This window comes from Juglans microcarpa x Juglans regia, chromosome 6D, assembly GCF_004785595.1.
Source record: "Juglans microcarpa x Juglans regia isolate MS1-56 chromosome 6D, Jm3101_v1.0, whole genome shotgun sequence".
Taxonomy (NCBI): domain Eukaryota; kingdom Viridiplantae; phylum Streptophyta; class Magnoliopsida; order Fagales; family Juglandaceae; genus Juglans; species Juglans microcarpa x Juglans regia.
The window spans coordinates 18,917,373-18,989,461 of NC_054604.1; the positions used below are offsets into that span (position 1 = coordinate 18,917,373).

The 72,089-nt window shown below is 33.8% G+C and overlaps 2 protein-coding genes and 1 non-coding gene across 3 annotated transcripts; 1 reads left to right on the plus strand and 2 right to left on the minus strand.

Moving 5' to 3' along the window:
- Positions 1–9,337: 9,337 nt before the first annotated feature.
- On the minus strand, positions 9,338–20,728 carry LOC121235115 (O-fucosyltransferase 29-like). The gene is made up of 9 exons (XM_041131361.1): positions 20,056–20,728; positions 19,813–19,903; positions 18,536–18,612; positions 18,254–18,342; positions 17,940–18,129; positions 17,465–17,646; positions 15,837–15,939; positions 14,608–14,936; positions 9,338–10,256 (listed from the first exon to the last, which is right to left on the minus strand). The coding sequence occupies exons 1-9, from the start codon at positions 20,374–20,376 to the stop codon at positions 9,884–9,886; spliced, it is 1,755 nt and encodes a 584-aa protein (XP_040987295.1). The 5' UTR covers positions 20,377–20,728; the 3' UTR covers positions 9,338–9,883.
- Positions 20,729–29,703: 8,975 nt separating this feature from the next.
- On the minus strand, positions 29,704–29,796 carry TRNAY-GUA. Its single transcript has 2 exons — positions 29,760–29,796; positions 29,704–29,739 (listed from the first exon to the last, which is right to left on the minus strand). It is a non-coding gene; the product is annotated as a tRNA-Tyr (tRNA).
- Positions 29,797–68,243: 38,447 nt separating this feature from the next.
- On the plus strand, positions 68,244–69,471 carry LOC121234065 (metalloendoproteinase 1-MMP). Its single transcript, XM_041129869.1, has one exon. It carries the CDS (start codon positions 68,358–68,360, stop codon positions 69,441–69,443), a length of 1,086 nt encoding a protein of 361 aa, XP_040985803.1. The 5' UTR covers positions 68,244–68,357; the 3' UTR covers positions 69,444–69,471.
- The last annotated feature ends 2,618 nt before the right edge of the window (positions 69,472–72,089 follow it).

Below are 72,089 nucleotides of genomic sequence, written 5' to 3' on the forward strand. Positions count from 1 at the left end.
ACGTCCATGTATTCGTGGTGACAAAAATTCGCTGCCCTTGAAGAGCATTTCTCAAATTTCTTTCCCTAAAAAATAAACTAAAACAGTTCTTATTGACGTCCATGTATTCGTGGTGACAAAAATTCGCTGCCCTTGAAGAGCATTTCTCAAATTTTTTTCCCTAAAAAATAAACTAAAACAGTTCTTAGCAACCGTCATACGGGATGAAATCCCTACCCACTTAGGGCAAACCACAAGCATAAGCTTCCTGAAACCCTCACCTTCAGCATGTCTAAAGGGCAACTTATCAAGTATAATCATATCTGCTAAGACTTGTCAACAAGCCTCAACACTAAATGCAATAGGCACAAGTCCCCCACTACCACTTCCTCCCTCCACCTTCCAACCTAAAGTCGTCTGGGACTTATCCGTTTACTTAAATGGACATTTCTTACATTACTTCTCAATGTGATACTTCATGGACTTTGTATCATTGGTTTTCATATCACATGTATACGAAACACCACAATAATTACAAGCAACCCTAGGTTTAGTGGGATCACCTTTTGATATTTTTGTGAAGTGATCCTAAACCATTAACCTAACTCTACCACTTTGTGACCCACCAACCGATTTACTTATTTCTTTGCCTTATATCGAGACTATTTGTTGTGAACTTAAATTCATATCAAAAGGTTTTATATTTTTTGCGGGATTTTTAGATTCAACAAATACAAATTACAATACTTAAGATCAAAACAAATACATCAAGATAAAAAATAAATAAATAAATACATCAACATTCAAAACGGTAGGCTGCCAGTGCTCTCAACAAATACAAAATACATCAAGGATTCAAGATAAAAACAAATTGCAATATATAAGTTTATAACCTTCGGCTTTAGGGGTTGCAAGTCGCAAAGGAGGGATCGGAGAGGGCAGCCTAGCAACGGCTACGACTCGCGACAGAGGAGCTGGTTTGTGGGAGGGGATGCGAAGGAGGGGCTGGTTTATGGGGAGGGCATGCGACGGATGGGCTAGAGAGGTGAGGGACGGATGGAGAGGCTGGAGAGCAAAGCTTGGCAAGCAGGCAGCGACGAAGTCACAAAGATTGCAAGGGTTCTAGGTTCCTGAGGGTTGAGAGAGGTGAGAGGACTGAGAAGGAGATTAGGGATTATGGGAGAATAGAGACGGAATCCGGGGGGGGGGGGGGTCCTTCAGAATGAAGACCAAAACGGCGCCGTTTAGGGTTAAAATAACTCTAAACAACGTTGTTTCAATATAATGAAGTTTTAAAAAAAATAAACTACGACTTTGTTTCAAGCAACCCAATTTTAAATTTCCTTTCCACAGGACCTAAACGGCGCCGTTTAGGTCCAATTTTACACTAAACGGTGTCGTTTTCTATAATGCATAAAATGTGATTTTCGATTCTTGTATCTTTTTGGCACATAAATTAATAAAAATTTATTTAAATTAGTAAAATTAAAATTAAGTAAACCATTTAATTTGAATTATTTAATTAACTCATTAAAAAACTAATTAATTAAAATTATATTGATGATGTTAATTTCTAATTTGTTACTAACTTAGAGTATGTCACATTGTCAATGTATTAATAAGCTATATTAAACTTTTTACATTTTGTATATGAAGCATAAATAATTAAATTATCGATAGGGCCATAGAGTCATAGACTCGTCACTCCATACATGCTTTATATTAACTTCCAATTTAGGTATTTTACAAAAGAATTATCTAGTAACTTTAATTAGATTATAGACGTAGATGTTAATAATTAGTTAATGGTGAATTTGTGATAGGTTAGTTAATTGATATTCATATCATACATTAGTTCATGAAGATGTAATTGCTTTTACTTCATACATTGATGATATTAATACTATATGTTCTACATTATGGAATATATATTATATATATATATATATTATATAATAATACATTGATACTAAATTATTACTAATAATATATACTATACTAGTAGTGATATTAATATTTAATACTATATAATAATTTATGGTCATAGACTCATAGTGATATAGACTATATTCATTGACTCATTAGTCATAGTGATGTTAATACTATATATAGACTCATAGTTATGGACTATATGTTAATATATACTAGTACAGTAGAACTATATATTATAGTTATACATTAAATAATATAATAATACATTGATACTAAATATATATAGTTATAGACTTATACTGATTTAGTTATTATGATTAGTATAACTATATAATAGTATTAGTATTAGATTATTAGTAATATAGTATAGCTATATATTGGTAATATTAGTTATAGTGATTTAGTATAAGTTATAACTATATTAGTATAAGTATAACTGTAGTCTATATTAAAGTATTAGTAAACCATATTAGAGTCTAGACTATTAGTATTAGTATAAAATTATAAATATTAGTATTAGTTAATAATTACTTAATGGTGGGTTAGTGATAGGATTAGGTTAGATGAAAATTATATAATTAATTATATACAATTATCATATAATTAATATATATAAATTATAAATTTTTTTATTTTTTATTTTATTTTCATTCAGTTCAGTCCGGGGTGAAAAACCCCTAAATCGGGGACCGGCTCGAATGAATTCTGTCCTACGGAATTTGAACCGAGACCAACCGGGTCCAGTCCCGGGTTGGTCTAGTCCAGACTGAAATGGCCAGTCCGGTTGATTTTTCGGATCCGGACCAGCCAAATCTCACCCCTAATTGTTTATGTTTTGGTTATTGTCTTACTTTCCCAATAAGGGTTGCATTTATTTTTTCTCGACATAGTAAACATTTTCTGCATAAGGCTACCTATCTTATTCTAGACCAACACAACTTTGAAACAAGGGCATCAACATCTTCTCGGGATAAAGACAAATTTAGAAATGGGTCATACTTCTTCTCAATTTCTTCTGTCTCATTTATTCCTTCTTGTTTGACCATGGCTTTGATAACAGTTTTTATATCATTTAAAAGTTTTTTTTTTTTTGGTTCACTCTACGATTGTTTTATGCTATAGGAAAACAACATCAACGATCTGCTAACTTTAAGCAAATATTACAAACTGTACCACTTGAGGCAAATTTGTTATCATCGGTGCTATTGTGTAAATATTGTTAGGTAAAAAGATTTTATCATGAGACAAATGGTTTATGTTATGCTGACGGGACAATTTCGTTGATTGCTAATGATGTTTCTGATAAATTTTATCAACTATTTACTTCCAACTCAATTGAATCTATTGAGTTTTTTTTACCTATGTGTGCACATATAATAATAAATTTGCTTTTACATCATTCAGAGTTAAATCTAATCGAGATCTATGCAAAAGAAAAGAAATTTACACTTTTCGAGACAAATATATCCTTATATTAATAATTTGCTCTTTCTAGATGGACGTCTTTCTTCTTCACAATTTTTTTTTTTTTTTAATATTGAACATGAATTAGAAAATCATGTTTATGATTTGGAAGATTGAATCCTTCGATTATTGCGAGACTCATGGATATACTGGATGTTATTCTATACTCTACTTTCTTCCGAACTCTTGGTAATGTGCCTAATTTGGAAAACCACAATATTCATATTAAATCAGATATTGGTTTATATCAACATGTTTATAAGGCTCCATCGGTCTTGCAAGTAGCAGTTATTTAGATTGAAAATGAAGATTCTAAAAAGCTTAAAGGGCCGAGACATTGTGGTCTTCAATCATGTAGGTAGAAATTATATAGTTCAATATTATTTCAGTTGTTAAGATCCGCTATCATATCCATTGTTACTTCTTTTCGGTGATACTGGTTGGCATCAAGACATACATAGGGTAAAGAAAATGAAAAGAATCAATTGTTTCATGACGTGAATACTACTGCTACAAGTCAAATAATAAAAAAAAAGAAAAACAACTGGTGTATTTTGTTATTGTCTGGTTGTCTATTACAACAATTTGTTGCTGATATGTATGTTAAGATCGAAACATCAAAATTGGATTATTTTCGTAATAAGTAACAGCAGATTCAATTTGAGGTATATCAAGATATTGTTGATAGTATTTCAATCGGACAAACTAAGGTTTCCAAAATTGGCAAGCATATTATTTTGCCTTAATATTTTATTGGAGGCTTAAGATATATGCGTAAATGACATATGGAAAGAATGACTTTAATCCAACATTTTAGAAAACCTGATATTTTCTTGACCATGATAAGTAATCCAAGTTGAAAAAAAAAATTAGATGAGTTGAGACCATAAGAAAAGGCACAAAATTGTCCAGACTTGATTGCACGCATCTTCAGAGCAAAATTAGAAGAGCTCAAAGATTATTTGTTCAAACAACAAGTCTTTGGTAAAGTTTCAACATATGTTTACATAATTAAACACTAAAAAAGAGGTCTTCCACATGCTCATTTCCTAATCATATTACAGAGAGATTAGAAAATATACACTCATGAATCATTTGGTGAGATTATATAAGCAAAAATACATGATAAAAACGAGAACCTGAATTTATATAAAATAATTGTTAAGCATATGATGTATGACCCTTACGGAATAGTAAACCCAACCAATGTGTGCATTAAAAAAAATGACAATCGCAAAAATCACTACCCAAAAGGTTTTATAGCTACCACTACTGTTGGAATTGATTGTTTCCAACAGTACAAGCGACGTGATAATAGAATAACTGCTAAAGTTAGCTAGAGGCAAAATTTTGGATTATTGTTGGGTTGTTCCACACAATCCACATATGATTTCAAAATTTGATTGTCATATAAATGTTAAGATTTGCTCTACAATCAAAGCGGTGAAATATCTTTACAAATACATTTACAAAGGCCACAATCGTATTGCTTTCAATATAATTTCTGAACAAGGTACTGAAGATATTGATGAAATTCAACAGTTCCAATTAGCTCAATGGATTACTCCACCTAAAGCTATGTGGAGGATATATAGATTTACTCTTAGCAAAATGCATTCATTAGTCTACAGTTTACATCTATATTTTGAAGATAAACACATAATAGCTTCCCGCGCACATGAAGACTTGAACAATGTTCTAAGTATTGATTTCTCAGCAAAATCAATGTTAACTGAACTTTTCTCAATAAATCGAGTCAATGAAAATGCTATACAAAGGATTTCTTGAGGCTTTCGTTTGGAACCAACAACACAAAATATGGACTCGAAAAAAAAAAGTGTTATAGGACGGATTGATACAACAAACCCATTTGAATGAAAAGATATTATATGAATATTGTTAACTCACATCAGAAGCTCTTTATTATTTGATTACATCCAAGTAGTTGATGGTATCATTGCACCAACATTTTGCGAAGCAGCTACTTTGCATGGCTTGTTAAAGAGAGATAGCAGCTTAAAAGATTGTTTACAAGGAGTTTATTTGTATCAAATGTCATGCAGTTTAAGGCGATTATTTGTAACAATTTAGGTATATTGTAATCCTACAAACCCAAGAGAACTTTAGGAACTTTTTGAACAAGATATGTTAATTGATTTTCAAACAACTGATGCAACACCAACAGATGTGAGAACAAAGGTCTTGAGAAGTATTTCTTGTACACTTGAATCGATATGAAAAGACATCAATACGTTCCATCTTCTAGATAATGATGTTTCTTTTGATGAAGTCCAATTCTAATCTAAGGAGATCAATGATGAATTAACAGTTGCAATTCCAGAAGAAAATCTTTTAGCATCAATGATTCTTAATCACAAACAACATACATACAATAAAATCCTACAAAAGATTTTCTTAAATGAAACTACCGTATTTTTTATTGATGGCCCTGATACTGGTAAAACATTCCTATATAAAGCAATTTTTGTTAAAGTTAGATCTAAACAATTAATTTCATTCACAACTGCATCATCTGGTGTTGCAACATCTATTTTACTTGAAGGTCGAATAGTACATTCGCAGTTCAAGATTCCAATAGAATCGACAAATATAGCACCTGCAGTGTTAGCAAACGAGGAGCCCTTGCCAGATTGTTGCGTATTTCGAATAAGTTATTTTTTATTATGTACAATTTGATTCTCCTTTTGGTTATTCTTATTATTTTCTTATACTAAAATTTATTATAATTATTTCATGAAATATAAATATAATGCACGAATATATTTTTTTTGCTATGCATGGCTAGCCTTTAAGATGCGAACAATCTATACATCAATCAAATATATTACTCCCAACACAAGGAATTGGATGATCAAAATTATTGTAGTGGACAAATCACCAGCAAAGTATCAAAAGTTGACATTGATTGACTCCGTGGTATTACACTTGTTATGTTTACTATTTGTAAAAAAAAAGAATTCTTCTGCATGTTCTATTCTTTTATAAAATATGTTTAAAATAAACACATATGGACCTCACAAAATGTATTGCTCCCAACTATATTCTAAAGAGATTAGATTCTTACATCATCTAAACTTAATCCTACAGTAAACTGTGTGTGCATAACTTAAATGTATAATGATTTACAAGGAAATCAGTTACAAGCAATAATCTTTGATAGAGATATATATGCATGATGATACACTGCATATATTTCGATCCTATTACATCAGTAATGCATATGTCAAACTGCTGGACCCAAAACATAGAATCAGAACGCATCAATACCAATAGATTCTAAATTCAAGAACGATTATTGAGGATATACCAGACAATGACGAACCATTGTATCCACTCGAATATAATCTTATCACCTTCATTGAGTTAGATAGTTACAAGGACACAATGACTAAAATAGATATTTCTCACATCATCCTTCCAAGTTTCTTCATAGTTTTATTCATTTATAGCTAACAAAATTTAAACATAATTAATCAAATCTCTTAGCTATTGCTATACACATTAAGCCACCTAGAGAGATAAGTATAATACATGAGCCAACATTGATTCAAGAAATATATGCAATCAATCAAAGGTAAAAACTATTTCCCAACTACATGTATGTAGTTTTTAACCCTTTAATAGAATCTTTGACATGTTATTAGCCAATATTAAAGGTTTCAATATTCTTATTTAAATCTTACAGCCTTAGGCCTATTTGCCTTAAAATGTGGGGTTGGTTTGTCCATGTTGAATGTGAAACAGTTTCAAACATTATTGGAACTAAGCTAGTCATTTTTGCAACACGTCTAAAAGTTGGTTCTTATAATAATATTTTTAACAAACAACAATATTTTCATTTGTTGTATATTATATGCTTATAACATTACTAATATATCCTTACAATACAGAACTCTCTCTTTCATCACAACCAACAAGTGTGTTTATTATCAATCCTCTCATTCCTGTTGTAACCTCATTGTGCCAATGGTAATCTATTAACATATATCAAGATGCGTTTCTTATATTAACATTATTCAGTCATGATTTCCTACATAGATGTTCATACTTTTGTCCCCATGATTACTTTTGTTCTTACAGATTTCTATAAAAGTTTTAAGGGCAACACTTAGGTATCGTTTGGATTCGAAGATGAGTTGAGATGGGTTGAGATGGGTTGTGAATAGTAGTGAGATGAATTGTGAATAGTAGTGAGATTTGTGAGTTAAAGTTGATGAATAATAATGAATAGTAGTGAGATGAGTTGAAATGAATTGAGATGACTTGCGAATACAAACTGGGCCTTAATGATCCACTGCTCGAAAAAATAATCAAGAAAAGATTACATAATCCATCAGCATTAGCCTTAACTATTAGTGTCCGCTCTATAATAAAAACTAGTGATGTCGCTAGCTTCCTTAAGAGTTTACAACCCTTGACAGTAAAATTTTACTTTTACCAAAAAATTATTACTCTTTATGTACAAACATATAAATATAATACACTATTTACCTTGTAACGTCTTAATATGATTTCCTTTCAAAGTTTGTCAATATTTACATCCACTTTACACACATAATTGTTTCCAATTTGATATAAAAACCAGGATTTTGGATTTGAGCAAGAATCTTTGTGTCGGTGAGTAGCCTAGACCGTCTTAAGATGAATGTTTTTGTAGATTTCGCAGTAGAGGATTCACCTGGCTAGCTGTGGGATTGTGGATGGATAGGATTTTGTGATTCTCAGGTTGAGTCAGCAGTGCAATTTGTTGAACTTGTGTTTTACTCCGGCATCCATTAATTTTGCTATTAAAAATACATTTTAGCCAGTGCTCTAAATAAATAAGAATACTCTTTGAAAATTTATTTGAGATCAGCTCATCCAAACTTGAATAAACTCAATTTGCTTATGAACACAACTTTGTCCGACACTTTTAAGTTGTACAAACTATAATTGTGTATTTATTAAATTTTATAATATTAGTGTTTTAACTCTACAACGAGAATATTTGAAGTATTTAAAAAAATAAAAATTAAGAGAAAATCATATTCATGTGCATTACTTGAATCCTAGGCGTTGACATAAGTGATACGAACTTTGGTCTTGGTGGTACGCTCCATCGTGTAATGTTCAAATCTTTTAAGTACAAACAATTTTTAAGAGCCACATTCTATTGATAAAAAGTCAATGATTTTTCTGATCTATGTGATGGAAATGCATTACACGGGTTCGGAGTTTGACACGCTATAAAAATAGACCAATTTATGAAACTTCTTATCTAGATGGGAATCAAGAAAATTAGAAATTAGAAATATTTCAAGATAAAAAGGATAAAGAGATATTTTGGTTTAAAAAAGAAACCAAATTCTAGCATTTTGATTGAAAAAAAATAGAAGGATATAAATTGAGTGAACCTAAAAGAGAAAAAGATTCGATAATCCATAACCAAATTATACCTGAATCGTCTATTCAAATTCGATTTATGGATTGTGCAGCTTACTCATTGATAGAGAAAAAAAAATGAAAAATCTAACTAATAGAACAAACACAATTATAATTGAAATAGAAAAAATGAAAAAAGATAAGCAATTAGGATTTCTAACTCAATAGATAAATATTAGCCAGACCAAAACCCATTTTCTTTTCATTTTTTTTAAGTTTTTTTTAAATAATCTAAATAATCTTTTCATTCCTATTTTTCTATTTCTAGAATGTCCAATTCTATTTCTAGAATGTTGTGTGTGAGTTGTTTATTTCAAGAATAGGCTAGATCCAGCCAACTGCACTTTTTTTTTTTTTGGTTATAACTTCAAAGGTGCATGATCGGGCAAATTACTTTTGAATAAATTAATAAATCATATTTAACAACCATAGCATTTCGTGATTCATTGGAAGAGATGCCAAAGGGGGCTTCTTACTTCCCATAAGCCGTGCCATTGAATCATTTAGTTACAGAACACAATGAAGCAATCAATTAAATTAGTGCTATAATCTAAGTGCAACGTCCAAATTGTGCAGAACCGTGGGGTAGCCCATGGTAACCGATACATTTACTTATACACTGAATTTGTAGAAACTGAAAAATAAAGTCGCCACACGATAAACATTTTGTTAACCCAATACTGCAGTTGTTATGTTTCTCGAATACCCTCAGCTATGTACCTAAGAGAAACTGTCTATAAACAATTGCAGTTCATTCCTTTCACGCCTATACATGGACCATAACGGTCAATTTAGCAATCCAAACAGCGATAAAGAGCAGCAACTAGATGTCATGGTCATGGTCATGCTTGAATGCTGTTCTGGGTAAATTTAGCCCTGGCATGACAAACCAAAAACATTGCCATACTTGAAATGAAAGGACGGGAAGAGCCCCGCCATCTCTGGTATAATATTTAGAACCAATTCCAACTACCACATTACCTTGGGAAATTTCTTTTTTTTCCCATCTCTCCGCCATTCCTTTGGTCCTCATCTCCAATCATCTTAAAGAAATGCTTTGTCTTCATTATCTACCCAGGCTGTCGGCTCTTGAGCCATGTTTCTCTTTTTTAGTATTAGTAGACTCGCTCGCTTGATTCTTATCATCGTATGTTGATTTAATCTTTGCTACAGATCCCATGGCAACTTGATCTGAGAGATGATACCCATTGTAGATGGTGCCATTATCATTGAACGGTTTCTCGCAGACACAAGAGTATGGAAATTCCTGAAACTCTCCTCGTCCTAGTCTCATCTCATCTGGATCTCCCATGAAGCCTCTTTGGCATGACTTTACCTTTCTTGCAAATGTATCCCAATCCATCTTTTGCCTTGCCATGAACAACGCACTAAGCTTCTTTGCATTTGGTCTTATAGTTCTCTTATGACCCATATACCTCCTTTGATACATGAAATGTAATTAACAAAAAATAGTTCAGAATGTACCAATACAAGAATATACTAAACAAGCAGAACATTCAACAACAAATAGCAAAATAAAGATCAGGATTACAGCAACAACAATGACAATATAACAGGCAAAGCAAAGTCTCGAGTTCTGTCTGTTGTAAGGTAAAAGCATGGGTTTCAAAAGTAGCCTTATCAAGCAGAAACTAGTCATCTCCACATCCACCAACAAACATGTTCCATAGTTATTTAAATCTAAAATCTATAACACTTCTAACTGGAGGGCACCTACCCTCCTTTCTCACCATTTGTGCCCTATTTGTATCTCGTGAGGAATAAACAATCCAAAGTATATCTAATATAACGGCTAATGGTATTGAGATAATGCTTGATAGCTTAGACCAGGGTACACAATCAAATGAAAACCTAAACTCAGGCTTAAGTCTTTTTTTTAATTATAACAGCAAGTAAATCTAGGAAAAGTTTTATATGAAAAGTTCTACTTGAGGTCATCAAAATGTAAAATGTAACAAGGTCCCATTTTTTCCTAAATTTTAAAAACAGAAAGGTTCAAATTTTGTCCTAAATATTTTGATTATGAGCAACGTTGCTTTTCCTCTAAATTGATGACACCCTCACCAGGATTCATCACGAAAGATGTACCCATTCCATCAAATCTCCCTATGAAATTGACCAGTAAAGCAAAATATCTCTGAGTGGCCCCTTAAGCAAGGATGATTGGAAAATCTTTTGGACCGCTGGGCTGCTCAGCCTATTGATATAGCACCTATTCACCAATTGTGACTATGCAAGAGTACTTTGGAGGGAATCAAGCAGGCCTTTCAAATCCACACCTTTTGGTTGCCAACCTACTCTTTAGGGCAGACTAGGGGCATGGGATGAGACATAAAATTCTCATCTAATCTCATTTTATCTCATCTCATCTTATTCTCAAACATAATTCAAATACAAAATTTTCAAACTAATCATTACAACTTTTTCAAATTTTCAAATAAAAAATAAAAAACAATTCCAACTTTTTCAAATCCCAAACAAAAATAATATTATAAAACTATATTCTTATAATATTTTAACTTTATAATATGTTTTATTTAACCTTTTCTCTCTCCTTTCCCAAAACCCAAAAAATACTTAACTCAAACTATCTCACAACTATTCTCAAACTATCTTACTATTATTCAAAAAATTCTCATCTCATCTCACTCCCCAAAACTGCTGAGGGGTTGTTTGGATGTTGAGATGGTTTCATCTCATCCCATCTCATCTCATCACATTTCAACATCCAAACACCACTCAAACACACTTTTCAATTTCAAATTTTTAACTTTTTCATCTAATCATTACCTAATCATTACAACTTTCCCAAACTTTCAAACAAAACACAAAAAATAAATCAAAATTTTCAAATCTCAAAACAAAAATAATATTATAATAATATTTTAACATTATAATATTTTTATTCAACTTTTTATTTCTCCTTTCCCAAACCCCATAAAACATCATAACTCAAACAATTTCACTACTATTCACAGATCATTTCACTACAATTAACAGATTTCTCATCTCATCTCATTCCCCATGCATCCCCTTAATATTTATCCCGATGATACCCATTCTTTTAACTTGTTTGCACCTGTGGCAATGGATATGACATGGCTCCTACGCAATCAAGTCTAACTTGGCCAATCCTTCAGATAGGCCTGCTACCCACCCTCTACGAGTAGGTGGTTGACCTATCCAGCCCAGGCACCCACCCCAGCCCCTGCCCATGCCCCTGCCCTAGATCCTGTCCATCCGTCCCAGTTGAGTGGGCGGGTGGGCGGGCTGCTCAGCCTATTTTCCCAAACCCCATATAAATCTTTCCAAAGTCAAAATCAACCAAATTCCAGCACAAATGTTCTCAAAATAAAAATAACAAACCCAAGCAAAACATTGATCTCATCCAAGGACTCAGATTTGACACAAATGTCGCAGATCCGACACCAACGGCATTGCAGAAGATGAGACCCATGGCCACGGTTGTGGCTTCACTCCTCGGAGAAGACGTGACCCATAACCATGGCCACAGGCCTGTTCGAGTGGCTCTCTTCTCATTAGTCATCAAGGGGTTCTGTGCAGTCTATTTGAGTGGCTCTATGCTCATCAGCATTGCGAGTGGCTCGCCTCATCACCATCGTCGAGGAAGAAACAAGAGACTGGCAGAGATGAAAAGAGACAAAGAAGAGAAGGCAGAGATGAAAAGAGGATGAGAGGGTAGAGAAGGAGAGAACAAGAATAAAGAGTGTCAGCTGAAAATTAGGTTTTTTTTTTTTTTTTTTTTTTTTTTTTTAATTTATACATGTATGGTGAGTGAGCGGGTGGACTACCCGCTCGCTATACATGTTTTTAAGTTAGAATCGGCCCGACGAGCCTGTTGGGGGGGATTGCCCACCCATATCCCAACAGGCTGGGCGGGTCCAGGTGAACCGCTGCCCACCCCTACCTTCAGACAATTTGGCTTGGATAATCAAATCAAAATAACTCATAGGGAGCAACTTGAAGCATGACAATCCTCCACCCCGCAAGCAAGAGCAATGGGCACCTCTAGCTTTGCAAACCCTGAAATTCAACTTCAATGTGGCTGTTTAAAAGGACTTTCTCATGTTAGCTGCAGTCTGTCATAGCTCAAAGAGCAAACTTCTCCATGCCTAGACAAAGAAATGCCCTCCAGATGAGCCTAGCTTCAACAAAGCAACCATGGCCCTCCTTGCAGCCTTTGATTCCAATGCGCAAAGAGTCAACAACTTAATCATTGAAGCTGACTCACTTATGTCATCACCATCATACACAATAAGCACCTAACAACCAATTGGAAGATCACCTCCAACATTGACGACATCCACACCACTCTCCAAGTCATCCCCCCTCCAAGACAACCATTAGAGTTTAACATGGTGCCAACTATACGGCGCACAACCTCACCAAATAGCCACCTCCAGTTTTGTTACTTGCATTCCGTTTCATGTTCCCTGCTCCCCATGTCATAGATTCTAACTGTCCCTTTGACCCCCTTACTTAGGGAAAAAAGTAGATGGCATTGAAAATGTTGAGACAAGCTATAGATCAAAAACTAATGTGAATGCACGATTTCTGATAAACGGAAGGGCTCACTGCTCACTTATCAAAACAGAAAAGGAAGGGCTCATTGCTCGAAAGAATTAAATTGGAACCTACAATATATTTCAGAAAGTTAAAGTATAGCTTAGCTAAAAGACAAAAAGAAAAGAAAAACATACTTTGAAATGAGGACCAAATTTAGACGCATCAATATTTGACGACTTACACAAAATTCAAACCCATATATCCCCCACTCTTTCAACCATGTGTTATCTTTAGGGAGACCTCTTTGATTACTTTGACCTCAAGACATTTTCTGCACATAGCTACTTTTCATCTTTTTTTGCCCTTATCAGTCCGTCCAAATTTAATAATAAGCAGATGGATTTCATAGCATTATAAATGAAAAATCTTAAAGCTTTTCATGATGCATCTGCTCCATTTGGGCCCAGCATATAGCTTCTTGGCTTTACTAATAAAAAAAAGCTTGTGTCAACCAAAAACTCATGTCCTTATTTATCCCCATCATGTCAGAACTGGGAACCTATATTGGTAAGACTCACGTAGGGTACTACAGTATACAAAACAAGTGACGAAGAAATTGTTAGTGAGGGGTAGCTTTAATCTTAAAAAAATGGATATATGTGTATGTTTATAAGTAGAAACTCCCTCTTAAACATCAAGTATTATTGTATTTCACCCAGAGTACAAAAAAGCTGTCAAAGGAGTCTCTTTTTGAATATTTTCTTCTTCTTTTTTCTTTGTGGAAAGGATGCACTAGTTGGAATGGTGCTTCAAGTTTTCAGTCAACTGGAAGATTTTGACGATGTGACCTAGTTTAGTTTATCAAATATCATCAGCAGGGTAATTGGAAGCCAGGGTTCAGAATCCATCTTCATGCTAACTAATGCCTAATTATTGCCTGGTAAAGACAAAGCCAAAAAACAAATCAGTAGAAAATACTTTCTTGAGTTACCTGCTCAACCGTATGTTTCTGCAATGAAATTATCATCCATGAAGTGAGTGCATTTCTAATTATATTGATAAGTAACAGGTAATTCAAATCAGTGCATTAGTAATTATCACAGGAAAATAACAAGAAAATCAGTGTCTGTAGAACTCCCAAGTCATATCCACTATTCCCATGGCGTGTTTGATTAATGTAGTAGAGTTTGCCAGCATCAGCATTCTTGGTAATGAAAAAAAAAAATGAACCAGATTTCTTACCTTCGACCAGCAAGAATCTTGGCCATATTTCCATTGTTATTTGTGACAAACACATCACTTTTGTCACAGACAATGTAATCAATGGCAGCCAGGCGGGAAGAGAATGGAAGAAAAGGTTTCAACTCTTCACCAGCAAGCATCTCCTTTGTATAGAAGTTTGGGAAGAGTTCCCTGAGAGGCCGCAGAGTCTCTTCTCCACCATATATTTCTCCAGATGCAACATAAAGGTAAGTGTCATTTGCAAAACCAAGTGCCCTCAGCATCAAACCCACTTCATGAGGAGTAAGTGGGCATTTCCCTCGCTTCCGCTCTCCCTCGGGGCTTAAATCCTTCATAAAAAAACAAAAGAATGGATAGCATGCATTTCAGATTTAAAAGGAAAATATATAATCATTTTTACAAGAAACTACAAGTCACAACCCATACAAAACTAAAGCATGTAACCTGACCCTCCACCAACCCCATCCTCATCTATTAGAGCTATGTCATTTGACACAAAGACCATTGTTGAAAATAAATAGTTATCCATTTTCTTCAATACAATGTTGGAAAAAATTGTTCATTTCCATATTTTTTGTGCGCTAAAGATAAAATATGGTCTCAGATCTTTGATATAAACTTAAGCCTTTAGGATAATTGGTGAGTTAAGACCTCACAAGCATGTTAGTTCTAGTCATTGGACAACAAGGTAATGCATGGACATTATAAACAAAAAAATAGTCATAAAAGGAATAACCAGATTTTATAAATAAAAATACTCTATATAACTAAGTTAGCATTATAGAATAAAGAGAATTTTAAAAGAGTGTTGATGTTAGCATTTTTATCTCAAAAATCTTGGTTGAGCAACTTTAATCTTCTATCCCCTTAATATCCTTAGTTTATATGTTAGTGATGAGAAACCTCACAAACTTTGTTTGAGTTAATGGAGGGACCAAGGACTATTTTTATAGCGTGCCAAAGTAAAAGGGCATAAGTTGATCAAACAAAAAAGTAAATTATAGGAAAACTAAAAGATTACTCATTTTAAATAAAAATAATAATTTAATTATATACATTATTTTTCATTTATAATTTCAACATAATGATATATATTATTTAGTTTTTACTTACTAATAAAATAAATGGGAAGTGAATGATGTGGCTTTGAAGGAGCAAAGCCCTATGCTTTATATATATATATATATATATATATATATGTATATATAATGTAATGACAGCAATCTCACCGGTAATGTAGCCCATCGTTTTCTAATTTCACCAAGCTCATATCTCTCCTTTTCACCCCCACCATAGTAACATCCAGAAAATGCTAGCATATCAGGTTCAAACCTGTCATCAAAACAGTTTCAATCAAACCAATGGATCCATGGAAAGAATATTCAATTTTATGTATAAATGTTTGTCTGTGGTTAAGGATGCATGCCTTCCTGAATGAATGTGTTTGTTTAACATTTTTCTGTAGAAAGATATGTGATTCAAATCCTTGGTAACTTGAAAGAACTTAAAATAGAAAAAACATGACAAAAATGGAACATTTTATCCAGCCATCTAAACAGAAAACAAATACAAGAGCACACTGCATATGTAAACAACTACTGCAGGAGAGTATATAAGATGCATTTTAAATATATGAAGTAAAGGGTGGGAAGAAAGGTGCAGTCTTATCATTAGCTCTTCTGATTGGAATATTTGAATGTCAGTACCCAGTGCTAGGTACGGGCGATCTACAAATAATTCAAACTAGATATTCTCTGCATATAAAATATTGACTACATGAATTTTAATTTTTAAGGTTGTATATCTTGCGGCAGTAAACTCCGCCAGAAATTGAATTTTTTAATAAATGCAGCCCTGAAGAGTGTAATACCTTGAAAGAATCTTCAAAAAGGGGAGAGAGCATTATGCAAAAGTATATTCCAATAATCTACAAGGTGGTAACAATAAATCTGCAAGCACGGCCTTTGATGAAAGTTAAAACAGAGTGGAGTTCAAAATGTCTAGATGCTCATTAATTTTTAAGGTTATATTATCTTGCGGCAGTAAACTCTGCCAGAAATTGAATTTTTTAATAAATGCAGCCCTGAAGAATGTAATGCCCTAAAAGAATCTTCAAAAAGGGGGAGAGCATTATGCAAAAGTATATTCCAATAATCTACAAGGTGGTAACAATAAATCTGCAAACACGGCCTTTGATGAAAGTTAAAACCGAGTGGAGTTCAAAACGTCTAGATGCTCATAAATTCTGCCTTCCTCTTCCATAGATGTGTGAGCAAGGACGGGCTGGTAACCCATTTGTTAAATAATAAACACAGTTGTATATGTATATATCAGAGCCGTATCAAGCTGGCACTTCATATACACAGAGAAGTGCTTTATATTAGGTGAGCAAGCACCAAACAAAGCAAACAATCCCCACTTCCTTTCTCGTATTTCCATGGTTGTCAGACAAATCTATGTTAACCACCATAATCATTATGAGCATCCAATGAAAGGAACGGTTGTTTTAGACTTACTGCGATATTGATGAAAACATTATACCAATTGGTCAAGGTAAAAAAAAAAATGATCAAGGTAAATAAGGAAAGTTCTCAGATACAATGTAGGATATTTGTTTATTAATTTAATTAGAAAATTTGTTTTATCTGATTTTATTGCAACCTAAGCAACATTCTATTGACTTTCACAAGGCAATCAAAGTGTTGTACAATATAGATAAATGACTATACTGAGGTGGGTTACATTGGTCACAAATGAATGTGCTCTGTTTCAGCATCCAACCTCCAGGAACTCTACATGCCAATTAAATTTCAAAGTTAGCAGTCCAATATTTTAAATGTCAGTTACAGGGACAAACCTCAAGTGAACTGCAATAAAACGTTTTGCCATCTCTTGCATTCTTAAAACAAGTTTTTGACCAAGCCCTTTTATGGGTTTTGTGAATCTTAAGGCACGATAATTAACACGGCAACGCAACTTTTGTAGCTCCTCATCAAGATTATTTGCAAGTCTATAATCAAATTTTGTCAATTGCACAACCTGCAAAATTTCCCAAGAGTTAATTGCCTCACTGCAGCAAACCATAACCAAATCAGCGTAAGTAACTCTAAAAGACCAGTTTAGATCAGGGATTAGAAAATTAGAAAACATTATCATAACACCACATTGACAGTTTTAGAGGATTAAACACATTTCATGTCAGAAAAATCAAGTGCTTGAACTTGAAAGACACTTAAGGTTGTGCTGAAAGTGATTTTGAAACCAAATGTTCGTTTATGCATATATCAATCAATTTAAAAGCATGCCTTGCAAATTGAGTAGAGTGGCCTTACACGTCTCTTTAAGAGTAAAGGGAGAACTTGATCAAGATAATATTCAGGGGCAGACTTCCTTGGGACACGCATGCTATAAGGAGGTTTCTCCATTGATCGCATGACTTTATCAGGAACTCTTTTGACAATAGTCACATCTTTTGCAAGGGAAGAGATGAACCAATCAACATCAAAAATGTTGATGAAGTCACTGCATGCCAAATGAGGTGCTCTTGGTAAGACAGTTATAGTGAAGTTGAAATATCATCACAATCATTGGGTAAACAATAAAAAAAATCAATTAACACAGCTGAGGAATTAGAATCCCCACTTACCTATTATCCTTCCAATAAGAATGATGATCCAACTCAGGTACAACTAATGTAGCATTAAGAATGCGTGCGACAACTACAGCATCTGTTATCTGAGCGCAGGAAATATATTGTCATCTCCAAAGGCTAACGTGTCAATTGTTTGGTAGCCCAAATTAATTAATTGAAACAAATAAGGAAGTGAAGATGCAAAATAATTCATATGTAGGGTTAATGAAGCAAATTTATATCTTCTACAAAAATTTTCAGGTGAAAATGTAGTACAACAAAAGATCTTTCACTTACTCCTGTTCTTTGTTGGTTCAGCCCTCCACTTGTTGCAATAAGCAAATAGCCATTTGATGATCGCTCACGAACAGCAGCTATATTTCGTATTAGCAACATTAGCAGAGAAATGTATGAGCATATAAAAGTATATTTCAGATGTCAAACTAAAACCAACTCCAATGTTGGGCATAAGTATTGTTAGAGCATCGATACACACCCACACCCATATATATGTGTGTGTGTGTGTGTGTGTGTGTGTGTGTGTGTATAAGTATAGGTATGCATGTATCTATATGTATACACGTGTGCGTATATAGACAGACAGAGTGAGAGAGGTGGAGAGATTTTCAGAAAACGTAAAAAAGTGCAGGAGATGATTAAGAAAATGGTCTTATCATAACAGCAGAAAAATGGAAAAAAAATACTGCTGTAGTGTTAGACTGCAAATTGTGCTGAAACAAAAGTAGCATCAGAAAATTTTTTATGTTTAAGATGAGTATTAACCACAATACACATCACACACAGCCGCAATGAGTAAAAAAAGTGTAATGTTTTTAAAGACAGCAGGGAGAAGAAACTCAGCTTATTTGACCAGCAAAGAATTTTCCATAAAAAAACAAAAGACAAAAAAGACAAACTTAGGTAAAACTTCACTTTGCACCAACCACTCATCATCTAATTTACCCGCCAAACTTTCAATTTTAATAAATAGCACCCCCAAACTACCAAAACATTGCCTATTAAAAAATAGCAAAAAGTTGCATGTACCCTTATCTTGAGAAAAAGGAAATAATTCGGGAAATTGTACTTAAGACTGATTTGCACGTGGATACTTCAATTGAAAGTTTCGAGCAGACACTAAAAGGGGACATAATACAGTGGTGCAAACTGAAGTTTTCCCATAAGCTTAAGTGCATTTGAGCAACCTTCCAACTAACAACATGAGGAGCAAGGGTGGTAAATTGCATAGTAGTTCACTTAAGAAGAAAACTCCCTTTCTAACATGAGTGGTCTAGTAGAACTCACTCATTGCATCAAAAGAATATGCTACCTAACTAATTAGGTCAAATCGATGTTTGATGGACCTAAAAGAAAGTTTAGTGAAATTGAGGCTGGGATTATCCCACCATGACTTCTAAAACCAATGTTAGAATATATAATTATAGCAAACAGAATGGTACTTACAACACTAGTACAGTGCATTGCAGGACATTGATATGTACTAATATAGCTCCAGTAGTTTAAGTAATTACGGTAAAAACCTTCCAATGAAATTAAAAGTAAAAATAACTCACGAGCAAAATGCCGCCCTCGCTCGCTACAGCCATAGAAATACTTTGAATATTTGGATTTCCATATATCAATTGGCTCACGCCGACCCCCATCCTTTAATTTTGCACAAATAAAAAAGATTAGCGTAATGTCATAAAAGCAAAAGTCTTCAAGGTTTCAAAACTGGCAGAGCTAATGACACATAAATATATCCCAAACCAAAACCATTTCAATTCAAACAACGACGGTAAAAGAAGAATTTTTACCAGCCTAGAGTAGAAGCTTCGGTTGACTAAGCGCTGAGAGTACCATTCAAGATCAGAGGCAACGTGGCCGGTGAAGAGCGAAATCAAGCCCAAGGCGAAGAGCATCAACCCGCAGACGAGCGACCAGGAGATCGGCTTCCTCTGAAGCGGCGTCGTCGCAGTCGATCTCCAGCACGCTTGCAGCTTATTGGCATTATCATCATCATCATCATCATCATCATCATTATTATTACCGTTGCTACCGTACCCGTTCAGGTTCTGTAATAGAGCCAGCTTGTTCGCCGATATCAAGCTTAACCTCCAGGCCTTGGAGACGCCCATCAAGACCTAGATTCAGCCAATCCCCGGATTCCACTACATACTTAACCGAAACTCCATTGCAAGAATCTGAGTCGGAGGTCCGGTGATCATCAGAGCGCGAATGAAGTAAATGCGGAGGTGAGAGGAAGTTGAGGAAACCCTAACTAAGTTTCTCCGTGGGAATGAATCACTGTGAGAGAGTGAAGTGAACGAGTGAGGTTTCGACAGAGGTTTGAGACCTGAGTGAGAGACTGTGAGAATGTGTGCAGGACTGGAGAGTGAAAGGGAAATGTGGAAGAAACTAGAAAACAGAGAATATAACTAACCCCAACCCAACGGTGGCTTCGCTGACTCCGTTTCGGGTAATTGCTGAATTTCTTTTCGGGGCAAAGTTGAAATTCCGACGAAAACATCTCAATTCCCTACGCCACATGCTCATTTTATTTTCATTTTATTGTAGAAAATGTAATATATTTATCATCATTAAATGATCTTTTATTAGATAATTTTTTATCATCTAATAATAATATCTTTACCGTTGAGCGGTAAATAAAATACAAAAATATATTTAAAATCACTTTCTTATTCATTAAATAAAAAAATAAAAAAATTGACCAACGGTCAACTTGAACGATCAAATGAGGGTAGCAAAGTAAATTTTCTCCAATAATAAATATGACACATCTTATATAGCTAAATAAAAATAAAATAATGATGTAATGTATAACATTCCTTATCCTAAATTTTGTTTTTATATTAAATAAATATATACAAGTTTCACGTGTACAAATCTCGGATATTGGTATACTTTAAATTTGTACAAATATTTTTATTTTTTTATATATATTTTTCATTTCAAGTGATTGTTCAATTATTTAAAATGTATCACGTCAATAAATATGATTGAGATTAGAAAAATTAAATAATAAATAAATTTATTTTTTTAAATAATATTAAATATTAAATGCTTAAACAAAATGACACTATAAAATGCGTGCATTAACCAATAATTGTCATGGGATTTGAGCAAAGATTTGAATCATAAAATAGGTACACATTAAATTGAGGTTGAAAGGCATTCATATTCCTTTACTTAGGCCACGTTTATCATTATTGACTAGTCATTGACGTTCAACTAATTTTCCAGCTACTTGCAAGAAAAACCATTATCACTCTTTAATACGTGGCAAAGTTTCAAAATAAGCACTGGATTTTGGTCCGAAAAATAAAAATGGTCCTGAAATATGAAACAAATAATAATAATAATAATAATAATAATAGAAAAATAATAGTTACAGTCGTAAGTGTGCAAACGTCATATAATCACTTTAAAAAAATTGAATATATACGATATCCAAATAAAAAAAATTAATTTTTTAATAGTAAACTTCACTCTTTTTTAAAACAATTACACGACATTTATACACTATATAACTATATATAGCATTACTCTTAATAATAACAGTCTTTCAGTTCTCTTAATAATAACAGTCTTTCAGTTCAACCCCTTTAATCCCTATAAAAGTTGAACTTCCAGCTCAGCAAATTTTCAATTTAGGATTAAGAGTATATGTGGCATGATAAGTGTGCATTAAAAAAAGTCAAACAGTATAATACCCACAAATCATTAATAAAACACAAAACAATTAGATAACCCAAAAAAAAAAAAACTAAAACATAAGAACTAAATATACATAAAAAAAAATGTGCGGTTATTCTAATTCCGTTATACCACATACTACTTACATGACATAATTTAATTTAAAAAATAAATTTATAATTTAAATCTTACAAATCAAATTTTATCAATAATTTAAATTGTGTGCTCTACGATCCTAGATCTACACGTCAGGTTGAGAATAAGATAACTCTCAAAAATATAAACTGTGTACCAAAAAAAAATTAAAAAACATAACGCAAAAGAAAAAACTCAAAAATTAACCTTAAAAAAAGGCACTGAAAACAAAATTCATAAAAAAATAGAAAATTACACTTTAAACCTTCAAAATTATTCTGGAGTGTGAGAGTGATGGGTGAGTCGATCGATATATTTTGGAGTGTGCGGTTGTTATTGATTTTAAATTCCCATCGGAAGGAAGTTAGGGCACATAGATCGCTGGAGACATGAAACGATGGTACCCACAAACAAACATAGGGTACGCAGAAGCACTGGTCATATGGTAAAGTTGAAGCATGCTTTGGAGTAGGAGGCCTGGAGGGCGTTCTGCACCCCCCCCCCCCCCCCCCCCCCCCCCCCCCCCCCCCCCCCCCCCCCCCCCCCCCCCCCCCCCCCCCCCCCCCCCCCCCCCCCCCCCCCCGTTTTTACACGACCGTCCAACGTGTGTTAGCCACGAAAAGGGCTGATCCAAGATGTTCCTCTTCTCCGGTGATGTTGGTTGGTGAGACAGCCGACCACAATCTATTCTATTCACACCTACTTATGGTATATCACTTTTGTTTTGTTTTCAGGCTCTGGTCAGTTGGGGTGTGTGTGAGTGCCTTGGACGGAAAAAAGGAAGAAAAAGACAGAAATTTTTAAAATGAGAAATATGAGATTTCGTAAAAATAAAATTTATAAATTAATATATTTTCATATGACAGAAATAAATATTATTATGTATATTGGCTCGATCCATTCAAGACTTTACTTTGGGTTATTTATATGAAGCATGATAATGAGTTACATTAATTTTAAGTATATTTTCAAATTCTAAGATGTACTGTTCATCTTCAAAAGTAATATTTTATTATAAAAATTATCTCAATTGCATTACTTTTTAGTTTTCATTTCCTACGATTTTCATTTCTTTCGAATGTCGTTTCACTTTTATTTTTGTGTTCAGATTTGAAATATGTGAAAAAAAATATTATTATTAAAAAATAATATTATATTATTATTTTGATTAATTCAATACAAGATTATAGTTAAAGAAGTTTTAAATTTATAAAAAATATGTATTTTTTATCAGATGACTTTGATGAAGGGAATCCAACTCAGGCCACATATTTGACCTAAAAATAATAACGGTCTCATTCATCCGTTGGATCTTTTGGGAGCTTCGGATTTTGTTAGGAGCGACCAATAAAGAAAAGCAGCTTTCAAAATCATATATTTTCTAAAGAAAAGTTGCAATCACAATTTAATTGGAGGTTGGGGTGTGTCTCTGCCATAATCTTTTTGAAATTGAGACCTTTTCTTAAAAGACGCAAAACAATGTCTTTGATGGAAGGATTTGCTTGCTTATACAGAAACAAAAGTGGACCCACGTGGATTATGACATTCTACTAACCCAAGAATATTAATTTGTTCAAAAGCTGTCACCGCTCTTTTTTTCTGAAAATTACATCTTTAATTGTTTGTAATGAACATTGTCGTCTTCACTCGTCGAAAGTCTATGAGAAAAGTGTATAATTCAAACTACTAGAAGGATTGATTCTACCTCTCTTTCTCTAAAAAGAAAATTCTCGGTCTCTATCTCTCTCTCTCTCTACCAAAATAAGGAAACACTTCTTTCTTCTATTCGTTCTCCTCCTTTATTACTACGGCATTATAAAATTAATTTGTCTATTCGTTAATTTTATTTCCTAACTTTTTTCTTGTCACGTTGAAAATAAGAGATGTAGTACTTTCCGGCCACCCAAGTGAAGTACGTTATCCCATTAAAAAAATTCAAAAATCACTGATTTATAACTTCCTTAATTGATATTTCAAACAAAGCAGCGCGTAAGGTGTACGTATCAGTTAAAGTTACGTGTATACTTCATGCATGTAAACAACATACAAGATGTACCTTTCGACTCTCCGATCTCAAATCTTTTAAAAACAATCTTTGCTATCCATTAATCACTAATGCATAAGCCACACTTGCTAGTACCCAAATCTCCAACAAATGCGTCAACAATGGTTACTTGTAGTGTGCCAGTGGTGGCTTTTGATCCTTTTTTTTTTTTCTTTTCTATTTTGTTTCTTTTAACTATTAGATGCACTATAATGAGATGTTTGTTTGGCACATCTAACTCTTCCTCTTGTACTTCTAATTTTACTTTATTGCAATTTTCTTATAAAAGAAAAAGTCTATGAGAAACATTTTTCCCTTAAATTTTTTAAAATTATCATTTTGCTCTAAGAACTTCATAATTTTATCAATTACTTTATATTTTCATTAACTAAAATTTGACTTTGTATGTGTCTTATCTTTTAAGAAATTAGTTTAGAAATAAAATAATAAGACAATTAAAAAGGAATCTTAAAATTCAAAAATTTCAATTTCTTGAAAAGATAAATTCAAGGTTTCAAGAAATGAATTGAAAAATAAAATTCTAAAATATTTCAAAATAAAAACGCAACCATTGGCGGAGGGAGGACCTTCCCCCTCAGCATTGGTGGCCAACCAAGGTGCTACCTACTACTTAGGTTGAGGGAGGGCAGCATACCCTACTCCCAACCTAAGTAACTTGGGATATCTCATTTGTCTGTCCTTTCCTGCTTTTCATATATTATAATGCTTTTGAAATGTTGTGTTTTTTAGGGGTTTTTTTTATGATTTTTTTTTCTCTATTTTCATTTTTTATTTATATGTGTTGACACGCATTTCTGTCATGCTTTTGATTTGTTTAAAGTTTTTGGGGCTTTCAGTTTTCATTTTTGTTTTTCGATATAACTCTACTTGTCTATATATTTTTAAAATGACTTTTCAAAACAAACGGCACTTATTGTTGATATTATTATTATAAAAAAATATATTTATAATTGTGAATTATCTAATCTCCGCGTAATTATTTTAAAAAAATGAATAAAATATAGGACTCACGTGGAAAAAAATAATTTTTTAATAATATACCTCATTCTTTTTCAAAGCGATTATGCGATGTTTATGCACTTCACGATTGTAAGTAGAATTACTCTATTATTATTATATTTGTTATGGACAACCAAATTAAATGTATAATGATTCATACAAGTGCTAGTTGAAGGTAATTAGGTAAGTCTTGAAAGAAAATGAATAATGATATCCTTACACTTCTTTTACTATTGTTTTACTATCCAGTTATTTTTTTTCCCTTTTACTCTTTGAATTCAGATTAATAAATCTAAGAACATGACCTTCTTGCATAATTGAAAGAAAAATAAATTTAATCAGTCAACGCAATCATCTAATTTAATTAAAAATAAATTTAATTTTTAAAAAATTGACTTTATTTTGCTCTTTGATTTTCAAAAACACTGTTAGAAAGAAAGAGGCCCCTTTATTACGTTGGTTGATTGAATTTATTTTTATTCTAGATTATGCAAGAAGGTCATGTTCTGAAATTTTTAATCCAAATTTAAAGAGTAAAAGGAAAAAAAATTAACTAAATAGTAAAATAATAATAAAAAAATGTGTAAGAGTATCATGGGGTATAGGTTTTGGTTTAATTCCGCAATTAAGTTAAGAATACTCTACTTGAAAGATCTCGTTTGAGACATACTTTGCATATGATGACATGGTAGACATTGTTAATGTCAAAAATTGTACAGTAGATTGGAACGAGAGAAATAGTCATTCCTGACCTATTGAGGTAATCCAAAACTATATGAGGTGGTTTGAAACCCATCTTTATTCTGAGATTGTATCCTGGAGAAGATAATATCCTGGAGTTTTCGTTTTTGAGATTGAAGATGATATGTGTTCTTGCAATAGTTGCTTAGCCATTTGGAAGAAATCCATTTTTCATCTGTCTTTATTCTAGCACTTAAAAGTGGTGAGAAATGACAGCTTTATGTCTCTTCTTACGTGTCTAATTTGCTTTCTTCTCATTTCTTCTTTTTAACACCTCATTTTTCTTATTCCCTTCTTATATGTTCTTTACTTTCTGATGTGTGCTGGGCTTGGGATGCCATATGGGCAGGTGTATTTTACTAGGACGACCTCATTGTTTGTTCCAAAAATCTAATCAAAATTCTGGACGAAAAATAAAACCCAACCAAATACAAACAATCATCAAGTCCACGAAATCCAAGCCAGATTCGAATAGATCAACCAATCCAAGAATAGACTGTAGCATAGGAAAAGAATTTGAAACCTAAATGAATAGATCCGGCTTGAAGACTAGAGCACATGAGAAGCCTTGCCCTGCCCACCATATATGAAAAATATCTGTATCTCCACTCATTTCCTTCCTCTCTAGCCACTAGCAATGCTAGAAAGATTGTGTTGGAGAAATAATCTGTAAAATTTCCTCATGGCCACATAGAGAAATCTAAAGAGGGAGGAAGTTCATCAATCATCTTTGGTGATATTTCTATTCTTTCCTAGTCGCATCTCTCACTTCATAGCAATGTGACCACATCTGTCAAACTACCAATATTGTTTTTGTATTAAACTGATGTCGTATGCTTTCAAATCAATGTTATGGTCGATCGGTACTATATCGATAAAAATTTCTGCAAATAAATTTATTCTTTTGTGTTCTTAATTGATTGAATGAGGTAAGAACTTGGGCATTTCACTGAAAAATATGGCAACTGCATTTCTTCTCAATTGATTGCAGCCTGCACCATTCTGGCATCCAAGCCACATGGTGTGTGTATTTATGGGACTATATTAGGCTTTCAGTTGGCATATTTAACACAATTAGTATATCATAAGTATTCAATAATAATTTGCAGGTTATCAGCCTAATAAAATAATTTGTAGGATATCATAAGTATATCATAATTTGAGATGAGATGAAATGCTTTGAATAGTAGTGAGATTTTTTGAATTAAGATAAGGTGAGATAGTTTGTAAAAAAGTATATGTTTGGATAGTGAGATGAGATGAGATATTTTTGACTTTTTGGGATTTGATAAAGGAAAATACTAAAACCACAACTTGGTATTCCCAACTGGGATCCCGACTAGCTTTTTATTTATTTATTTAATTCTTTTTAATGATTAAATAAGTTTTTTTTTTTTTTTGATGTTATGAATTGTTTTTAAAAAAAAATATTTAAAAATGATAAAAAAAGGCATGCAAAAAAAAAAAAAAAAAAAAAAAAGGAAACACATTGGATAGGCGGGATCCCCCATGTGTGGGTGTAGAAGCACTTTTTGACAAAGGTGTGGGTCTTACCAATGATTAAATAATAGTTATGAATATATTAATAAAAAATAATATTTATGAGTAATTAAAAAATCTATCATAAATAAATTTAAATCTCAAAATATATTGGAAAGTTGTTGGCCGAAATTACTCTATAATTTCAATAATTTCTCTTTTTTAAAAGATATTATTTTTAAAGATATTATTATTCTAAAAAATAATTTAAATCCCAAAATATATTGGAAAGTTGTTGGCAGAAATTTATAATTTCTTTTTTTAAAAGATATTTTTATCTATTTATTTTTCTATATATAAGAAATCCCTCATTTTTTATTAATTCTAATTATAAGTTATAATAATTTTGATTATTGTAATAAATAAGTATATGAATTATGTTGAAGATTTGTTTTAAATAATTTATTAATTTGAAATTTTCTAATAAAACCCCAAAATGCAGTTATTCAGTACTCACAAAATTATTAATTTCTTTGTAAAAATATATTATTCTAATAATGATTTATTGATTAATCTATTTTAATCACAAATGAATTTTTTTTACTGTGTGAAATTCTTTATACTGTTTATGTCATAAAGTAATTAAACGAGTTCGAAAACTTAGAGATGAAATAGAGATGTGAAATTAACTATTTGGATAGACAAAACTATCTCATCCATACAGACCGTTTCGTCTCATCTGGCAAACCAAATCGGGCCTGTATTTTCCGTTAATTACGGTCTATGCCATCTCGTTACGTACTCCATTGCATTTGCCCCATTAGACTTCCCCTATGCATGGTAAGATTCTCAAAACTAACTTGCGAAGTATCAATTAAACGAAGAAAATATTCAAAATAACAATAGTAATGGAAGGGCCCTGTCCAAGCAAGTTGAAGAGAATTCGACTTGCAATTTGCAAAGTAATAAAGTTAAAACACTAGCGGACATGGGCCTTGACGAAAAATTACATCAACAGAAAGCACAAATTTTACTAGCAGCCATAACATCCTCGCCGGTATAATCCCTTAAAACCAATCCAACCCCTGCTTTTCTGTTATTCACAAAAACTGTCCCATAGGCATTAAGTTTGACGCTGCGTTTGGATGTTGAACTGAGTTGAGTTGAATTGAAACGATAAAATATTACTAGAATATTATTTTTTAATATTATTATTATTATTTTAAAATTTAAAAAAGTTGAATTGTTTATTATATTTTATATTAGAATTTGAAAAAGTTGTAATGATAAATTGAGATGAATTAAGATGAGTTTAGCTATCGAACGAAGCTGACTCCGTTGGTGGTAAGTGCCATACACCTATGTTTCTTCAGTCAAGGGTGAGTTCTACTTAGTATAAGATTGGTTGATAGTTATAAGCCCATCGGCACCTATGTTAATAGTTAAAGAAATTATTATTAGTAAATTTATATATTTTTTTATTAATAGTTAAGAATGTTTAAAAGAAAAAGTAAAAGAAAAGATTCATTTGCATTGGTGAGTGCACATTTGGTGTGGACCCCAGCATTCTCCCTAAACATTTTGTATGTGCATTTGTATTAAAAGCTCACTGAAAGTGCTTAATCTAGCAAAGATTATATATATCAAACCATTTACCTATTTATTTAAAACTAAATTAAACTAGTTTTTGTGTTTTTCAAAACATTTCTAATGTATATTTTTTTAACTCTACCACATTCTATATTCACCCTCGTTTAGTAAAATCATAACTGATATACATTTGAGTAAAATAATATATTAAACGATGGGCTGATTCCATTGCTTTTGAAATGGGTTTGGATAATAGTAAAAGCTCGAGAAATTGGCAATTGTAACATAATGGATTAAAACATGCTACCCAAGATCCTAGCCATAAACAGGAAAGCTGACTACTTAATATTAAGTATTGTTGTTATTATCATCAACTTTTATAATTGAGGAGTGCTACAATCAGAAAAAGATCTCATAAAAGTAAATTTATAGACTAACATAGTATTATATGATATATTAGATTTATTTTATAATAAAAATATCTTTACAATCTAATGTACCATATTAAGCCACGTTGGCTTGTGAATTTATTTTTATAAAATCTTTTTATGGCTAAAGCATTTATCTTTGTAATTATGGTTTGATAAAAAAAAAAAAAAATTGTTTCAAATTATGGAAATGAAGATAGTTAAAAATTTTAAATGATCTTGAATTGAAAGAAATTTCCTGATTTTATTTCTTTTTAAACTGAAAGTGTAAAACAAAAATAAAAATAAAATTTAAAAAGGAAAGTGAAAATTCCGACCTGCCGGATTCGAACCAGCGACCTAAGGATATCTACTAGGAATATTCCCACTACAGTCCTCCGCTCTACCAACTGAGCTAAGGTCGGTTGTTGACTTCTACATCTCACAATTTAAATATATTCTGTTTTTAAATTGTTTGCGTTGGGCATTGCCATCGGTCCAGCTTCCAGTTTTTGAAGAATAGTCGGGGTTGGGGGAGACTTGTCGAACGTTCTTTACAAACTACTGAAATTCAGACTCTGTTGAAGCCCATGAATATGATCTTCGGGATGCCTAGGGCAGACAGAGTCACGCTCATCGGCCTCGGCTCTGGCCTTTTTCTGCGTCTCGGGCGTTTGAGTCCCAGTGTCCCAACTGCTGGATTAAACTCCAAGTTCCAAGTCATGTCTTGAATATACTTTTCATAAGATCCACATTTTGGTTCACTGATTTGCACTTTCTATCACGATCTCACCGTCAAGATTGTACACATGTTTTATTCTCCTCGGAAATGATTAACGTTACGCTTTTTTCTAATGTGCATTGGTTAACAATTGGTCCGTTGTACAGCCATGGGTTGCAAAGAAGTAGAAGACTTGATTTGGACACCATTTTTTTGGTTATGGCTGTCAGCAGTGGTTAGATAAGCTGGGTGTGATAATCAATAGTTGACTATTACTTAAAAAAGAAAAAAGAAAAAAGAAAAAAGAAATACACTAGTCACAAAGTTATATGTAAATTACGGTAATCTCCTTTAAATGCCTTTGGAGCCTTTAAAAAAAAAGAATAAGAAATATACTAGTCACAAAGTTATATATAAATTATGGTAATCTCCTTTAAATGCCTTTGGAGCCTTATTAGGTTGTAGTTCGGTCATGACGCAATTCTTCTTCAGGGTCTCTTTACTAAGAGCTTTGTTACTCATTTTTATTTTTATTTTTTTATTTTTTTGATAAACTAATTAACTTTTTCTACTTATCATCTCTATAGGCCTGCAACCCGATCCACCAAAAACAGAATTGGAGCCGACCCGATCCGACAATAGCAGGAAAACGGAACTAGAACTACCCGACCCGCACCATTCGGGTCGGGACAACAACTTTCATAACCGAACGCTGCATTTTACATCTCCTTTTTCTTCTTGCGTTGCGAGATCAATACAATATCATGAGATCCGATCCAAAACTTCCAGAACCGAAGCTTTATACCCACCCAATATGCCCACAAACCAAGCACTCCCAGTCTTGAGTCTTCTGCTTTCTAGCCTTCGTTTACAGCTGCCTCTGCTGGCTCAACTTATCCCTAGCCCAGTACTCTGGAGTTTCTCTCTTCGAAGATTTCAGGTACCTTTGGTTATCAAACCCATCTCAACTCATCATTACAATTTTTTCAAATTTCAACACAAAATATAATAAACAATTCAACTTTTTTAAACTCTATAATAATAATAATATTAAAAAATAATATTCTAACAATATTTTATCATCTCAACTCAATTCAGTTCAATATCTAAATGTAGCCGAAGTTTCTACATTACGAACCCTACTACCGGGTGCCAAAAGAAACTTGAAATTGACAATGACCAAAAACTTCGAGTATTTTTATTGACAAGAGGATTTCACAGGAAGTCAGTGGAGATTCTCTCATAGAGGAATTTAAGGGCTATGTTTTCAAAATCATGGGAGGCTGTGACAAGCAAGGGTTCCCAATGAAGCAGGGAGTGCTAACTCCGAGTCGTGTTCGTCTCTTGCTTCAGAGAGGCACTCCTTGCTTCTGTGGGTAGGGTAGGCGTAATGGAGCGCGGAGGAGGAAGTCTATGCGTGGATGCATTGTCAGCCAAGACCTTTCTGTTCTGAACTTGGTTATTGTGAAGAAGGGTGAGAATGATCATCCTGGTCTAACTGACTGATCTTAACCATAAGGGCGTTGATGTGGAGGAGGAAAACGGTACTGGCTTAGAGATCACTTGCTTCAGTGACGTCTTCAACGATGTCCCTCTTCATTTTCAAATTCTCCGACTTCCTAAACAGGTCCTCCATCGATCTCTCCAAAGTCCGACCCCTTCTGTTTGGCTATAATTTTACTAATCGATGAAGCTGATCATCATTTTGTTTTAACGAACTTCTGTCAGTTTCTGAGAATTTTTGGCTTAGAGCTAATGGGTGTTTACGGTGATCGGTTTCGATCGATAATGTGGTGTTTAAACCCGTATTGAAGTTTGACCCGATGAAACCGACTTTGTTCGGATGGACCATGTCGGGTATTACGAACGGAGCGGGCCCAAGGCCTTTTATGTACAACCCTACATCCCAATACCACATACTTATTAAGGAAAAAAAAATCATGTATGTTATGTGGTATAGAAATACTTAGGTGCCGTTTGGATAGTAAGTTGAGATGAGATGAATTAAGATAACAATGAAAATTTGTTGTAAATTGAATTTCAATAGAGTGATACAAGAGTGGGGATGCATAGGTTATTGTTAATGCAGTAAATGACACAAATGAAAATTTTACCTACTATGGAAGCATCATCGAAGAAATGAAGGTCTTCCTACAAGTTTGGCCTGAATGGAAGGTGCAATATGCACATAGAAAATATAAACATAGTAGCTCATAATTTAAAAAAGTGGCTATACATTTAGATGTTGAGAAGGTGTGGATAGAAGATGCACTTGATTTTGTTTTAACTTGTTTACAAAAAGACAGAGATTGTATTGTAGACACTGTTCTATGAATGAAATTGGAAAGTTCTACTTCAAAAAGAAAAAAGTTAAAAGAAAAGTAATATAAGTTACAATATAATTTATAAAATCTAATAAAATGAAAAGATGACAAGAAATTGTATATATTCTTAATAAAATAATGAGCTAAATATAAATTACAGTCCTTGTTGTTAAAAAAATAATTAAACAATCATTACTATCTCCCAAAATCCTTATATCTTCATGTTGCTTGTTCTAATTACTCATGAGTAATATTACTCATTTGGCTTAGTATAGATGAAAGGAATGGTTTAGGCATCACTTAGAATTCTAAAATCTAAATTAATTAGCTCATTTCGCTTAGTATACTCACAAACTAACGTGATTTGATGAGTTATGTCAAATTATAAAGTTATTTTTATTGTTACTACAACAGAAACGACCTTTTGCATCCAAAGTATTGTCGTTCACGCTCAAATTGACACTAAAAAATATCATTTGCGGCGAAATTACACTCAATGCTAAATTTCGTTACAAATGGTGCCATACGGTGATTAGTATGGTATATTTATTTTATTGTGGTGAAATTTTAAGCTTTTGCGGCTTTTTTTGGTCGCCGTAAAAATACTACATGAATTTTTTTTTCCAGACCAATTCTTTTGCGACAATTTTAATTTGATTGCAAAAAGTCAATTGTTTGCATTCATATCGTTTTATTTCCAACGAGTAAAAATTCATCGCTAAAAATGATTTTTTGCGAAATTAAAATTATTATCGTAAATAATCAGGACGGAAAAAACTAATTCCGACACATTGATTTGTTTTACAGCGACATTAATTTGTTGCTAAATGGTCTATATGGTTTTTAACTATTTGCGACGACTAGATACATATTTGCAACAACATTATAACGCGGTAAAATGTCAATTTTAAAAACAAAAGGACGGAAAATCCTTTCTTCTTTCCCCCTGCCGCAGGGTCCGTGTCTTTGTTTCTTTTTCTCTCTCCCCCATTATGTTGTTCAAATTCCATCTCTCTCTCTCTCTCTCGTATGCCACCGTTGTGCTCCAACACACTGGTAAGCTGTCCTTTCCCTTCTTAGCTCCTTTCTTTTTCTCTCCGTCTATGTTTCTTTTGCTCTTTCTCGATCTCTTCCCGTTTTGTGTCGCAGCTTGTTGTCGCCGCCCCCAAGGCTTGCACCACGAGCATGTCACAACCTATAAATCGCTCTTCGTCGATGTCTATTCCTTGATTTCTCCCTTTCGAGTTCTCTCTCTCTCTCTCTTTGAGATTCGATTTTTGTTCCTTGGTCGCTCTATAATAGTTGTTGCTGAGAAATTGTAGTTTGTGTATGTGATTAACTTAGAGCATGGTTTTTAGATTTTAATTTTTTGTGTAGAGCATGGTTTGATTCTTAATTTTTGTGTTGCTCTGTTGAGCCTTGCGTTATAGTGTAATCATTGATGGAATTTATTTGGTGTGACTGTTGAGGTCTTTGGTATTCTTTTTGTTTTTTATAAGTTTTCTGATTAGGATAAGGTTACTACTTTATCAAGCTCTATTGACACGGGTCATTGTTGAATAGTCACATATATCTTGGATGTTTACCTTAAGTTAGCTTTACCTTTTTTCTCCATTCATATTTGTAGACGTAAAAGTTTGGCTAGGATTAGGTGACTAAAATTAATTGCATGCTTGATGAATAACCAATTTGTTAAGTGAATTGGTAGATATTTCCGTTGTGTTACAGTGATACTTGAGTAATTTCAATTGGCATAAAAGGGTGGTTCACTCATTCAAGTGTGATCCGTTCTCTTATTGACCATGTCGTTATATGTCTTGCCACACTTTGATGGGGAAAACTATGCATATTAGAAAGTTCGTATGAGGGTTTTCCTCAAATCTTTGGATGAATGTGTGTGGTGTATAGTTGAGCAAGGGTGGACTAAACCTGTCACAACTATTGATGATTGGACAAGAGATGAGATCACCAACTCTAATTGGAATAGCAAATGACTTAATGTTATATTTATGGCTGTATCTCCCAATGATTTAAAAGAACCTCAATGTGTGAAATTGCTAAAGAAGCATGAGATATCTTGAAGATTACACATGAGGGGACAAAGATTGTAAAAAATTCAAAATTACAGTTGCTAACTTCAAAATTTGAAAAGATTAAGATGCTGGAAGATGAAAGTTTTAATAATTTTTATATTGATGTTGTGAATTCTAGGTTTAATCTTGACGAGAAGGTGAATGATTCAAGGGTAGTGAGAAAGATTTTAAGGTTCTTGTCTGAAAGATTTCGTCCAAAAGTTACAGCCATTGAAGAAAGCAAGGATTTGGATGCTATTAAAGTTGAAGAATTGGTCGGCTCCCTACAAACAGACGAGTCATTTCTTCCACAAACAAGAAAAGGTAAGTCCATTGTTTTAAAAACAGTAAAAGATTATCAATATGATTTTTCTGATAAAGAAAGTTTGAATGACGAGGATATATATCTCATTGCAAGGAAATTCAGAAAATTCTTGTTTAACAAGAAAGCTAGTGGAAAGCAAAAACAAGGTAAGAAACTTCTTGCAAAGAAAAAATATTATGAAAAATGGAATAAAGAAAAATCTGAGTAAAAAGATAAAGTGAAGTGCTATAAATGCTCAGGTTATGGTCATATAAAAATTGAATGTCCAAACTTCAAGAAAAACAAAGGAAATATACTACATGTCACACCTAGTGACAATTCAGAATCTGAAAATTCAAATTCATCATCTGATGATGAATTTCCTTTTGTGGTTTTTTTCTACTGTTGTTAATGATTTTTCTGATATAGTGCATACAAAATCTGAAAGTAAATTTGATGATAGTGACTCGGATATAGCTATTATTGATGTTGACCATGAGCTTAGTGTACATGAAGCATATAATGATTTATGTAAAGAAGTGATTAAGCTAAAAACACTCAACAAGAAGTTGTACAATAAACTCATAATTGTGGAGAATGAAAAGAACAACCTTGCTAAAACTCTGAAAATTTCTAATGTTGAAGTATCAAGGTTAAATGATCAAAATGCTATACTAGAAAGAGAATTAAAAAATTTTTAGGAGTACAAAGAAAAAACTGCAACTCAGAAATTAGATGAAATGTTGAGCTTTCAAAAATTCAGTTGTGATTGCATGGCTTTGGGGTACATGACTTCCCAAAGCAAAGAACTTCAAGGCTCATCATCCACTGCCACTTCATCAAAATGTATCATCTTTGTCAAAGGAAGTTAAGTTGTGGAAGCTCCAAAAGAAGTCGCTTTAAAGTTAGATCTTTTTGAAAACTCTCATAGAAAATCAACCTCAAAAAGATTGATTCAAGGTAAATTTAAAGGTAAGTTTATCCCTACTTGTCATCATTGTGGTGTTGTTGACTATATAAGGTCATATTGCCTTAACTTGAATAAAGTGAAGAAAAATGGAGGTGAAAGAAAGTTAAAAAGGAAGGAAAAACTCTAGAAAATCAAGTTGATGAGATGAGTCAACAAATCATCTTTATAAGTCTAAAACTTGGTGAACTAGTAGAATTTTGTCTTCACAACAAAGAAAAGACTATGCAAAGTGGTGTTGATGAAAAGAATATGTCAAAATTTAAAGTAAAGTGGGTGATCAAAGAAGATGTCCTATCACATTAATTGATAGGATCACTTGCATACTTTTACATTCCTTGCATTTCATTAGTTTGGGATATGCATTTTATTTTATTTTTAATTTATGTTTCTGTTTACAATTTTTAAATAAGAAAAATATAATATAAAAATTTTCTGGTTTATTTCTAATTTTTTTGGGAAGTGCATGCTTGATATGTCGAAGTTTTGAGCACGTGTTCTCATAAAATAAAATTTTGAACTTATGCATCTCTCTACTTTGTGCAGTTCACCTTGTACATACTAATCCTATGGGTCATCTTGATAAAGTTCATTTACAAAGCACTTTGATAAACTTATGTGTATGGACCTTATAATTAAGTTTCATATTTATTATTGAGATACTCATCATAGAGGGAGTCCATGCCTTAAATTGAATAATACTAGTTGAATCTAGTACAATAATAAAGAGATTTTCTCTTGCCAAACACAAATAGTTGATCCATATAAAAAAAAAATAGGTATTATATCATTGCGGAAAAAGATAAACACCATACACGAATCTATCCCCTAAGTCTTTATAGAAAGAATCATGGCTCAAATTATTGTGGAAAAAAATGAGCAACAAAAATGGACATGAAAGGGGTTGTGCAAACTAGTGTTTGGAGAAGATACTCCTGTATCTAGGTCCTAGCATAAAATTTGACTTTTGAGGTAAGTGACAAACTCTTGGGAGTATCTATAAGGAGAAAATACTCATAAATAATATTATCAAATATATATTGAAGAGAAAAAGAAATAAAGAGTTATTTTTCAATATAAGTTTGCTCACTCACACACTCATATAAACTTTGACATTGATGATCTTATGAGATGTGAACATACATGGTGATTGTTGCAAATAAGAGGGTGTACTCTATTGATTTTTTTTTTTTTTTTTGTGAGTGACATTGTATTTGAACTAAGATGCATCTAAGCATGTTACTCGCCTCATTGCTTATATATATAAAAATAAAAAATATAAATTATTATTATTATTATTATTTTTATTTATTTATTTTGGTTTATATAAAATAAATATGAAAATATAAAATATATTGAGGTATGGGTCAGTGTTGAATGCTCTTTTTGCATTTACTGCATAAGTCCCAGTGTATGGGTTCAAGGCCTTTGGTCTTGAATGCCTATATGACCCAAAACCATGTTTGGGCTCATTTCGCCATTCAAGTCCAAAGGCTCAATACACCATAACATTGGTTTCCTTAAACCCAAATCATACCCAAAGTACCTAAATTAAGTTTTGAGAATTGGCTAAGATCATTAACTATCATACTTGAGGTTAGTGCATTTTAAGCCATGCTTTGAAGCTTAATTGAGTTTAATCTTTTCTTAAACCTTTTAATTCAAATTTTATTGGATTAATACTCCATTAAACCATTATTAGACCATGTTAATACCTAAACTAAACCATCCCACATGTCATTAAGAAAAATGACATAACAAGCCCAAACCTTGCACCAATCGGTTTTGTGCAATCTTATTTGTAATGCTTGGACTGTTTTGTCCATGAGCCCAACATTTTTGTGGTTTTTCCTCAAGGGTAATATGGTCCTTAAACAACTTATTAGACCCTCCCAAACTCAGTATGAGCCTTGCAAGAAATTGGTTGCATCAACCAACTCAAAGAGCCAAACCGGGTGCACCTTGGTTTAGTTTGTATTGTAATCGATTGGATTGTTTTGAACCAGTCTCCTGCCATGGTTTGCACCACCACCTCACGCCACCTCCTTTACCACCCAATCCGCAAGAGGTCCCATGACCATCATGAAGGATTTTGACTTAGTTTTGCTGTCCAAAACATCTAAAAACCAAATTGATTTCCTGCCACCTCAAAACCACCTTCATCCGCCGGTTTCCAATGGTGGTTTGTGGGTTTTTCTACCACCCAAATGATGCCCTACGACCAAGCCAGCCTCATAGGATCAATGTAGCAACTGTGGAGAGGGAATTATGGTGGTTTTAGGCCACCATTGCCCCTGCACAAGATGACCTAAACCAATGCAAGCAAGTCTAAAACTTTTCTAGATTTGAGCACCTCCCACTTCACCCAATCACCAAGCACCCAAGCCAACGCTCCTCACCACTTGGCCACCTATAAATACTTCTCTCACCTTCTCATTTCATCCACACCACAGCTCCAAGCATTCTTTTGAGTTTTGATGACTTGCATAATTTAATATATTTTATCACTTCTTAATTTTAAATTTTAGTCTAATTTTATTTATTTTTGTTGATTTTAGGCTTCATTGTCATCATTTGAAATTATTTCAGATTTGAAGAAAAAGAATATCCAAATTTTATAAGCCTATCGTCTAAGGATACTCAAATTTAAATGAAGATCTATTCAAATATAAGAGTTGATCATTAGTGTTATTTGAGAATAAAGATCAAGTTAAATTTTTGAAGATGCTATGGCGAGAAGAAGATTTCCAAATTCAAAAGGAAGAGACGTGATGCTAGTGGTAGGAATGGACTTGACTTAGTCTACCAACTACCACCGTATTATGGGTATAGGAAAAGAAAAAAAATAAAAAATAAAAAAGAGAAAGGAAGTTGAACCTGGGAGGACGCGGAAGGAATTTGAAAAGAGAAGTTTTAGCTTTAGCTGGACTCTTGGACGTGGAGTGGATTCTCGATTTTTTTGGTTTTCTTTCCAGTTTTTGGCATGCGAATGCAAGCTGGATTTTTTTTAGCACTCACGAAACGGAGCGAAAGAATAGAGCGACATAACGCACTGAAGAAAAAAAAAATAAAAAGAATGAGAAAAGAGAAGGAACCTGGAAGTAGCGACTTGAACGAGAAGAAAAATTGAAGATGTTGCAACTACGAAGGCTGGGACTGTGATGTGCATTTTCAGTGTTCATTATTTTTTCCATTCCTCTTAGAAAAATTATGGTGAATTCGTTTATGTTGAATTTAATTTTTAGCATGAACTAAATTTTCTTTATTCTAGGAAAACGATGTAATCTAGTTCTAAACTATACTTGCTTTTCTATTCTACTTTGAAGTAATTCTCTTATATGTTTGTCTGATTTATTCTGAGTTTATTGCTTCTAATTAATTGGTAATTAATTAGATGATTTTAATTTTGTGATTTGCTGTCAAAAGAGGGAATTATATGATAGATCTTGGATATTTCGGCATAGGTAAATATAGAGATCGAAAGACTTGTATGAAGCTATGTAGTATTAAAATCATTGATCTTAATGTTTTATTGCTTTATTAATTTACATATTCTTGTGTAAAATGATGAACAAAAATAATTTCCAATTGACTATCGAAAGAGGCTTTTGGATGTTTGTGGAGATTTGCTAACAAACAGAGAGAATTAAATTCAATTAGTTAGATGAGTAAAACATAGTAAATGAATTAGGTGAAATCGATTTCCTGGAAATTTTCTTTCCCATTAATTTGATCTTTGAACAACAGTTTTCTTTTGCTTTCAGTATTTTCTTTGAATTAATTTTATTTTAATTTGCAATTATGAAAGTCTTAGTGGCTTTTCTAAATAAAGTCAAGATTAGTATAATTTCAGTATTTGTCAAAAGTAAGTTACCAATCCCTGAGGACGATATACTTTTTTTTAATTAAAGAGTGAGTAATCACCTATCCAATAGTAATCCCCACCCAAGTTTATTAATAAACCCTCACTTGCGGCGGAGGAATACCGTGGTTACAAACAGATGTACTCGGGGTTTACAATAATAAGAAAGACTAATTAAGCCCCTCATACTGTGATACTACGATACTCTTCTCATCACTTTCCTATAAAACTACGATACTGTGCACTTACAATTTTGCACCGATCATGCCCCTCACCCCTTGGCCACCTATAAATACTTCTCTGACCTTCTCATTTCATCCACACAACAGCTCCAAGCATTCTCTTGAGTCTTGAGAGGATTTCTTTCTCTCAGAGATCAAAAGAGTGCAATCGAGTGAAGTTTTGGTGAGTTCTTGTATAAGGCAGTCTTGAATGTTTGGAAGGCCATGAAATTTGTAAGCTTTCTTGATTTTTATCTTAGCTAGCATGTTAAGCTTTGTTTCCAAGTGTGGGTATGAAATTTGGTTGAGTTTTAAGAAGATTATCACACTTAGATCAAAACCGGGTCAATTAAGAGATGATTTGAATGATTGAATGATTTTAATTGAAAATTTAGGTATTTCATGTCTTAAGCATAATTTGATATGATTTATCAATGTCCTAAAATGATTATGTAAGATTTAATTTATGGTTAGATGTATGCCATGATAGGTTTTGAATCTATCTTGTTTTGATTATCAAGCATGTATCGGTTTTAAGCATATTGATGATTATTCAAGGATTAGACTTATTCATATCATTAACAAAGTTAATGATCATTTATGATTAAAGAAAATCTCATATGCATGCATTCATAGGGATCAATAGTTGAGAACACACTTAAACATCAACTAGGATGCATGCCACGGGTTGGGACTGTTTGAGCAAGTTTCACTTTGAGTTATGAGAATCTAAAGGCATAGATGATTTTAGAATACTAAAAATATGAAGTCCACGAAATTTGGTTAAATTTGGAGTTCGTTTGTAATTAGTAAAAATTTAAGGCCTAAATGACAATTCTTAAAAGTCTAGGGGTATTTTTGAAAATATATAATTTTTGAAGTCCTTGATTTTGAACCTATCCATATAAGTATTAACCCTAACTTAATATACACATGATTTATACAGCTACGACGTTATTTTTGAATTTTCTCGAAAGTTGGCCTCTAACTTACACCTTAATAAATTTCTTATGAATTATTAATAAATGCTTCATTTATTCTTTAATTATCATTTTGAGCAGAAAGTATCCTGTTATATGACACATTGAACGCATACTTACATAACATATGACATTTTTACCATTTTTGCATATTACATTTATAAATGTCATTTTTGCATGAAATTTACTACATATGCACATGCCATGAAAAATAATTTTTAAAGCATAGCATGAAAATCATTTTGTCACGACCCCAAAGGCCAGGATGGAGAATTATCCTGGTGGAACTCCTATGTCCATTCTTGAGTGTTTAATAATGGAGTAGTAACCCCTAGGTTGACGAAGAACAATCGACATGCTTTGTATGTGTTCTTTTTAAAGAACATCGGAGCAAAGTCAACATGTTATGACAACTAAAACTGGTGGGTGTACACGTTATGAATTTTATGATATTATGTTATATTTACCAATGCATTGAGAATGAGTCTATAGACAACGTAGTTTTAACGTGAGTTGTACTATGGTCATCGGCAAGTATTCATAGTGCATATGGGGAACTGTGACATTACCACACGTTATGATGTTAATCAAGAATTGCTATTAATGATGAAAGTTTATAATAAAATTTTATGAAGAAGTCATGTCTTTTAAAAAATGATGACGAAATTACTTACTAAGTAAAAACTTGTGTCTCCATATTTTCTTTTAAAAGATGTTGAGGAATCTAGATGGGAGACATGCATATTGATTTTTCTGCATCTCATGCATTGCGTATTTATCATTTTTCATATTTGATTTATCGTTGTGTCAGTTGGTTGTTTAACTTACTGAGATTTCGAGTAAATCTCACCCTTTATGGGACCATTATCATTCTACTCGGAATGATAGAAGTTGTGTCAATACTCAACCAGAGTGAGATTGATGGAGCACTGGATCTGTATAATTGAGGAGGAGCTGGATCTGGAGAGGAAGCTGGACTTAATTCTGTTGTTCATAACCCAAGTTCTTCATGCTTTAGATATCATGAAGAGAATGATATGACTTTATATATAAGTCTATGCTACTTTGGTATTTTGAACATGACGATCTTCTAATAAAGTTCGGATGTTTTTAGTTATTTTGGCATATCTTATACTTTAACCTTTTATTTTCGCTGTAATTATTGCATACTGCTAGTTGTATACTAGGATCATTGTATATTAACTGTCATGTACGAGGATATGTAACATTGTATTGTATGTCCTGACGCTTTAAATCTTTATTCCATCCTGAGCGGAGGTTGGGAGTGCCACATCTTCCATATCTCATTCGATTTACTTGTGAGAAATAATCGGTTTCGAGTTTCTTGATTCAAGGTTTTCCATCACGGTAAGACATCTAGTTTATTCAAATCATTCTTTCCTTCCAGTTCTAGGGTTCAGTGCATCTATATCTGAAGTTTGGGATTTTGATTATTGCGTTGTGAAGTTAGGGCTAGAATACTCGGATACTTGAATATTTGTTCATATGAGGTTATATTATGCATGTATTGAAGACGATTTTTGGTGGGTTATATGATTATACATTTCGGTTTTAACCAAGTGCACACCAAGTGTTTGTGTTTATTCCTCAATCCAGTCACACTACTTATTTGTGCATAATTACAGTGGTTATCTTACCCATATAGATAGAACATAAGTGTGATTGGTCTGTGTGGAAAATTAATTCCGAGGGGTTAATAATGTCATGGTCTTCATTGTCGTCGGACTCATTCAATTCTAATCTTGGTTACTTCTACTCTGATTTTGTTGACTTGATTATGTAGATGTGATTCAAAGAGAGTGCAAAGAAGAAGAAATATACTGCTACAATCACTGACATTTCACATATGAGATTCACATATGACAGCTATTATTGGAAATATAGTGAGTCTTGTCAGATTAGTGACAAAAAGGGAGATATTTAAATGTGTTGCTGAGGGGAAGTTGAATGAGTAAGTGAAGTAAGTATATTGCTGACAAAAAGGGGGAGAACAAAATATTGAACGTGATTATTGATGATGACTAGAACACTATTTTAGTAGGTTTAGACTACGTCTAACTTTTGCTTTTGTTGAGACTAATTTCATTTGTTGAGACTAATTTTAAAGAATGTTCATTGTCATTTCTTCTCATTACTGTATTAAGATTTTTTTCACTAAATCTTAGTCTGCTAGTTGTTTTTGTCTCAGGTGCACACTACATTCATCAAGTTGGTTTTGTCACCAATCTACTAGAGGAGGAGTTTGTAGATGCAAAACATTCATCAAGTTGACTTTGTCACCAATCAGCCAAAGGGGGAGATTATAGGTGTACAAGTTTAGCTAGGACTAGGTGGCTAAGTTGATAAGTTTGTATATGATTATGTGACTAAAATAATAGGGTTTATCCTATCATTAAGTTGGTAAGTTTGAATGAATGTAAATTATTTATTGACTTTATCTATAACATTATTAAGTTTATATATGAGGTATTAGAGATTGTTTAGATAAGTCATAAGTGGGAAAATAGAGTTCCTAGGAATCTGCACTTATCCAGAGAAGAGGCTGATCTGAAATCTGTTACTGCAGTGAAGAGTTATTGCGAAATGTCAGCATTTCGTCAGGAGACAACTTCGCGACTGTCAGCAAAGTCCTACTAATACTAAAACTAAAACTGCTTTTAAATTGTTTATGTAAGGGATCCTATTGGTTAGGATCTGCAGAGATTCAAATTTGAATATTTTCTAGAGCACTTTTCAGTGCATATTTTGGTGAGAAAATTCATTGAAGAATTTTCATATTGTTTCTATCAAAGATCGTGATCGTGCTTCATGTTGGAGAATTGATTGCTCGAGTTTTAGCCACTGGAGTTCCAAGAGAGAAGCTAATGTTTAAAATGTTCTGGCTGCTACTGTGGTAGAAGACAAATAGGTTATTTGTCTGGTCAAGTGAGAGTGTCAATTGACAACTGTTTTGTAATTGAGCTTTACTTGTTATTGATTTTCAAATAGTAAAATTGATTTTTCTGAGTTTGGCTGCCCCGTAGGGTTTTACTTTTAAAGAGTTCTTTAAAGGGTTTCCATTTGATACCAATCTTAGTGTTATGTAATTTATTTACTTTACGTTATTGCTTAATTATTAAATTAATTGCATACTTGACGACTAACCAATTTGTTAAGTGAATTGATAGATATTTCAGCTACGTTAGAGGGGTACTTGAGTAATTTCAGTTTTCTTGCAACATAGAATTAGTTCATTGATTGGAATCATTTTCATGCATAACAAAGATGAGAAGTAAATTCCATTTATTTTTCAAATTCTTTGAAAAAATCTATTATTCAAAACTTTTTTTTTTTTAAATTTCCTTACGATGAGGATCATAGGAACTTCGTTAGGACTGTGTTTGGATTGTTGAACTATAAATTTTCAAGTATGTGTTGAATTTGAAATTGTGATTGTTAAAACTTGATGGTTGTAATTTGTTGTAGTTACTCTAGAAAATTTTGATGTATGTTGTTTTTGGATAATTATCCTTGTTGCAATTGGCAGAAGTGTTATCCTTAATTATAATTTTGAAGCAGTTTGGATGTTCTAACTTGATGTTATTTGGCAAAAGATTGGCAATTCTAATTATGTTTTGTAGTGATTGATAGAGAATATTTTTGGAAGCTGAAAAAGTTTTAAGGTATTTTTGCTTTTATATTTACTTGGTTGTAGCGGCTAACATCTTTTGAATGCCTTTTAATTTAATGTCTTTTATATTTAGTGTATCATGTTCTTTTATATCTTCTAATTATTGTTCTATTTTTTAATTGATCTGCAATGATATCCTTACACATGCATAGTGTAAATGCTTAAAGTGAGTTGTCTCAAGACTCAAATATATTTTTCAATGACTTTTGATAGAGTAAGACTTATGTGTGTCTAATTTTGGATGTAGATGGAGTAGGACTTAGGTTGACCTTTTTAGTTTGTTCAAAGGTGCAAAAGGACTTGAAGATTAGTAAAGTAAGAGAAGGTAAGAACCATCTTTCTAGTTATAATTTGTATTGATATCAACTTACAAAAAAATCATGTTGATATCAACATTGCTTTTTTTTTTTTTTTTTTTCCGTCCAACATCTCAATAACTGCTACTCGTCAGAATTGGTTGGAGTATTATGTATATTATCTCTTGGACATTTTTCTGGCTTTAGTTCTACATTATTATCATGGTTTACAAAATTGGAATTCTGTTATGTTATCATCATAGTTTTACATCTGCTTTAGTATTATTTTTTATTTTTAGTTTAATGGACAAATCTGGGAGCATGCCACTTATAATGGTACATAGTTTTACATGTGCTAAATTGATTCAGTTACTCCTTTTGACATTTTATAATCTAGTGAAGTAAATGCCATGTGCTGAGCTAGTAAATAGTTAGATGCTTTTAAACTTTCTCCATTTTCATGAGGTAAAATCTCTGTTAGCTTTTTCTTTTTCACTTTTAATATTCATCTTCATCAATTGCGACAACAAGACATGAGATTGTGATTGTGAATGTGACAATTAAGCTTGGTTTGTTAATTTTTAGTTCCTCAAAACCTGTTGAAAGCACCACTTTGATTCGTATAAGAACTTGTTCACATGTAATTTTTGCTACATTTGTTTTGAATTTGAGATAAAAAAAAAAAAAAAATACTACAATCATGTAGTATGAGTCTTCAAGATGATGAGGTGTAGGAGCGGTACATGTTGATTTTCAACGACTAAACACGCAAACTTGGTTGAGAACCATAAATCTCCACATATATCTTTCGTGTGCCAGGAGCATTCTATGCTTTGCCTCAAAGTCCGCAACTGTTTGAGCATGTTAATGGTCTTTGGTTTAATTTTCTAGCAATATTCAATGAAGTTTGTGATCAAGTTTTTATCTCATTTCTACAAATGTTTTTGAGAGGAAGTTTTCACATAGCTAGATATTGAAGTGGCTTTCACTCATTTGGAGAACAAGATTTCTACAAGTATGTTGGATTTGATGTACTTTGTACTCTGATATGCCTTGAGAAGTCTAAAGTTGCACACAAATATAATGTAATTGCTTTATATATTGTAATATAATGTAATTCGTTATCAATTGTAATATAATGTAAGATGTGTAATTTTTTTTAATGTATTTTGTGACAATAGTTTCAGAGTCAACAATACATTTTTCCTGATAAACTGTTTATATTTGTGGCACTACTAATTAGTCACAAATATATTTCTTGACCGCGTAGTCGGTCTTTTTGCGTCACAAGAATAATACATTTATGAAGATCTTTCTCGCCACAAATATTAAATACTTGCGGCGATATCTATTTGCGACGCTAAAAACAACTCTGTAATAATCATTTTTTACGGTAATATTTTTCAATTGCGGCACAAACATATTGCCGCAATTACGTTTTTTTTTTTTTTTTTTTTTTTTTTTTTTTTTTTTTTTTTACCACCAACTCATTCTTTTGTGTCTAAATTTGTGGTGACAGAATTTACTGCAAATATGAAAGCTATTTGTAACCCACACTAGTTTCATTGCCATAAACCTTTTGAGACACTCTAGTTGCATCCACTTTGTGGCAATTGGATTTAGACGAAATTAATTATTTGCAGCGTTTTTTGGTATTTTCACGGTGATTTCATTTGACCCAAAAGTCCATTTCTATTGTAGTGTGTAAAGTAGATCTAATGAATAACATAAAATCACGTTAGTTTGTGAATTTCCTTTTATAAAAAAAAATGTGCCTATAACACTTTGCATTTCTTTTAATACAAACGATATGATACTTACTTTCACGAGATGAGATATCACTGGTTTGATGGATATCACTGGTTTGATCAACTATCTAACAATTACTCCAACCTCCTACCTATGTCTCCTTCTTGAGACCTGGCTGAAGGCCTCTTTCTCTTCTAGCTCAATTGAACAAGGATTTAAGATATTATCTTTTTGAGAAATACTTTAACTATAAAGAGATTAGACATAATTAAATTCACAAACTGACGTGTCTTGATGCATTACGTCAGATTGTATAGTTACTTTTATTGTAAAGTAGATCTATTGGATTATGTAAAGCCACGTCAGTTTGTGAGTTTACTTTTGTGTAATCTCTTTGTGTCTACAGCAGTTCTCTATCTTTGTTATCTTTGACTGTTTAGAAGAACAAACACTATCAAGAAATTTTTTTTTTTTATATCCTTGAACATTTTAAAAAATTCACAACATCATTAAAAAATACTTACTTAATCACCAAATAAAAAAATTTTTTGGTAGACACTCTCGGGACCCAATCTCGATGAGTTTAGCATTATTCTTTCTGCAATTTTTGTACAAAAACATCAATTATATATGGAAACAGAAAAATATTGGAGAATTAAGACGTGCATGACTCCCTTCCTTGCCGGATCGTGCAATATGGTTGTCTTTGTGGCGGTTGCAAACACATCGAGATTAGTGATAATATTATTTTAGTAGGAGAAATGATATTTACAATCTTGGAGTGTGCAGCTACTGTGTACTCTTTTTTTAAAAAAATAGATAAATTTGAGATCCACATAAAAAAATATTTTTTAATTGTGTCCTCCACTTTTTTTCAAAGAGAGTATACAGAGGTTGCACACTCCAAAACTGTATATATCATTATTCTTTTAGTAGAGACCATTGTATTAAAAACACACCATTAGACATTATCTACCTTGGCTAGGGGTGTAGAACCGGACCATATTTTTTAGGTCTGGTTTGGAACTTAGAAAACTAGGTGATCCGAGCAGTTATCCGCCCACTTATGGATCTGATTTTTAACCCGGTTACGGATCCGTGTTTTAACCTCATTATGGATCCAGTTTTTAACCCAGTTATCCATAACCATATAGCTTTTTCTTTTTTTCTTTTTAAAGAATTTTGTTGCAAAACAACGTCATTTTTGTACGTGAAAAAGGACGTCATTTGCAACATTGGCTTAAACCCTCAAGGAGTCATTAAGTCTTCTCGTCACTCCTCTCTCTCTCTCCCAAGAAACAGCAAAACCCTAGCATCCCTAAACAAGATCCATCACTGTCAATAACTAGCAATGGCCACCGTCATTTTAAAGTCACGAAAGCCCTAGATTTCTCTCTCTCCCTCTCTCTATCTCTTACAAGTTAACGGCAGTCTATTTCACAATTGATCTTCGGTAGTTGTCCCGGTCTGGTCACTTTGTTCTCACGCCCCCTGAAAAGTCCAATTGAGTGGTCTCCTGAGGAATCCTAGATTTCTTACTTGAGCTTGAAAGAGGAACCCTACTTGCAGAGGTGATTTATTGTCATTTGTAGGTGATTTATTGTGATTTGTATTTATAATTTTTTGTCCTCCTGCTTTTGGGTTTCTTGTCATTTGTTGTGATTTGCCATATATTCTCTCGTTTGCTTTTATTTCTTAGTACTCTTCCTGTAAGGAGGACTAAAAAGGCTTTAGATATTGTAGAGTTGACGATTTTGTTGAATTGAAAAATAGGCGATGCTGTTGGGTTCGTCCACAGATTGTTGTCTTTTCATAATTTGTGAGGATGATGATGCATGACTAAAGCTCACATTACCTTTGTTTATATTAATTTAATCATCTAATAATTAAAGCTCACATTACCTTTGTTTATATTAATTTAATTATCTAATAATTAAGCACATAGGAGCAATGACCTCACTTGAAAATAGCGAAAAAGCCATATATACTGTACGTAGATGCTCCATAATTAATTTCTCTTGGCTAATATCTACTGATCATTGAATTGTTTTGCATTTTCTTCTAAGGTCTGTGGGTGATCCATAATTGCATTATTGGCTTTTAGAAACAGTACTACATGGTGGGTTTAGATAAATAGTTCAGATGAGATGAGATGAGATATTTTGTTGAAAGTTGAATAAAATATTATTAAATATAATTTTTTAGTATTATTTTTATTTTGAGATTTTAAAAATTTGAATTATTTATTATATTTTTATATAAAAATTTAAAAAAATTGTAATGATGAAATGAGATGAGCTTCTGTATCCAAACCCACCAATTTCAGGTCTTCTAACCAAGAGAGAGACTCGCACACCAAGTCAAGGTCTTCTACCTTTCCCTATCAGAATACTGTTGGAACCCCGGACAACATACTCGCCCACCAATACGTTTTCTGCATTGTGTATACCTATTTCTTCATGGGTTTTAAATCCAAGGCTCCAAATGTTTGAAAAAAAGATATAATTCCCTTTAGTGTTATACTTTATATTAATTTAATCATCTAATAAAAGATATGTGTTAGATTTTTCAAAAATGAATGGAATGTACAGAGAATGGGCCTGTTTGGCTACTGTACAGAGAATGACATTATGTTAAAGCTTTGAAAAAAAATGAAAGAAAGAAGTTCAGCAACATATGTAATGATGCCGCATAATGTTTATCTTGTTGGCATTGCCATTCTGATGTGCATGCAGAAAAACTAATCTATGAGTATGGTTAGGACCATCTCATACAACCTGAAATCTCATATGCAAAAATGCAAAAGCATGGTTTTTGTGTGTTTGTTTGGATATATATATATATATATATATATATATATATATATTTGTTTTGCTGTTGATTTTATTTTTCTTATATTTTCTTTTTATGTTTAAAACAGATAGAAGGTAATTTTAGTAGTAGTGTTAGTGGTTCAACTTATATTTTATTGGATATGGAAGAAAACACTAGTCCTTTAGTCTTTCTCATGAATACCACGAACCCCACATCATCCCTTCCCCCAAAGGCAAAAAAAGCCAAGAAGGCTGCCATCCCATCTATGGTATGGGATCATTTTAAAGGATTGAGCCTGTTGATCCCATTGAAACTAAAGTCAAATGCAATTATTGCTTGACTTGCTTATCCGGGTTACAACCTGGATATCCGAGTTTACATCCAAAAAATGTAATGACATGTGAAGATCTCAAGGAAAAAGTACTATCAAGAATTGCTAGGTGGAAAACAAAACTATTATCATAGACAAGGAGATTTACACTTACTAGAGGTGTAGTTACTACTTTACCCATGTATTGGATGCCATCATTCTTTTTGACAAAGGAGTTTTGTTCATCTTCATATGCAAAGATGAAAGGTTTCTAGTGGGGTTTTAACAATAGAAGAAAACACTTCATAGTACCCAATTCTTGGGAATCAATTTGCTGGCCAAAGAAAGTGGGAGGTCTATGTATGAGAAGGCTATTTAATATGAATAGAGCCCTTGTAGCAAAATTGGGTTGGATGACAATTGCAGTACTTGAGAAATTATGGGTGAAAATTAATCATGGAGGCTCAATATATGAAAGGAGAAAGCTTCTTCAATGTAAAAGCCAAACATAGGCAATCATGGACATGGAGTGGTATTTTACAAATGAGAGATCTTTTGAAAAAGATAGTGTTAATGTCGTGTTTTGTATACCTAGGTAAGGTTCTAGCAACTCGGGCTGGGATCTTCACCAGCAAACACAAAGAAGAAGGTGGGCTCGGGGTCGTCCGGGGAGCATCCGATGCCTAAGTTAGTCTCCTTGTGTGTATTGTGATAACTCTAGTATTTTTTTTGTTTAGAGAGGGTTTTTCGTACTTGGGTTGAGTAGGAGAACTTGAGCCTCCATTCGTTGCGAGCATAGTGAAGGGAGGTGTTAGTCATCGAATGGAGGCTCAGGTTCTCCTACTCAACGGCCTTTTTGGCCGTCCAAAATGAAAGCCACCAACTGAGAAGTACCCATTCTACAAGAAGGACCGACATGCAACAATTAGCAAGGGAAGACTAAAAAACAAGAAGAAGAAAAAAAACTGGAAGGAAAGGTTGAACCTCGTTGAAAAAGCCTGACAAGTACTTGACAAGGAGGTAAGGTATAATAAGTTCCTTCTTCGTCTTTTGCTTGTCATTGGATTGGAAGCCGCAGGTGATGCCTTTTTGCTTGTGTAGTTGGCCTTGCCTGCTTAGTGCGGAAGTGCGTAAAGTAGGCTCAGCTTCTTTGGTTTATAAAGACCTGACTGATGGCTTTGCACGGCTCCTTTCCGTTTCTAGCTGGGACAAAAGGGGAATGACTTCCACTGAACCCTCGGCCTCAGAAGATAGCGCGACCACTTCAAGAGGAGCAGCTTGACCTTCGCACGAACCTTCCAAGCCGAAGCTGATTACAACATTCAAAAGGGGATCACCCTCCGTTGGGCACTTCGCCTTGAGGGGAGGCTCGTCGTGCGAACCCCCAAACCCTAGCCGATTATAACATACAGAGGGGAATCACCCCCCTCTGGGTGCTCTGCTTGGATGGGTGGGTCAGCGACCAGACTCCTTGAACCCGCGTGGACTACAACATCCAAAAGGGATTTGCTCCTGTGCAGCCCTCCATTTCTACACGATTGCTGGAAGTAGAAGCCGCTGCTCCCTCATCAGCGGCCTCATCCCCAAAGGAGTGATTACTGATGGCAGAGGAAGAGGAATAAGGTGGAGAAATTCATGAAAAAGAATGCCGCCCCTCGCCAGCTCGCCAAGAATCATGACCGTAAAGAGGTTTTGGATTAGGGCACCCATCTCAACCTCTTTCGCAGACACCTCAATAGTAGTAGTCGGCAATGACGCCACCGGAGGATCGTCGGCCGGTACCCTCACCGGCACCTTGTCAAAGTCGCTAAGATAGTAGGGCGGCTGACCTCTGGGATAGCTGACTCTCACAGTGGAAGAATCCAAGCTCTAGAAGAGGGTCTGCTCTCAACCCAAGCACCCTCCAGGTGAGGCTTCTTCCCCTTACCAGGCGGAGAAAGGTTTGAGGAGTGTTTCAGAGCAGGAACAACCTGGGACCAAGCTGCGGTCACCCTATCATCAGAAGGAAGGTGGCCAAGGGGAGGAAGAGAACCTATTAAGCTCTCCTCGGGGTTCTTCTGCACCCATTCTCAGACAACTGTAATGCGTTGCGCCTCGCTGGAAGTACCCGATGGACACACAGCCTTGTCCTCCGGGACCCTTCCCCAGTTCGTCCAAATCGAGAACTCGCGGTGACTCACTTGGCCCACTGGGAACTCCCACCCCCAGCTAGACATGAAGAAGAACTTGGGGGACCAGTCATTCACATTGGGATATCTTGGCTCTAGGTTAACTAGGACATGTATTGCCCTAAAATTGTAGATATTCTCCTTATGCCGTAGCACCTTATGAATAAGGAAGAATTCATAGTCGGTAAGGTCCACATCATCAGGGTATGATTCCAGCAAAGCACGTCGCCAGATAATGCTCCAACAAATCAAAAGCCTCAAGGCATTCAGATGTAGTTGGGAAGGGGCCAAACCCAAGCGATCAAGAAGGTTGTGAACAGGGTTGGGGAAAGGCAGCCTCAGGCCGCACAAATATATGGAAGGGAATAGGGCCACTTGTGTGGAATGACCATCTGCATAAACAACACCCTCGTTGGGACCAGGAACCTCGAAGAACACTAAATTCGGTACTTGGTAAGTAAGGGCCAGGGAGGCCAGCATTGACGCCGAGACATTCGAATGCCAACAATCGCCCCCAAACAACGACCCAACGTCAATGTCACCCCCACCAAAAACATTAGGTTGAGTAAACATTAGGCCATCATTGCCAATGTATGAGATAGTGAAGGACGAAAATAAGATTGGGCAGAGGAAAGAAAAGTTAGAAAACTAAAATGGCAAGAAGGCTACAGTGTAATAAAAAGAAATGTGACCCCAACTCCAACTTTATATATGGAAAAGGCGACGGTTGGTCTCCCACACCCCATGGCAGAAGGGAGAAGTGTGAGCCGCTTCGAATTTTGGAAGTGCAAACCACGAAGCGATGCAAACGCGAAGAGCCGCCTGACACCCTCACATTAATGAGCTTGAAAAGACATAATCAGAATCATCAAAAGGTGAGCCAATCAAGAATGATGGGGAAGCATTGCTAGGATAACCAAACGACGAGAGTCTCTCTGGACTTCAGAGCCTTGCACACGTCAACGAAGGGATCCTCAGTGGCAAGGCGGGCTCTAGTAATAGTAAATTCCCACCGTACTCGTTTGGTGAGGAGTAAGGGGATTCCCCCCCCCCCCCCCCCAATACTAAACCCAGCGGGCTTGAGAGTGGAAGCTAAGGGAATTAAGACCAAAGGTCCAGCCCAGGATAAACAAAGTCTCCAACCCGGCCCATGGGAAGGGTTCTTTGGACTCAACCTGCAGGAGGAAGGGTGCTGCAGGGGACAAGACTTGTTGATCTGAAGGCCCCTCGAGTAGTGTCTAACTCTCAAGTGCCCGTCCGCATAGTATGCGTAATGTGCGGGTAACCCTTGATCTTCTGAAAGGAAAGGTATCAACGAACCACCAAGGATACTGTCTGGGAGAAGGAAATCAAAGAACTAAGTTGCATTAATGGTACCATTACCCGGGCTACACGGCACATTAATGACGCCGTCGTATAGCCACGTTGCGTTAAAGGATTTTGACACAGGGAACAATACGAAGGACGCAGACTCCAGGGGGCAGACACGATCTGCCCCCAATCTTGTAGTACAAATAATAGGCCCCAGGTACCAGAATACTCTCTCTGATCCTTAGACTCATTTACTTATTTTTAAACTTCCAAGAACACTTACTAATTTTAGCATCGAAGACTCCCCGACCCTGAGGTTGCCCTCCCCAAGTTGCCTTCTCTGTTGTCTTTTGCAGGCTCATTTCGAAAGACTTGGGTTGTCGGAGCTTGGCCCAAAAGTGTGCAAAACACGACGTTAAGAATGACTATCCAAGCTAAAAATAAAAATAAAAAAAATAAAATAAAATAAAAAAAAAAAAAACCTCTACTTGAGCAATAACAAGCATGAAAGAAGAAAATGAACAAGGCGAAGGTTTGTTGAACTCCTCCACCAATGGGATACAAATTATGAACTTTCATGCGGTTGTAAGAGAAGATTATGCAGTGATAGCAGCTATATGCAAGGATTATAATGGAAACATAGTGAACATATGGATAAAAAATCAACGTAACCAATCCATGTGTTATAGAAGCAAATGCTGCCTTATTGGCTTGTCAGGGAGCAAAGCAAATCAAAACGAAAGAAGCACAGATTGAAGATGATGCCCTTGAGGTAAAAAAGGCCATCAACAACGGAGAGCTTCTGGAGAATTTATTAACAGAAGATTACACAAAAATAATTCTACAAACTGACGTAGTTTCATGTAATCTGTTATATCTACTTTATAATAAAAATAACTTTACAATCTAACGAATCACATCATGTCACATCAGTTTATAAGATTACTTTTGTATAATCTATTTGTGGTTAGAGTATTTCCTTTTGTAAATAGCAGCAAATCTTCTTTTTTTCTAAGAACTGAAACAACTTCATTCATCAACAAACATTACAAGAGTACCATTACATAGAAATTTGAAGAATAACACATTGTTTGACAAAGTTTGGAAATGAATACCACCATCTTAGTATCCTCCACCTTTTTACAAAATCTAGCCAAGGTATGTACTACAGAATTTGCTTCGCGAGGAACATGACGGAACTCAATAACTTGAAATCTTGAACACAAGTGCATGATATAAGCTAAAATAGAACATTGGGCTGAGAAATCCACATCACTAGAATTCAATCTTGTCACAATGATTTGTGAATCACTTTTAGCTATAAGACTTTGAATGCCCATACGAGAAATAAATTGTAAATCCCTGAGAATGGCAAAAGCTTCAACTGTTTCATTTTCGAAAACCGATTACGCACTAGTTATCCTTCTAAACCCGTACCTTTGATTTTACTGGTTCCAATCCGGTTCGGTCTGGTATTCCGATTTTAATAGTATTAGTATTAGTATTAGGCCATAAAATTTAATTAATATACTAATATATTAAAGTAAAATGTAATTAATATACTAATGTATATTAGTATTACTAATATATTATGTATTTATTAAAATGAATATGTTGAGAATTTATTAGGCCCTAAAATGTTATTAATATATATATATATATATATATTTTATGTTTAAAACATATGATCAAATAAATTTTCATGTTTAAGATTAAAATTTTATGTTATAAATTATAATAACATTATCTTATATACAATTATAATTTATATTATTATATATATTTTATATAATATAAATAATATTATATATAATATTAAAAAAATAATTTAAAATATATAATATAGTGAATCGGTCCGATCCTAAAAAATATACCGGAACCAAACTCGTACCGACCGGTTTTGGAATTACGGAAATCGGTTCTGGACTAGACCTGTTCCACCGGTTTGTGTCGATCCGGTCTAGTTTTTTAGTTAAATTTTACACCCTTACTTAACACTAGTAGAAGAAGGTTTTTGCCACAATAGATAACGTTCTTTATCGACTAATTTTCATTGAGAATGTATATGTTGATAACTTCTTAGCAAATTAAAAGAAGAGTAATGTTACATACAGTCTAATGTTACATACAGTCGTAGAGTATGCAAGCGTCACATAATTCTTTTGAAAAAGAGTTAGGTCCATTATTAAAAAATTAATTTTTTTTTATGTAAGTCTCATATTTACTCACTTTTTTCAAATGGATTGAGCCGTACTTGCGCAATCAACGACTGTAGATATTATTTCTCTTTAAAAAATCCTGAACAACAACATTCGGTCATGCAATGTGTCTGGTTTGAAAAATGGCCAAATTTTTTCTAGAGTTAGTCTACATACAGTCCCCAAATGGGGGGACTGCTCATGCAAGCCCATACAATTATGTTTAAAAAAAATTTTAAAATTACAATAACATTATTTTTAAAATAATATTTTTTTTCCTTTTATCATTATTCATCAATGGGACTACAAATAAAATTTCTCTTTTTTCTATACCATAAACTCCAAGCAATTGTAAGAACTCAACAAAATTCAAATTAAGCACTTGCTGCTGCAAACATAGAATAAAAGGACCAAAATCTTGACAAGGATGAAACTCTAGAAAGAGGCTAGGATAGCTCTTGAGCCATAGCTCCAGTTACGTGTTTACAATAAAAAAATAGCACGAAGACAACTCTCCACCTGCTTATGACATAAAAGACAGCTTTCATCCGTCACTAATTGTCTCTTTTTAAACAATTGGATGGTAGGAAGAATATCATTACAAACTCGCCATAACTCTCCAAGCAAAATTCTTTACCATTCCCGGGGCATGCATCTTACGTATCGATTTCCAAACTTGTTTCCTTATAGCGGCAGTCCAATCTCCCCTACACAATGACTAGGATTTCGCTATGAAGCTCTTTTTTAACCAAATTTTACTGAAAATAAACTATTTTTCTGATCACCCCATATTATTTTATCACCAAGACATGTAAAACTCAAGGGGATCTTCAAAATAGCCTCTTATGTAGGGCTAAGCAAAAATTCAAAAATCTGACTCCGTATTGACTCTGATAAGTCGGAGTCAGAGTCGGAGTACATCAGAGGCCAGTGGCAATGTACTGACTCCGACTCCGACTCCGATATTGTACATATTTCATAAAAATATATGTATTTTTTATATATATTAATCATATATATTTTCTATAACTATAACTTATATTGTTAATTAAATTCAATAATATACTAGTATAAGTAAATTATTATAAAATAATATGCTTATAATATAATATAATAAAATAAAATAAATTGACCATACTATTAACTATTATTACCATGTAACACTAATGAATAATAACAATTAATGTATAAACACTAATGTATAATAACATGTAATACTAATTATATAATAACTAATGTATAGTAAAATTTAATACTAATATATTATGTATAAACACAAATATATAAATTCATAATAACATGTAATACTAATGTATAAACATTAACATAAGAGTAAAATATATATATATATATATATAAACATTAACATACAATAACATATAATACTAATGTATAATAACATTAATTTGTGCAATGATTTAATTTTTTAGTTTTAGTTATGTTTTAATAAAATTGAAATTGAAAAATATTTAAAAAACAAAATTGAAATCTAGAAGCCCAAATCCGATTAGTGAGAGCCCAAATCCAACAAGTCAGAGTCGGAGTCGGATCGGAGGCTATGCGAATCGGAGTTGGAGTCGGCGGCCGGATTTGACCTCCGACAAAGTCGGAGTCGGACTTGGAGGTAGGGCACTCCAACTCCAACATTGTTGGTGCTCTGCCTTACTTGTGTAGCTTTCAAGAAGTTTCAGGACAATTTCTCCCTCTTCCACTGAGGTACTCCCATGTCTATGAGTTCACTTACTTATGCATCATAATCCAGGTCACCCCCTTCATTAAAATATAATATTTCTAGAAGTCAACGATCACTACAAGAGATTGTGTTTTTTGATACAAAAAATTTTGTCTAAAAAAACACAATTTTCGTCCCAAATTATTTTTGGAGACGAAAAAATTTCTTCTCAAATTTATCTTGGAAAGACCGTCTCAAAAATTTTTTGGAGACAAAAATCAAATTTTGTCTCAAAAAATCATTTTTAGAGAAGAAATTGGGCGGATCCGTTCGAAATCGTTCGAATAGATAATTTTTTCTTAAACGAACCGATTTCATCTCAATATATTGTTCGAATAAAATATTTCTCCGTTTGAACCGAGACATCCATTCGAACAATGTGAAATATTCATTTGAACTAATGTCCATATTTGATCCTGTTTGAACGAACGGGGTGTTCGAACAGATTTTATGCGTTCGAACTAATAAATTTTTCAAACGACTTGTATTCGAACAAAAATTATATCTGTTCGAACAGAAATTTTATTTTCAAAAATTATATCCGTTCGAACGGGATTTTGTTCATAAATGTTGTTTGAACAAATAATTTATTGTTCAAACGTCCGTATTTCTCTTTTGTCGTTCGAATGAGTTAGTTTTTGTTCGAATGAGTCTGTTTTGGTTCGAATGTAATTACAAATAATAACTTACCATTCGAACTGGTTATTTACAATTCGAACTGTATTAATCATACAGATCAGAATTTAATTAAAAATATCATACTAATATTACACAAATTATAATTTAAACATCAATTGTTCAAATGTTTTGAAACATCATAATATAAATGAAATTAAAGAAAAGATAAATTTGAAAACTATGGTGGTGGCATAGAGTTTTGGAACATCATTGACTGGAATTGTTCAAACATTTTTTGGTTATTTAACTGCATCCTCTCTTCTAATCTTGCCTCCAAATCCGCTGCTTGATCTAATTGGGTCAGTAACTCTTTTTCCTTGGACCTCAATCGTTCTATCTCAAGTACTGCTTCCTCTAATTCTTTAGTCTTGTCGTCATTCAATTTGGCTCGAGAATAGGATAATGATGATGGTTTTACGCAACGTCCTAAACCCCTCAAATATCCAAAATGTGATCCAAGAACTTGAGAAAGGATCTGAGCATCGTTAACAGATGATGCATCATATGGATCTGCAGCAGTTTCCTTAAGAGATATCATCTTGTACTATAAAAACAAAAACATTAAAGTTAGTATAAGTAACAAAAATATTATGTGACAATGAAATTAAAAAAACTTAAACTTACATAATTTCTCTCTGCTTCGGGACTGACCCAAACATCATCATGATTTTTATGTGTTTTAGTATACAATTGGGTCAAATCATAGTCAACGAGACTTTCTTCTTTCTGCAAAAGAAAAATCTATATTAGAACTTAAATAAGAAAATATATATTATATGTTAATATTTAACAGGCACTAAAATAACTTACCATTTTGTTAGAAAAAGGTTGAAAATATCAAGAACCTACATGATGGTTAAACTTTAAATTTGATCTATTTACTTTGTTCACAATACTTTGTTGCTAAAAAAAAATATTAGTCTATATGTTCAATACATCTGTGATATATTATTAAAATAAGATAGCAGCGATATTACCTAATAAGCAGGATCTTCAAACATATCACAAACATTCTCTCATTCGTTTGGTGGAATTACTTGGAATGGATTTTGGCGCGCCTCTGTTGTAGTACTGAACTTCTTATAATGTGCATGACATCGACCTTTGTACCTCCGAAACGCATTCGACATCAGTTCCTCAACCGTTAATCGATCATCTCTTCGACCAAAATTAAGGTCAAACTCATCCTTTCGAAAATTATAAACAATTAGTATAAATACAAAATAACATGAAAGTAACATCTTATATACTTAGTTACTTGAGATGTAGCTTATTAGCAAACAACGTTTTTTATGTGGTCTCTCATATCTTGGAAAACTTTAGACCAAGACAATATAGCAATCGGTGCATACGTGCGAGTAAGTGTACCAACATAAGAAGCAAGTCATGCTGCCGAATCTCCGGAGCCACCGGTGTGATCATTAGGTATATCAACCTTGATTTCACCAACTTTCCTTACTTTCTCTATGCAGACACCCCTCGTAGTGCCTCTACCTTGACGCTTGCTTACAACAACTATATATATAGTAATTAAAGCATAACTTTTAAATTAAATTAATTTATTTTATAGATATATTACTTAAATTGAGCATAAAATATGATATTTAATTTGATAAAATACATTGTTTTGAACCTGGTGATGTTGGCTCACTATTCATGATAGGTGAACTACACGGGGAGTCAATAATGGATGGGGATGGCACACGTGTTGTTTTGCGTTTGGGAGGCATATCTATTTGAATTTGTAACAAATTATTATTCAAACAAACGTTATAGATATTTATAAGAATAATACTTACAAAAATTCATGTTTGAAATTCATTCACTATCCTTTTTGCTGGACCAGTCGCCCTCATCCTCACTAGACACTTCAATTGATTCATCTTCTTCCGATGTTTCACCCTCAATTACTTCGGGTTGAACATCTTCTTTACGCAATGGGACCATATCATATTGGTTTAGATCAACAAATAGATTGATATCTACTTCATTTTCTTGATATGCTTCTTCATTTGCTAGACTATCAACTTCTTCATGTGGTTCGTCTGCCTCTGGAATGTAATCATATACATTTCTTGGTGCAAACTTCTCCACTACCCGCCATGGGTTTCTGTACTCCGGATCATCTAAATAAAAAACTTGATTCGCTTGGCAAGCGAGAACGAAATGATCATCCTCATACCATGTGCGAGATGTATTGACACTCACAAAATAATCATCGTTACGCACTCCCAACCTAGGATTTGAGACATCCCATCAATTACATTTAAACAACCAGACCATAAATTCCCCCGCTATGATATCTTCCACACTTTCGTAGAAATCAATGTTATCATCCTTATAGCTTCCTTCTACTACGACCCCACAATTTTGAGTTTTCCTATATCGTTCTCTATCAGTTGTGTGAAATCTATATCCACGCACCAAACATTCTGAGTACTGGATGGCCCGCCTGAACGGACCACATGCTAGAGTATACAGCTCTAGTGAGATTTTTTCTGAATTTTCATCATATTTCAATGCAACCTATATCAATAAATATTATTTTATAGAAAAAAAAGTAGAGTTTAGCGGTATGGAATTCGTATTATAAAATGAGATTTAACAGTAATATCGTATGTTCAAACCACGAGGCAAATTCCTCTTCGTGCGTCTTTTCTACGTCAATTACATCATTCGAGCGAAGTAGTTGTATATGTTCGTTGTGCATGTTCATGTTCATGTTTAATTTGTATGAAGTTATACTGTATTATTATACGTAAACTTAAAGATAAAATTGATTTAGAGGATCATGACTAATCTCAAGTAGTGATCAATCTCTGTGCAGTTATTCAAGACATACTATCGAACTCTTTCAAACTCTCATCCACATATATCGTAGCCCCCTTGTGTGCCTATGGGACGCACAGTCTGAAAAAATACAATAAATGTTGATTGAGACTCTCATCTTTCGCCCACCTTCATAATTTCGGTCTGGTCTTGTAAATCTAGTATTAGCCCATGAAAATATATTGAACAAAAGGTATGCCACTCATTATCAATATATGACTCTGCAATCAAACCTTCTGGGCGAGTTTTATTACCCACAGATCACTTAAGTTTTTCCAAAAACCGTTCAATAGGATACATCCATCTATACTAAACTGGGCCAGCGACTAAAGCCTCACGAGGTAGGTGCACAACCAAATGAACCATTACATCAAAGAATGAAGGCGGGTACAAACTCTCCAATTTGCACAATATTACTGCAATGTCAGCTTCCTTTTTTAACAATGCATCAACTTTCAATGTTCTACTACAAATGTCTCTGAAAAGTCATCATAATTCTGTGAGAGATGTACGAACATCTCGAGTAAGCTTTCCACGCACACCACCCGGCAACAGACGCTGCAGAAATACATGACAGTCGTGACTTTTAAGACCAGTTATCCTCCAATCATGTGTTCAAACACATCTTATCATGTTTGAAGCATAGACATCGGGTAATTTGATTTTCATAAACCAATCACAAAATTTTTTTCTCTCATCATTTGAAAGTGCATATCATCCGATGGGCATATAAGCTGACGACTCATTATCTTGCAAATGCAACTCCGGTCTTATCCCCAGCTCCTTTAAGTCTTTATGGGAGTTAGCTGGATCTTTTATCTTTCCTTCTATTGACATTAGAGTGCCTAATATATTTTCACATATATTTTTCTCGATGTGCATAACATCTAAATTGTGGCGCAGTGTCAAAGTAGACCAGTATGAAAATTCAAAGAAAATATTTTTTTTTTGTCCAATTCAACTCCACTTCTTGTTGTTTTCTCTTTCGAACCCTTGTATCTTTTCCAAATCTGTTTTCTGAAACATCCTCCAACTGCGCGATAATATCATTCTAAGACAACTCTGGCTGTGACGCCCTGCGCTCAACCCTTTCATCAAACATCGTTCTATTTGAACGCAATCTATGATCATGTAGTAAATAACGAAGATGTCCCATAAAACATAATTTCTTACCATGACTCAACCACTGAGATTGTGTATCTTTATTGCAAACAGGACAAGCCATTTTATCTTTTGTGCTCCACCCAGACAGATTTCCATATGCTAGAAAATCATTTATTGTCCACATCACTGCAACATGCTTCTTGAACTCCCCTAACGAGGCTGCATCATATGTACTGATACCCTGATCTCATGACTCTTTCAACTCTGCAATCAGTGGTTGCAGATATACATCTAATTCATTCACTGGTGATCTTAGCTCTGGTATCAGTAGAGTCATCATAAAATATGGATCATTCATACACTTCCAAGGTGACAACTTATATGGCATTAATATGATAGACCAAGTACTATGAGAAGTGCTCATGTTGCCAAATGGATTAAAACCATTTGTTGCTAAACCAAGACGTACATTGCGAGATTTTTCAGCAAACCATGGATACTCGACGTCAAATTTCTTCCATTGTAAGGAATCTGCAAGATGGGAGAGGAAGTTTTCATTTTGGACTCTTTTTGTTTAATGCCAAGACATATCTTTGGCAGTCAACGAGGGCGTAAACAATCTTTGAAGTCGAGGAATTAACGAAAAATGTCTTAATACTTTTTGGGGTGCATTACGTTTATCGGATGTCCATCTTGACTCATGACACACTGGGCATGAGTCAAATTCTGCATATTGCTGCCAGTGGAGAACACAATCATTTTTACAAGCGTGGATGATATTATAATCAAATCCTAGCCCTCACTTCAATTACTTCGATTTATAAAAATTACGAGGTACTACGTTATCCTGAGAAAGAGTCTCTTTAAATAATTCTTGCAACATGTCATGGCCTTGGCAGAAATACGACAAATAGACTTAATATGAAGCAACCTCACCGTGAAAGACAACTTGCTATGACGAGTGCACCCCTCGTACAACTCTATTTGTGCATCCTCCCACAGTCTTGCAAAATTATCATGTTCCTCAAATGATTGTGTAGATGTTCTTTCTCCATCTCTCATCTCAAATATTCCTGCCCCAAGGTCGCCTAACATCTCAGTCATATCCTCTCCATGATCATCACTTACTTATAATACTTGCACTGTTGTTAGGGGTGTAAACCGGTCGGTCCAAACTGGAGAAACCGACCGGACCGACCGAATAAAAAATAAAAAAATATTATATATATTATTTATATAATAATTGTACAATTAACAATATAAAATTTTAAATATGTTATTAATACTTGTTAATATTCTATAAATTAACAATATTTTATATATATTTTCATCTAACCTATCACTATTAACAATATAAAATTTTAAATATATTATTAACATTTGTTAATATTCTATGAATTAACTAATATATAATATTAATTAGTTAATTATATAGTAATTATATAAATTAATAATGTAATTTTCATTTAATTTATTATCATTGACCATATAAAATATTTTTTTATTGAGTTTGTTACATAATCCACATTAATAAGTTACTTAATTTAATTTAGTATTTTAAATAATTATTTTTATTAATTGATTTAAAAAAAAAATAGACCTGACCTACCGGACCGGACTGGACTGATAACTACCGGTCCGGTCTGGTCCTTATGGGGTGTTCGGTCTGGTCCGGACCGACCAGTTTACACCCCTAACTGTAGTAGGTATAGTAACTATAGTAACTATAGTACTTATGATAACTTGTATAGTTATCATAACTTATAATACTTACACTTTAGTACTTATATAACTACCAGCTACTATATCTATATTTATATTTATAATACTTACACTGTAGTAGCTATATAGCTACTATATATATATATATATTAATAATATTAACTTGTATAGTAGTCATAACTTATAATAACTATAGCTATATAGTAACTATATATAATACTTACACTGCAGTTATATAACTAGTAACTATAGTTAGTGTTATAATATTATATAAACTATACGAGTATAGTTATCATGACTTATATATAGTAGCTATATAATTAAGCCATTGTAATTATACTAAGTACTTAGTATGTATTTAGTATAATAGATTAAATATATTTACAAATAATATACTAAATATATTAATTAAAAGTATTATAATACTATTATTAGTTTTATTTTTATACTTTTGTACTTTGTAATATTAGTATTATTATATATTACTATTAGTTATATAATTATAAATATATTAATATAATAACCATTCGAACGGATATTTATCCAGTTCGAACGAGACGCCACGGTCATTATAGACGTAGTTTGAATATAATGAAACAAAACTCTCTCATTTGAACCAGCAACCGTAGAGAGCCTCTGAGTTCGCCCCTTATCTCCGCCGCGAAAACCACCATTCAACCACCATAGCAACCCCACATTTGAACTTCTAAGAGGTATGAGTCAACTCTGCACCTCTATTGTTTAGTTTTTTGCACGAATGGGTTGTGTTTGGGGGGTATGAATTTCGAATCCGAAATCCACCCATTTCAGTGTATTCCGTAGAATTAATATCAAAATAATCAGTAGAAATGATTGGGCTTCACTCCTTAATCATTTCTACCGATTAAAACAAAGGATAACATCTAGATAGGAAGTTTTTCAGTTCGGGGCTGAGTCGACTCAGCCATGGCTGTTTGGCTTCATCCCATTTGAACTAACTCTAATCCTTTCGAACGCTCAGTTTCCAAACAACATTATCTCTGTTCGAACAAAATAAATTCGTTCGAATGAACAAAGATTGCGGTTTGAATGAACAAAATAGTCTATTCGAATAGATTTTACTAGTTCGAATGGACTATTCTCCGTTCGAACGAATTATTTCAATTCAGTTCAATATACTATAATTCTTGAATAATATAATTTAAATATTATGGTTAATTATATTCTTACTTTCCTTATGGTTAAACAGTATATCAATGGCATCCAGCAGAAGAATGTGCGAGAGATCAGCCTAGCCAAAGTAGTGGAGCAGCTCATACTTAGGAGATGAGGCCTATACTTGTCTAGCGTCCAATCATTTTGTCTGACTTCTCCGATCTTTCATGGGAGGGACGGAGCATACAGTCCATCTTCACCAAGCGGAGATGGATATCGATTTGTGAGCAGTGGGGGACTACATATTCAGAGATGGTCGGTGAGTTCTACAGTGCCATAGGAGAACTTAGCGCTGATGCTCTGTTCTACATCTTATCGGTTTGGGAAGTGAGTATTAATTTCTATCCCCGCATTATTGTTGAGTTCCTTGACATCCCACGCGTGACCGACGCATATCCTGCAGCGGCTACACGGGGACCAGCGGCTGCACCATCTGATTCCGACATGCCAACTACATCCTCCATGCTAGCCCCGAATGTAGATTCGGATGCTAGTTCGTATGAAGATCTACCTGATGATGGTCTCACAAACGATCAGGTGCGTTAGCTAATGCGAGACCTATTGGCTCCTCCATATGATGGGAGCAAGGTGATCCGATAGGCCGATTGTATAGCATTTTTCAGAATGCTTAATTTGATTGTTGGCTATAACATCGATCCAAAAAAACACAAGATTGATTTCGAGATCGATCAGATTTTTTGTTGCGGATAGCACGGGGGGATCCCATTGATCTGGCATTGTATTTATTCCTCCGCATTCGATCGGAGTCACGCTTTTCCAGTGGAGGTAGTCTATCATTTGCACTGTTGATATCTAACCTCCTACTCTGATCGGGAGTTACAGTATCAGCCACTGAGCAAAAGTCGCAACAGATGGGGCCCTTTAACAAGATCACATTCAGCAAGAGCAAGGGGCACTTGTGGAAGACTTCACCAGAACATCCTAGTGATCCTCCCACAAATCCAGCTTCTAGTAGTGCTGCCACTGTGGAGAGACAACCTCTTGGGGATACTTTGGATCAGGTACGAGCTCTGTTTGTAGAGTTCGTTGAGCCCATCATGGAGAAGCTCGGGGATCTGGAAGAATCTATTAAAATGTTGCAAGAGGATGTTGATCTACTAAGGACCCAATGATCGTTTTAGTTATTATTTTACTTTTTTATGTTGTATTGAACATTATATATTTGAGATGTAATTAATGTATGGTTTTTATTCTTCATGTTTACTACTTTGTTTATTTTTTTCATTTTACTTGCTATTCATGACAATATGAAAAATGATACTATTTTTAAAGTTATATTTATATAAATTTAATATAAAAGAAATCACTATAAAGTTTTGAAGTTAATTACATAAAATTAATTTATGAATTTATAAATATTTTAACTCACTGCAAATTATAATATATAATATGTACACATTTTTATATTTTGAAAATGATAACAAATTAATGAAAAAAAATATTTATTACTTTAATGGAAAAAATATATGCACAAATCCATACTAATAAAAAAATTAATTCAAAAAAGTCCGTTCGAACAAGGAAAGTTAAGTTCGAACGGTTATTAACTTTTCCCGAAAAAAATAAATTAATTTCTCGCCAATATTATTATTCGAATAGATTATATACTGTTCGAACGAACATTAATTTCATGTTTTAATCTATTTTGTTCCATTCGAATAGTTTTCTTTTTTTTAGACGATTTTGTTCGTCACAAAATATCTTGTTCGAATAGATATTTTTCCGTTTGAACAAATTTAGTAGCTCATGCATTTTTGGAGACGAAAATTTCATCTCTAAAAAATGACTTTTATAAATTTCGTCTCTAACAAATTTCATTCTTAAAAGTTAAATTTCTTGTAGTAAATCTTTGCAAATTCTATCTTCCTGACCAGTCCCTATGAGCCACTTAATACCAGCTTGTTGCAAAATCCACTAAGAAAATCTCATTTAAAGATCGATGAGTACTTCCATATCTACGAAATTACATATTACATTGGGAAGCTCACCAGCAAATTAATTTATGCAATCATAACACCTTGAAAGTAAAATCCCACTTTCTAATTTATTCCAATATCCACCCACCTAGCTACAAATTGCAAAAAGTCCTTTCTGATTCATGACTAAAACTACTGGTGGTAAGTTAAGTACTGAAACCTAACCATGCCATCGCATCTAGCTTTTAATTATTTGCAGCCATATAACTATTGTGCCCAGCTAATTGGTGATGACATTCAAGGCAAGGCAGATTGGTATTTGAAAGCTTTTTTGACAAAGGCAACAGGCTTGGGATTACATGAAATAATTGGGATCACGTACAAATTCATTTCACTAAGTTGTCCCCATAAAGCTAGCGACCAATAAGAGAGATGTAGAGGGAAATAGATAGGACCCAGCTCATTGAGCTAGCATTGAAAGTGAGAGATCTTATTCATCTTAAGCTAATGGTATAAATTTGAGTCGCCCAAGATAGATTATAACTTCATATATATGTTGTTGAAAACGAAACTTAAGGATGTAGACAATTAATCATGACTATATATATATATATAGGTTGCTGTCTCTATATTTGTGTAAGTATACTTAAAAAAGAATCATAACAATTCTCAATAAACATATATTATACGATTCACTTAATATCTTAATTTATTAATCTGTTCTAAGTCTTAAAACTCTAAAATATCTCAATCCGGATTCATGTGTAGCTCATTAAGCTTTTGAGAGTCTATAGTATTATACGTTGCAATTATAAAGCATTAAAAAATAGCTAATATTTAATAAAAATGATATAATCTCCTCCAATTCCGACCATATATCAGAATTATTATATACATGCTAATGTAAGCACAGGAATAAGGATAATAATGACATGGGACCAAATAATTAATTACCTCCGAAAATGTCCTATATTTATATATATACATCTTTTCTTCTCTTCATTGATTAGACAATAAGTGCATGCAGTTATAATTATAAATAATGATCTAATTTAATTTTGAATGTACTTTCCCTCAACTAGTGTACACTCTACAATATGATTTGTTAAAAAAGATACAATATTATTGCGTGATTGTGCATCCATGTAATATCAACAAATTATTAAATGCAATATGGTCAGCCTCCAAAATGGAGGATTTTGGATTCGAAACCCCCTCCCAAATAATATCATATAAATATATATATATATATATATATATATATATATATATATATATATATAAGCCTTCCCTAGCTAGAAAGTTATATGAGAAGATGATGACGCAAATTAATTAACACACCAAATTCTGGTCAACCAACCGAGCAAGCTTAACCTAAACTTGAACAAATCAAACCAATTTTATTCTTTAAACATACCACTTTTCCTTATTAGTTTCGACTGAGAAAGAATAAGAGAAATTCATGATCCTATACTCATTCATTGACTAAGAGGGAAAAAGAAAACCTGGATTAATTTAAATAAAGAAAAACAGAGTCAGTGGTTAACCCACCATGACACAATCAAAGGCTCACACGCCAGAATCTTCTTAGCTTTCCCATTATTTTCTTGTGCTTCGATCCTATCTAACTCAAACATGACCTTTCACAATTACTATTGAATTCATACATACAATTAATTATTATTATTTATATATAGGATCATAAAGCTTTTCAAATTTTCGAAGATCTTCCAAAAACTTTATCCTTTCCAACAATCCCAAATTAAGCTCTGTTCCCTAAAAGAAAACTAACTGAAATAACTATGTTTCCGTTTTTCAGTTACCCCTGCATCATATTCTTCTTCTTCTTCTTCTTCTGTGTTTCCCGCCCTTGCTTTCCCGCTAGAATCCCACCTGGCCTATCAACTGTAATAAACGTCGATGCCCACAACTCTACGTGGCAAGACTTCGTTAGGTTCCTGCACGCCGGGAAGGGCAGCCACGTCAGCGGCATGTCGGAGCTCAAGAGGTACTTCAACCGTTTCGGTTACCTTCCCATACCCGGCACGGATTTTAACGACATATTCGACACTCAATTCGAATCAGCCGTTGTTCTCTACCAGAAAAACCTTGGGTTGCCCGTCACGGGAAAGCTCGACACCGACACCATATCGGCCATCATGTCGCCGAGGTGTGGCATGAGCGACAACGCCTCGCATGCTTTGCACAGGACGCGTCACTTTGCGTACTTCTACGGCAAACCGAGGTGGCTCCGCGGGTCTCGGAAGACGATGACTCTAACGTACGCTTTCTCGCCTTATAATATGATCGATTACCTGAGCTCGTCTGATATTCGGGCAGTTTTCAGACGTGCCTTTTCTCGGTGGGAGTCGGTGATTCCGGTGAACTTTACCGAGACGGGGAACTACCAGTCGGCGAATATTAGAATCGGGTTTTACCAGGGTGATCATGGGGACGGAGAGCCGTTTGATGGGGTGCTGGGAGTGCTGGCTCATGCTTTCTCACCGGAGAACGGGAGGCTCCACCTGGATGCAGCAGAGACGTGGACGGTAAATTTTAAATCGGACAAGTCAAAGGTGGCGGTTGATTTGGAATCGGTGGCGACCCACGAGATTGGGCATGTACTTGGGCTGGCTCATACTTCGGTGAAGGAAGCTGTTATGTATCCGAGCTTGAGTCCGAGGACAAGGAAGGTGGATCTGAAGATAGACGACGTGAAGGGAGTTCAGGCTCTTTATGGGTCAAACCCTAATTTCAAGTTCAGCTCTTTGTTGGCGTCGGAAAATTCTTTCAACCAAGCCAGTCATGGCCTAGATACAAGATTCTCCAAGCTGTGGACCATTACTTCTTTGGCTCCAACTCTTTTATGTTTGTTTCTGCATTCATGAAGGTTTTTTTATTTTATTTATTTTTATGTTATTGGCCGTGTAGAAAGAGTCAAGCTCAAAAGAAAGGAAGCTTAAACATAAATGAAAACATTCTTTGTTGTATATGAACATGATCATGTGGTTCTAATTAATTCTGTCTATATATATGTAAATCATTTTGAAATCAGATTACAATATGAAACAACTAATTAATGGAGGTTGCAGTCCTTTTTATGGACATGCACGGGATCAGGATCGATGCCGAAAGAGAAACAGAACCCTAAATAATTAGGAGGACAATTAACGTACGTACGTACGTCAAAGTTGATGTACTATGCATGGCTAAAAATGGACAAGAGGGCTCGGATCGCCGACCGGTTAGAGACTCATTGAAAGTTCACGCACTTCGTCAATTGCAACTAATTCAATATTGGAACCGCGAGCAAAGAATATGCGTAACCTGATGATATAGTAGTAGATCCCAAGTGGCAAAGTATCACTTACTATTCAAGTATCACCACAATATAAACTAATAGAGTAATGATAGACTTACAACTCTTTTACCATTACTTTATTATTCTTAGTGTATTTATTTTTTTTTCTTTTAAGTATTTTTTTAATATCTTTAATCATTAAGAAAAAATTTAAAAAATATACAATTTCAATAATAGTCACTTTCTTAACCATTAAGTAAAAAAAAATTTTAAAAAATTAAAAAGAATAGTAGAAAGATAATAGAATAGTGGTAAGGCTATCATTATTCATACCATTAATCTTCCTGTAATTGGAAGCTTGTGTACGTGCGTACGTTAATTAATAAGAGGGACTACTAGTACTCGATCAAAGTTTCACTACCACAGATTTTTGCTTTTATGATGGATGAAACCGTCACAAATACTTTTTTGTGATGGTTTGAGAACGTCACCTAAAAGGCATCACAAAAAGTTTGTTTGTTTGTTTGTTTTTTTTGTTTGTTTTTTTTCTTTTTTTTGTGATGGTTGGAAATCTTTCGTGAGATGTAATGTTTGAATGTGAAGTTTTCTTGTGACAGTTAAAATCCATCACAGAAAGTAACGTTCACACGTAAAAACTAATGTTCGAAGTTAATCCGACCGATTAACATTTGAACGTCAAAAATTAGATGTTCGTTGTTTATGCTTCGCACGATTAATATTTATGTTTGAACGTAACAATATTTGAACGTTTGTTGAGAGACATTTGAATGTAGCATTTAGATGTTAATGGTGAAGCGTTCGAACGTAAAATGTTTAACGTTCATATGTTGGGTTGTCGTTCAAACGCATCTATTCTAATCATTCGAACGTTTAGATCGTTTGTGCGTGGAAACATTCGAACGAAGTGACTTACATTCGAACATTTTGTTGGAATTCGGTGGTATTATGTTTGAATGTTGATTCGAATGTGAAGCCATGTTCGACCGTTTGTTCTTTACATTAGAACGTACTGATCAGAAATACTAATTTCATAAAATTAAAAAGCATACAAATTGTATCATATTACACCATAAATATAACAACTAATAATATCTTATAGAGTTGCAAAATTAGACAAAAAGTTTCTAAAAATGATAATGATATTTTCATTTCTTCTTCTTTCCTTACCCACTGCAATTCTGCTATAGTGACATAACACGTTCCATCTGGACTAGCATCTCCCTCTATACTTGCTCTTGAACTTCAATGCGTATTTTCTCTTCCAAGTCTCTTTATCATTGCTGCAAATGCGTCTCTAAATCAGACTGTCGCGATAAGAGAGACTTCAACTTTGCTGTTTCAACTTCATTTGCTCTATTTCTTGGTGAGCTGCATTTAAATTTTTGGTAAAATTATTAACTTCCGAAGTAGGTCATGGAGGATGAAATGATACATTTGAAAGAATGCCCTAAACCTCTTATCAAACCTGACTTGCCCCCGAGCACTTGCGTGAATATATCCATGTCACTAGGAGATGATTCCTTAGAGGCTGACTGGATCTCAATCATTTTTTCCTGCAATTACAACAAAAACATACAATAAGTAACATATTAAAAGAAATGAGGAATCAAACATAATATGTATTCACATGTTATATAATTTATTCACAAAAAATAACTTTACTTACATAATTATCTTCAACGACAGGATAATTCCACTCACTGTGCTCATCAGTGTGAGTAGCAGATAGACATGAATGATGAAGAAATTTTCAGGATCATCACGTTTTTAACAAAACCACATTAGTAATTTTAAAAAATAATGTTAGTACTTAAATAAAAGAATATGATAAAAACTAGTGCTATACAGGAACTGTCCAAACCGGCCAGAAACCGATCAGAACGGCCGCCAGAGCACGGAACTGGCCGAAACAGGTGGAGAACCGATCGGCGTGTGGCAGCAAATAAATAAAACTTATATCAGCCAGTTCGGCACCGGTTCGAACCTAGTTCAAACCGCTGAACCAGCCGATTAAAGAAATTATATATTTTTTCTATATAATTTGTACTCAAAACAACGCCGTTCTATATAAACTCGTTCTAGTTAAGTTTAAGTGGAATGACATCGTTTTAAGCCTGTAGTTGTGTTTTAAACACAACTGAAACGACGTCGTTTGGTATTAAACCAAGCGGTGTTATTTTATTCATAACGTATTAAAAAAATAATAAGTAGA

Excerpts from the sequence above, each read along its gene's own strand:
- LOC121235115 (XM_041131361.1), bottom strand. The coding sequence starts at position 20,376 with ATGGGCGTCTCCAAGGCCTGGAGGTTAAGCTTGATATCGGCGAACAAG. Across the intron at positions 17,647-17,939 it reads CTTTACTCTTAAAGAGACGT|GTTGTGCAATTGACAAAATT; the intron begins GTAAGGCCACTC and ends GAAATTTTGCAG. Across the intron at positions 15,940-17,464 it reads TTTATTGCAGTTCACTTGAG|GTTTGAACCTGATATGCTAG; the intron begins GTTTGTCCCTGT and ends TTTTGATGACAG.
- LOC121234065 (XM_041129869.1), top strand. The coding sequence starts at position 68,358 with ATGTTTCCGTTTTTCAGTTACCCCTGCATCATATTCTTCTTCTTCTTC.